The 70,171-nt window shown below is 41.1% G+C and overlaps 3 protein-coding genes across 3 annotated transcripts in view; 1 reads left to right on the top strand and 2 right to left on the bottom strand.

Moving 5' to 3' along the window:
• Positions 1 to 23,122: 23,122 nt before the first annotated feature.
• On the top strand, positions 23,123 to 41,167 carry cabp4 (calcium binding protein 4). The gene is made up of 9 exons (XM_068702270.1): positions 23,123 to 23,178; positions 23,702 to 23,803; positions 24,182 to 24,314; positions 31,354 to 31,384; positions 31,718 to 31,861; positions 36,835 to 36,944; positions 38,590 to 38,737; positions 40,560 to 40,625; positions 41,120 to 41,167. The coding sequence occupies exons 1-8, from the start codon at positions 23,123 to 23,125 to the stop codon at positions 40,586 to 40,588; spliced, it is 753 nt and encodes a 250-aa protein (XP_068558371.1). The 3' UTR covers positions 40,589 to 40,625; positions 41,120 to 41,167.
• Positions 41,168 to 41,435: 268 nt separating this feature from the next.
• On the bottom strand, positions 41,436 to 52,124 carry lonrf1 (LON peptidase N-terminal domain and ring finger 1). The gene is made up of 12 exons (XM_068702265.1): positions 51,371 to 52,124; positions 49,196 to 49,314; positions 48,296 to 48,418; positions 46,996 to 47,187; positions 46,659 to 46,872; positions 46,289 to 46,394; positions 46,078 to 46,192; positions 45,841 to 45,962; positions 45,579 to 45,737; positions 45,269 to 45,431; positions 44,889 to 45,041; positions 41,436 to 43,282 (listed from the first exon to the last, which is right to left on the bottom strand). The coding sequence occupies exons 1-12, from the start codon at positions 51,972 to 51,974 to the stop codon at positions 43,124 to 43,126; spliced, it is 2,229 nt and encodes a 742-aa protein (XP_068558366.1). The 5' UTR covers positions 51,975 to 52,124; the 3' UTR covers positions 41,436 to 43,123.
• Positions 52,125 to 59,341: 7,217 nt separating this feature from the next.
• The window catches only part of dlc1 (DLC1 Rho GTPase activating protein), a 14,201-nt gene continuing 3,371 nt past the window's right edge, over positions 59,342 to 70,171 (bottom strand). The window contains exons 3-12 of the mRNA XM_068702205.1: positions 68,558 to 70,171; positions 67,545 to 67,724; positions 65,698 to 65,857; positions 64,436 to 64,643; positions 63,707 to 63,923; positions 63,047 to 63,161; positions 61,775 to 61,990; positions 60,595 to 60,812; positions 60,285 to 60,458; positions 59,342 to 60,170 (exon numbers count right to left, since the gene is read on the bottom strand). The exon at positions 68,558 to 70,171 is cut by the window's right edge and continues 53 nt beyond it. Of these exons, the coding sequence (XP_068558306.1) occupies positions 60,071 to 60,170; positions 60,285 to 60,458; positions 60,595 to 60,812; positions 61,775 to 61,990; positions 63,047 to 63,161; positions 63,707 to 63,923; positions 64,436 to 64,643; positions 65,698 to 65,857; positions 67,545 to 67,724; positions 68,558 to 70,171 (3,202 nt within the window). The 3' untranslated portion in view covers positions 59,342 to 60,070. The remainder of the gene's footprint in view (positions 60,171 to 60,284; positions 60,459 to 60,594; positions 60,813 to 61,774; positions 61,991 to 63,046; positions 63,162 to 63,706; positions 63,924 to 64,435; positions 64,644 to 65,697; positions 65,858 to 67,544; positions 67,725 to 68,557) is intronic.

The following is a 70,171-nucleotide window of genomic DNA, read 5'->3' as shown; positions in this document are numbered from 1 at the left end:
AGCCTCCACAGCCTCTCAGCCAGCCATTAGCTCTCAGATTAAATAAACCTCTATTTACATACTGTAGCACTACCGCATGCTGAATTTTCCAACGTTTTTGGCACCACACAGGATGAGGAAAATGCATACGTCTTCTGATAAAGATCAAAAGGAATTGCTCACCTATCCTACACTTGCCCTTGAAAGTATGTGTAGACATATCTTGAATTCCTGAGTTACTTCTCTGCAGAGTGTGTGATGTAAGATCCTGTATGCTGAAGTTGTACTTGAACATTATAACTCATATATTTATCAGTTCTAGGGCTTTGGCAGTGAAGGAATTTCCTATGCAGTCATAATGATTGTCCGTAGATGCAAAGTTGAACACAAAAAACACTAGACTGGTGTTTGTAGCATAGTTTTTGACGAATTCAAAAAAGAAAAACATATATATACAGTATATGTTTTTCATCTACGCATAGACTGACTTATTTATACAGCACTAAAATCAGGATATATTAAGATATTTGCAAAGACAGGTGTATCCATACTGGTCAAAAAAGAGTCCACGCTTCTTACTGATGTTCACGTTTATTATTGTCCTCTCATGGAACACCGTGAAAACTAGAAGACACAAAACAGCTTCATGTACAAACAACAAAGAAACAAATACTCTGTCTCTCATCACCTACAACAAGTATAACAGTACTTTAATGAGTTAACTTAATAAACTTTACCGTGTTCGCCTGGTAGATCAGTAGTAGAATGACATACAGGAAAGAAAAAGTTTGCTGTTTTCACCCGCCATTTCTCGACTTTCTGAGCTCCGCATAACTTCCGTTAATGGTCACATTACATCAACAAAAGCTCATCTATCATCATGAGTAAAATAAGGACAAACCGGTTACGAGTTTAACACAAGGTACCCGAAATTACAGTAAACTTAATGCATTATAATTGCAGAAATAAACTAAAAAATAATACAAATCGCGTAACTCAACTTCCGGTGTTGAAATGGCAACGTTTATACGCCGATCAGCGTCAGCTACACTCCCACCAAATTACCTTTGATTAATTAACATCCAAATATATGACAGTGACATTGTACAATTTTTATCAAATAAATCAATGGTAATTTCCAAGCACATTGTTAAGGTCACTCAAAGAACATCTGAAATTGAGCAACTTAGTTGAATAACAATTTATAAACTCTATACCTCAACACAGTAGAATGTTATGAATAAAAAACACTGTTCTCCACAGACATAGGGTAAATAGTAACTTACTTTACTAAGCTCGAGAGTAGATAACTGATCACTGACTGACTAAACCAGATTTTTATTTTATTTTAATTTTTTTTCTCTTTTCATTCTTTAGCTGCTTTCCACAACAATAACTAACTTCTGGATGGGTCGTTCAACAATGGAAGGTTTGCTAAGGCGTTCACCCCCTTTTCCAAACTGCCGCTCTCCTATCTGTATTTTAGCTTTTCGCACAATTCCGTCATCATCCTTATGTACGTCGAGAACCCTGGCAAGTTTCCATTCATTGAGAGAGATCTCCTCTTCCTTGACAATCACAATATCGCCAACCTGCATGTTTCGTCTTGAAGAATGCCATCGTTGCCTTAGAGTGATGTTGGCAAGATATTCCCTTCTCCATCTGTTCCAAAATTGTTCGGACAGATATTGCACTCGTCTCCACCGCTTTTTAGCATACAAGTCTTCCTTCACAAATTTACCCGGTGGGGGCAATGGAACAGAGGATTTCAGGGTGAGGAGATGGTTCGGTGTTAGTGGCTCCAGACTTGTGGGATCGCTGGTACTGTCAACAGTAAGTGGGCGGTTATTCACGATGGACATGGCTTCGTACAAAAATGTCCTTAAGCAAGCATCGTCAAGTCTTCCAGCACTGTGTGCAAGAACGGAGCCTAGTACATTTCTCACTGTCCTAATCTGTCGCTCCCATATGCCTCCAACGTGACTTGAGTCTGGTACATTCATGCGAAAGTCACACTGCTTATCTGCCAGATATGCAGCCACTCTTTCATTGTTCACTTCCTTTAGGGCTCTTTCCATTTCATGTTTTGCTTGGATCCCTGATCAGATCGGATATGTCTGACAGCTCCACGGATGGCCATGAAACACCGTAGGGCATTTATGAATGCGTCAGTAGTCATGTCTTCTAGCATCTCTATGTGGTTATTATGGAATGAACCAAAACAGTCCATACCGCAGTAGGTGAACGGTGGTGAGGGATCAACATGGTCGCTAGGTAAATCTGCCATCCGTTGCTCCTCTGGTGTTGTGTTTTTCTATGATGGTGTGCAAGGATGAGGCGTGTAACAACACCGTCTCTGGGAAGGATTATTGGGTGTCTCAGATCAAGAGGTGCATATGCTCTCCTCAGTCGTCCTCCCACTCTCAGTATATCATCTTGCAGGAGTGGGTCAAGCTGGTGAACTAGAGTTGGTGGCTACAAGGCAGCTTTCCAGATTTCTGGCTGAGTATGTGCAACTCATCTTTGAAGGCATCTTGCTGTGCAAGCTTGGTGAGAGTGAGGGCAGCCCTCCTTCTTTCCTCAACACTTAGGGGTTCCGTCTTCCTAATTCTATTGGCTAATCGTTGAATCCGAGCGATGACGTTTACCGCTGTGGTCCATTTTGAGAACCGTGACAGTCGCTCTTGAAAATCAACTTGCCATGCAGCCTCCGTTTTCAGTACTTGAATTGCCTTGACTTCAGGGTCTCCCACCAAAAGCTCTGTAGTTCCGTGGTTTGTAACTACTTCCCTTTGCCATAGAAACTTTGGTCCTGTGAGCCAATTTGAATTGATCAACTCTGCTACCTTGAGGCCTCTTGAGGCATGATCAGCAGGATTCTCCCCTGTGCCGACATAGTACCAATGTCCTGGGTTGGTGGTTTCCCGAATTCTCTGGACACAGTTTGCGACGAAGACATGGAACCTTCGAGCTTCGTTGTTGATATACCCTAGGACTACTTGTGAATCTGTCCAAAAGTACTCTCTATCAATGCTGAGCTCTAGCTCTTCCTTCAGCATATTGCTCACAGCAGCAGAGACCACTGCTGCAGTTAGCTCTAGTCTTGGTATGGTGACTATTTTTGTGGGTGCGACTCTTGCTTTGCCCATTTTGCAGTGCACCTTATCTTCACTTACCAATCTGATATATGAACACTGACCATAGCCTTGACTAACATCTGAAAAGTGATGCAGTTCAACTCCAAGGACCTTTCAGGAGTAAAGCATCTTGGGATCTGAATCTTTTCAAGGTTTCCCAAATCCTTCACCCAACTCTCCCAACTTGGCTTCAATTCACTGGGCAGTGGTTCATCCCAACTGATGCCCTTCTGACACATCTCTTGTAGTATCCTCTTTTCTTGAAGGATGAATGGAGCCAGAAATCCTAAAGGATCATAAAGAGAAGCCACAACTGAGAGTATACCATGACGTGTGGCGGATTTCTCATCTAGTGAGACCTTGAAAGAGAAGGCGTCACCTTCTACGTTCCACCTTACTCCCAACACTCTTTGCACTGGAAGATCGTTGTAGTTGAGATCCACATTCTTCACTTCAATAGCACGTTCAGTGACACAAATAGACTCCATTACCTCTCGGCTGTTGGAAATGAACTGGTGAAGGTGTAACTTCCCTTTAGCACAGACCACGTGGGTTTCCGTCACCAGTTTGACTGCCATGTCAACGGTTTCCAAGCTTATGAGGCCATTGTCTACATAGAAATGCTTTCTGATGAAGCTAGCTGCTGATCGGAACTCTTGCTCGTTTTGGCTGGCCAGATGCTTCATGCCATAATTGGCGTAGCCTGGAGATGATGATGCTCTGAAGAGGTGAACTTTCATACGATACTCTCTAGGTTCCAAGTTGGTATCTCCATTTTTCTACCACAGGAACCGCAGATAATCTCGGTCTTCCTTGCTAACATGGAACCTGTGGAACATTTTTTCCACATCACACATGACTGCAATGGGATGTTTACGGAACCGGCAGAGCACTCTAGTCATTCCATTTGTAAGATCCGGTCCTGTTAGCTGATGGACATTCAAGGCAGTGCCTTCATACTTTGCAGAGCAGTCAAAAACTACCCTAATCTTCTCAGGTTTCTTAGGGTGATAAACCCCTTGGTGTGGGATGTACCATGCATTTCCTAACCTTGCTGGCGTGTCTGCTCTCTCTGCATCACCATCCTTGAAGACACCCTCCATAAATCTCAAATAGTCATTCCTGAATTTAGGATCTCTGTCAAGTTTCTTTTTAAGGTGCTTCAGCCGGACTAGGGCAAAGCTACTTGTTGTTGGGGAGGTGAGGACGTGCTCTGAAGGGAAGGGGCATCTCAAAGTGGCCGCACTCGTTCTGCTGGATTCTTCCCTTTAAAACTTGCAGAAACTGAATATCTTCTTGAGATATGCTTTTTTCTCCTGGTCTGGTGTCCGCAAAATCGGACTTGAGTGCTCTAATAACAGCAGCTGGCATCACAGATGGAAGCTCCCGGACAGATATACAATGACACAGACCAGTCACATCCATGGAGTTCAGGCGTTGTGGTGCGCTTCCTACGATGCTCCAACCTATATCAGTCTTAATGGCGTAAGGGTCATAGTCACCTCCAGTGATAACCCTTCGTGGCGCCAGTGCTCTGGAGCAGTCATATCCAATCAAAAGTCCTACTCCACAATCCATTAGCGGGGGCATTTCTTGAGCTATGACTTCAAGGTGTTTCCACTCCTTGGCGGTTTTGCAGGTCGGAATGTGCGTACATTCTAGCAGAATAAAATCGCTTGTATAGGCAGGAGGTAAATCAATCAAGCTATCTGAGGAAAACCCTCGGACTTTAAGTCCACTAACTCTCTGACTCTTCACAATTGAATCTTTTCCCATCATAGTGGAAAGCTTTAGTTTTACTGGTTCCATCACTGCCTGCAGCCTTTCACATACCTCCTGGTCAACAAATGTGTGAGTACTCTGAGTGTTCAATAGGGCATACACCAGGGTTTCTGAATCGGGGGTGTTAGGTGCTGAGATACGTACTGGAACAATCATTGACGTGCTCCCACCTCCACCTCCATCCACGCAGCATGATAGTGAGGATATATTTTCTTTGGCTTGCAGGACACCTTGAAGAAAGGATTTGTTTGCTGCGGGATGATATTCATACAATGGAGTAGGATTTGTTCTTACAGTCTTTGGAGTGGTGTCCTTTCCTCAGGCATGCAAAACACAGCTTAGTATCCTAAATAAACCTTCTCTTTTCTTCCCCAGACATTTCCATCAGCATTTGACATTTGTGTATGGAGTGATTTTCTCCACAACACATACACTTGCCTGGGTTTGAATTGTGAGCCGATGAGTTCCATTTATTTGGTTTATTGGAATCTTCCAGGTTGAGCTCTTCTACATTATTGGATTCGATTATGATACTTGATCCATCTGAGTCCTTCACATTTGTGGCAAAGGCGTTTGCCTTTGAGCGGTTTGTTTCTCTAAATGGCTTTTTATCAGAGGGCTATAATGCATGCAACGATGACACCGGATTGCATGCTATGCGTGCTTCCTTTGAGATGAACAAAGCAAACTCTCTAAAGGTTGGATAGTCCTTGGCTTGATCCAGCTGTTCCGTGACATAACGATTCCACCAGGACGTTACCCAATCAGGGAGTTTGAGCAACATCTTCCGATTCTCTTCACAGTCGTTCAGTACCTGGAGACCCTTGATATGGGGCATAGCATTGCTACATGTTTGCAGGAAATCACTGAATTCTCTTAGCTTCACATACTCTTTCCCACTTATCTTTGGCCACCTGTTAAGTTTATCTCTGAAGGCTCGTTGCACCACAAAGGAATGACCGTATCTGGCATTCAGCTTATCTCATGCTTGTTGATAGGCCTCATCATCCTTTCTGTAGAAGCTGCTTTCAAGAGCTGTCCTTGCCTCCCCACCGATGTACTTTTGTAAGTAGAACAACCTATCGGCAGGATTTGAGCATTGTCTCTCTATAAGAGCCTTGAAGCTTGTGCTCCATTCTGTGAAGTTCAGTGGATCTCCAGAGAATACAGAAGGTTCTGGAACTGGAAGTTGAGAGAGGGCCATTGGCATTAAGTTGCCCTCCCTGACATCCTCCATAGGGAGCATGTGGAGTTGTATCGTTCATTTAATTGTACACAGGGTTGCCCACGGGACTGTATTTCTCACTTTTTTCCTTTGACTCCTCCTCAGTATACACTCTAAGCTTTGCTTCAATGACCTCAATGTCTCTTTGATTTTAAAGCCTTTTCAGTTGCTGACGTTGTGCTTCAATGACAGCTTCCATTTCAATTTCAGCTCTTTTTGCAGCCAACTGTGCAGCTGTATCTGCTCTCTTAGCCAAAATACTTGGTGACTCTGGAAGCTGTGGACCCATATATGGACCTAGTGTGTTCACTGTCGAGCAGCATCCGTAACCTTGATTTTTCCGCCTCAGGATCAAATTCTTCTCCTTCTTCAATCAGGCGTACTTTCATTAGTCCCAATAAATCTGCTGACACAGCTGAGCATGCATCAATTTTTCTCCGAATTTCTTGGCTTGGTACTGTTTGGAGTTGTGTGTTGTCGTATAACTGCTTCAATTCAGACTCAAGCTTCTCAACCACATCCATCATGTCATACAAGTCACTCTCAGGGCACTTGTGTTTAATTTATTACGGATGTCCCTAACATGGGTTTTCCATTTCTCATATGCTGACTTGAACTTCCTATCTCCTTGAGCTGATTCTTATTCTTTCAGCTCCAGCATTTTGGGTGTTAAATGACTTCTGCATGTTTCTCTTGTTCTTTCTTTCTCTGCTGCATCAGTCTCAGAGTTTAAGACTCCTTGCGCTTCTGACAGGAAATCAACCTGCTCGACTAACTCACCATATTGAGATGACAAATCACTATTAACTGACATTTTGTAACTTTACAGGAGCAACAATCATCAACTTAACAGCATTGCCTGAGTAAGAATGACAGTTAATATAAGGACAGTTACGTTTTGTATCACTCTTGTCTCTACAGTCCAGAGCACCTGTACATTCTTATTACAATGATCAATCTCTTAATAACTTTATAGTGGAACTGTCCATCAATTACCAGAGGTGGAATTTATGTATTGCACAGTCTGACCTGAAGATGCACTCTGAAACCTCTAAACTTTGCCATGTTCGCCTGGTAGACCAGTAGTAGAATAACATACGGGAAAGAAAGAGTTTGCTGTTTTCACCCGCCATTTCTCGTCTTTCTGAGCTCCGCTTAACTTCCGGGTTAATGGTCATGAGTTTAACACAAGGTACCCAAAATTACAGTAAACTTAATGTATTACAATTGCAGAAATAAACTAAATAATAATACAAATCGCGTAACTCAACTTCCGGTGTTGTCATGGCAACGTTTATACGCCAGTCAGCGTCAGCTACAACAGGCACATATGCCACATATTGGGCTGTTGAGCCAATCATTATGACTGCATAGATAATTCCTTCGCTGCCACAGCCCTAGAACTGAGCATGAAGGAGATGTCTCACAGGATGATTCAATTAATCTGATTGAAAATGCTGGAAATTTGTACAAATTGGAATTGGAAAGGCACACAACATATTTTCCACATTGCTTTCCAGAATCTTTTAATTACATCATCTTGTTGCTCTCTCTTCTTCTGCAGTGGTTTAATGGTACCTTTGGGCGGCAAACTCTTGTTCTGAAAAGTGAGGCCAATGAGGAAGTGCCTTAAACTTATCATTATCTCTACTGGCCATCTGGGGGCAACTTCTCTGGTTACAAAAAAAAGTCTGATTGTATGGTAGTCTTTGAGAAGACGACCCTACTTCTTACTTAATTTACTACCAAAGCAAAAATTATGTTTACGGTCTCAATCGCTAGTTTCAAGTCTCCATCAATACACCATGATGTCCATTTTGTAAATGATGGTCCTATTTAGATTACAATAGACCACAAAGCAGGGTATGCTTTAGGCAGGGGCTACCTTGTGATTGACAGGTTGCTGCCGGTACCAGAGCCATACACGGCGTCTCTACGTCACTCCTCCACAGTGTATACATGGTTACTTTTGCTCACTGGTTACAAAAAAAACTAAATGCTGACGGCCAAAATGGCGAACTCGAGGGTTCAAAACCGCAGTTTACTAACCAATGGGTGACTTCACGTCAACTACCTCCACTTCTTATAATGTATGGATGGAACGGCACCTTTTCTTTTGCAGTCGCTCTGGAAAATCAGTTATGAATTGCGATGCATTTGAATGGAAATTTCGAACTAATGTCTCAGCAGGTGTTGAAATAGCATGACCCAAAGGTCAAATGAGAATCAATGCTAACATTAACAAGTTAGGCTAACTAGCAGTGACAGGCTATAACATGGTGTTAAAGTAGAGAAGAGACATAAAGATGCCAGTTATACAGCAGTATCTATTTAAAGTTAGATAATGTTAGCCACTATAAGCTACTGATAATAACAGCACAAGTGAGACTGTAGCAACAAAAGTCCTTACAGTAGTGAAATATGCTGCATTCACATGGATGGATAACTGGACGGCACAGGAAAAAAAAGCATTTTGATGGAATGGCACGACGACAAAACCAAATCCCCATGGTGACACGTGCTATGGTGATGGAATGAAATATATTAAATACAATTATTTCGTGACTAGTATCCCAAGTACCCTTGGGCCTCTTACCAGTTGACCGTGCCTAGAAAATCTCTAAAGATAGGCATACAGGAGGCATCCTGATCGTATGCCTGTGTTTGGATTCTACCTCTCACGCTCTCTACTGTACTTTTCGTCAACAGAGTCATATCAAATAACCAGCTGGTTCCAATTTACAATCAAATCAAAAAATATTTAATAACAAACAGAAGCTATACAATTACATACTGAATTACACTATTAATAACAAAACAAACATATACATTTCATAAAAGTGAGGCCCCGTCCGGGCCACGAGACAGATACGTATATCTGCATCATGGTCAGGAAAAGGCCTAACTCTCTCCTCCGATTTACAGTCTTTTTGTCCCCCCAAAGTTACATTCCTCAGCCTATCGATCAGCTCCACGATTGGCTGAAATCTGATAAGCTCCCCCTTGGATCCTGACCCATTGTCCTGGGCAGACACCTCTGTCAACTACCTTCTTCACACCTCACATTCCTCAAACCCCCCTCACAGACACTCAATATACATACAATTCATCACACCTGAACCACTGCAACTGGCCCCTTTTGACACAAAAGGAGCAGCGGCTCTATTCTGAGCTCCCTCCAGATGTCTGAGCTCCCTCCAGATGTCTGAGCTCCTCACCCGATCTCTAAGGCTGAGTCCAGCCCCCTTACAAAAGAAGCTCATTTCGACTGCTTGTGTCTGGTATCTCACACTAACCAAAGCTCATAACCGTAGGCGAGGGTTGGAAAAAAGATGAACTGGTAAACCTTCAACGCAGCTGTCGGGTACAACACCTGCAGCAGTGCCAGCGTGCACCAAACCACCTGTCCATCACATGCTCCATTTTACCCTCACTTGTGGACAAGACCCCAAGATTCTTGAACTACTTAACTCACTTGGGACAGTGACTCTCTCCCAACCCGAAGGGTGCAACCCATAATTTTTTCCATCAGAGAACCATGCCCTCAGACTCGTTGGTACTGACTCTCATTCCAATCGCATCACATTCGGCTGCAAACCGCCCCAGTGTGTGCTGAGAGTCACTTTCTGAAGGAGCCAACAGAACTACATTATCTGCAAAGAGCAGGGACGCAATTCTGAGATCCCCAACTCGGACACTCAACTCCTCCCGGCTGTGCCTTGAGATCCTGTCCATGAAAATCACAAACAGGATTGGTGACTGGAGGGCGGAGGCCAACACGCACTGGAAACGTGTTTGACTTTGTACCGAATATCCGGACACAGCTCTCACTTTGCCCTCTGTTCCACGGCAGCTTAACATCCAGACTGATAAGTTAGAACCTCTTCTTTCCTTCCTCTCCTTCTTTGACCTTTACCACTCCTCTTCTCCTCCTACCCACAAGGCCGGCAACCAGCTGGATCTTATCTTCACTAGACACTGTTCTACTGCCAACCTCTCAGTCACTCCCCTCCAGCTCTCTGACCACTATTTCATGTCTTACTCCCTCTCCCTCTCCTCTCCCCCCTTACTTCCACCACCTACCCACATGGTTTCTACCCGTAGTCATCTTCGCTCCCTCTCCCCCGCTGATCTTTCCTCTTCTGTTACCTCTGCTCTCCCTGACCTTGAATCCTTCTCTCTCCTATACCCTGATACCGCTACTGATCTTCTCCTCGGCACCCTTTCCTCTTCTTTGGACAACCTCTGTCCCTTCACCTCCAGGCCTGCACGGCCAACCCCACCTGCCCCATGGCTGTCGGACTCAGTGCGTACTGATAGACGGGGCCTAAGAGAGGCTGAGCGTAAATGGAGAAAAAGCAAACTCCCGGAGGACCTTCTTAACTTCCAATTTTTTCTTTCCACTTTTTCCTCCTCTCAATCTACTGCTAAAGCTGTTTTCTTCCGCTCTAAAATCCTAACCTCTGCTTCCAATTCTAAAAAACTCTTCGAAACTTTCTCTTCACTCCTCCAACCCCCACCCCCTCCTCCTACTTCCTCCCTTCTCCCTGACGATTTCGCCAACTTACAAGAAGGTAAACGATATCAGATCCTCCTTCTCTCAGCCCCCCTGTCCCTGTCCACCCTCTCTCTCCCTCTCTCAGTGTCCCTGTCCACCCTCTCCCTCTCTACCCTGTCCAGCTCTTCCCCCTCAGCTCTCCCTCCCCTCTCCATGCCCCATCTTACCCTATCTGGCTCCCCTCTCCCCTAACAATGTCCTCAACCTTGTTACATCTAACCGCCCCACCACGTGCTCCTGAACTCCTTCCTTTCCTCACCCACCTCATCAACACATCTCTTGCTTCAGGATGCTTTCCCACGGCTTTCAAAACTGCCAGAGTCACCCCCCTTCTGAAGAAACCATCACTTGATTCCTCGGATGTCAAGAACTTCAGACCAGGTTTCTCTTCTACCCTCTATCCAAAACACTTGAACATGCTGTCTTTAATCAAATGTCTTCCTATCTCCACCAGAGCAACCTCTTGGACCCCCACCAGTCCGGGTTCAAAGTGGGTCACTCGACTGAGACAGCCCTCCTTGCGGTGACAGAGTCGATTCACACCGAAAGAGCTAACTCTCTCTCCTCTGTCCTGATTCTCCTGGACCTGTCTGCGGTGTTTGACACTACCACCAGATCCTCCTCTCCACCCTCGAGGGGATGGGCGTCTCAGGCTCTGCACTCTCCCTGTTTGCATCCTACCTGACAGGTTGATCCTACTAGGTGACATGGAGGGGGGCCGTGTCAGAACCACGCATGCTGACTACGGGGGTTCCACAAGGTTCAGTCCTGGCAACTCTCTACTTGCCGGAGCCCAGGCGTCAGCCATCAGACCTCTGGAGCTTGTCCAGAAAGCTGCAACTCGCCTGGTGTTCAATCGCCCCAAGTTCTCCTACACAACTTCCCTTCTCCGTTCTCTACACTGGCTCCCTGTAAGAGCTCACATCCAGGCCATGGTCGCATCCAGGTCGCTCAGAGGTCCGATCGACCTGGTCACGGCTGTTTTCTGTCCTGGCCCCACAATGGTGGAATTAACTCCCCACTGACGTCAGGACAGCAGAGTTGCTGCCTATCTTTTGGCGCAGGCTGAAAACTCACCTCTTCAAGAAGTACTACCCTGAGCCTTCCACTTAGCACTTATTGTATTCATATTAGTTTGCTGCACTTATTGTATTTGTTTGTTTCTGCACTGTACTTTTGCTCTGGTTTATGCTCTGTTTCATGCTCTTAGATGCTTGTGTAAACAAAGAGATGCACTTATGACTTCTGGTGACTAGTAGTTCTCTTGAATACCTATGTTGAATACACTTATTGTAAGACGCTTTGGATAAAAGCGTCTGCTAAATGACTGTAATGCAATGTAATGTAATGTAAACAATGTCCAGAGCCTTCAGCATCTAAGGGTGAATATCATCCACCACTGGTGCCTTGCCGCCAAGGAGATTTTTGACTACAATTTGTGTCTACGTTTTTTTTCCAGTAATGTAGCTATAAAAAGGCAGTTTTCTCTTTATATTCTATTGCAAACAAACAACTTTATCCTTGAGTGAGGGAGCTATGAAACATTGGGATGTGAATTCCATCACAGTGGACAGCAAAAAGTTAAAATACTTAAATTTACCTTTACAATCAGTATTCTCTCTCAAAAATCTCTGCCGATCTCACCTCATTTTACCGTCCTGCTCTCGTCCACTAAAATGATATCTGGTTTGCTGTCTACCATCTGCCTGATTCTATGTGAATGCAGCATTAGGCATGTGCACATTTTATTGCTTACAAATTCAGCTTTTTATTTAAGAATGTGTAATTTCTTTATTTTATTTATAAAGTTTATTTTCAATGAGCAGCAGTAATAAGATCTTTCTCTATAAGAGATTCCTTAAGTATCTGACAAATTGTTTGAGTGACATTTGATTTCAGAAGAGGAGTCGTTAAGAGACATTCATCTCATCTCAAAGGCACACGTAAATCACAGGAAATTGATTGAATTTAATAAGCAGTGGGAAGTTGGCAGGTGCATTTTTAAACAGGTGGCCAGTTGTTGGAGTTCCCCCGGGCTGGCAGTTGGTGTCACAGGTGCTGCTTGCACTCCACATCACTCTGCTTTGGGAACAATCTTTGGTCGTGTTGGCAGAGAGTGCTGTTCTGTCAAGGTGCATTATTCTTTTCACCCTGCGCCACATCCCCAACTTCAGTCCCGCTAGTTCCTGGTCTCGCACAAGAAGCAGCTCCCCTCTCTCTGTTTCTCTCTTTCTCCACCATCACCTACCATGATCATTCATCAGTCTACCTCTCTCTCTCTCTCTCTCTCTCTGAGGGCCGTTCTGACACAGACAGATCCCATTTATCCTACCTGGGATTTGTCCTAAACTCTGACAAGCAAGAGTTGCACACAAAAAGAACAGACATGTGTTTTTAAAAAAAAAAAATCTAAATTTATACACAATGTGACTGAACAAGTTTTCATTTTTCTAATGTTTTGTGACAGGCCCAGCCAGCAATGCAAAAGAAAGAATGACCCCTGTCAAATAAAATCACAGAGTGACTGAATGATATTCCCTCAGGTTAAATGTGTTTTTTCTTTGTTTATTTCATACTTCTCCTCCTGCTCTTTTCGGGTGCTCTTAGAGAAAATATCTTGACTCAATTCCATGTTTTCATATAACAACTTACCACGCAGTATTGAGTTAGAAACATTCTCCTGATGTCCAGGTTGCTTTATTTCATGTTTTCTCATGAGATTGAATCACCTTGCTGATACTGTTCTCCAACCAGCCTGCTGTTACAACTCTGAAGCAAAGCTCAGCACCAACACAGGCACATTATTTGCCACTGACCCAATTAGATCCTGTGATACATATTTCTCTCTTTCTCTTCTCTTTCCCTTTTTCTCCCTTTCCCTATTTTTTTACTCTGTTCCTTTTGATGAATGGCTTTACTTTTTAGGAACAATCACTGCCCCGTGATTAATTGTGTGTGCTCTTTCACTCATTTGGCTTCATATTTTTCCATTTCAATTTCTGCTTCTCACCCTGTGTAACTATACATATTATATTTACCTAGGTTTGCCCCATCAGCATATTCTTATAAATAAAAGAGGGGGAGAGGGGTGGAGGAGGTGCGGCCCAGAGGCAGGGCAATGGGCATGTGCGAAATGGACGGAGAGGGAGAGACGAGCCAACCGCTTCAGATCAGGAGTGTGAAGGTGACTTGAGTGAATAAGACAGAGAGATAGAGATAATATAAAGACAAAATGCATATGTAAAAGTAAAGAAAATGTAACGATGAGGAGAGAGAAAACAAAAAAAATTATAAAAACGGCAGGAAGAGACAAGAATTAAAAATGCCAGAGAAACAAAGAAATTGTCAGGGTGGATGAATAAAAAGGTGGATTGTATGAGGATGTCAGAAGCATTTTGACAAAAATGGTGCCACTATCAAACAATGGAACGAGTACAAATGCAGTACATGGCAGGAATGAACAACAGGGACAAAAATGAGGGAGTAAAGTGGGGACGTATTGAAATAGTGATTGTACAGAGGTGTGCAGCCAGTGCCCCGTGGCAGGACATCATGATGTGCTTAATGAGGCAACAGCGCAGGCAATTAGTTCCTGATATGACATTATCAGTCACCAATAAGTGAACACATCATTGACTAGTAACCTTAATAGCCTCTCTGTCTGTCACTCACACACAAACTGCACATGTATGTGTTCTTAAACGCAGGGTTCAAGTTTTTAAATAAATTGACATCAAGCAGACTGACAGAATGTTACCTTCAATTTCCTTCTCAAAATCTACACAAACACCTGCTATTGACTACATTGTATGTCATTGCAACATAAAAAGTATGTATTCTGTACAAACATCGGAAGGTAGCAAGTACTAGTCACACATCTTTTAGGTGGTTACGTCTACAGTCTAATTAACAAGCACAAAAGTGTTTTCATCAAAATTATGAAGAAACTTTCATTTAAGTACCTGGCAAGTCAATAGATTACGAATTGAACACTTACCCAATTGATAATTTTTCCCATATTCAAGTTTTTCTTTTAGTATCTATGGATTGTGAGCATACTTGCAAATACATCATTATAATAATATTGGTCTGAATATAAGACAATATTTTTTGTAGGAAATTACATTTTGAAAAAATGGGTGTCATCTTATAGTCAAGGACATCAGAAACTTTTTTGCAATAGAAATAGTCCTCCTACAGAGTGTGTTACTGTCTGTGTTGCTTGAAGCCTTATTGTTGCCAGGCTAGTGAGAGTTTTCCAGTCTATTTGCAGTATGTCTTTTAGAGTAAGTCAGCCCTAAAAGAGTTTCTTTAGCCCAGTTTAACTTGCAGGAGTTTCTGACAGACAGTGTAACAAATTTACCGCCAATGGGGGAAATAAATACCAGATTGAAAGTGAGTCAAAAAACACATCCCGACAGCGACTGCAGAAATGTACATTGGACCCAATCATCTGTCAAGCAGCAAGGAACCATTTAGGCAAATCATGGCACTTAGTTAAGGTTTGGGAATGGAAGTTGTCTTGGTGAAACACAGAAAAAAGTCAACAGTGACTTTAACGTTAACACAGGGCCCATGAAGCAAACCGTGGTCTACAGCATCAGAGTCCTGCACGTTGGTTGAAACTGGCAAAACAAACTAATGTTAAATTAATTTCTAGAGTCACAATTGGAAAACAGTCCCTTATAATGCTGCATCTAAACAGCATCTGGCCTTATAAGCTAAATTTCCAAGATTTAGCTTCATGCTGCAAAACACTGCTCCATTGCTCAGAGCCAATCAAAGCCAAGCCAAATACAAAAGTTGATTCAACAATTCAAAGGGCTACACTCCATTGGGAGCTGACTAGGGCATGAAACACAACAACATTATTGCACTCCCCTGTCTTTTTCTGTGAAGGTAAGGGGTGAAATAAGTTTCCACTTCTTCAAAGAAGCAAAGCGCTAAATAAGGGCTTTGGTTGAACGCGCTAAGCATATTTGAGCGTGGCGAGGGTCTGATCGCACAGGGGAATAGATTCTTCAACAGTTTCCCACTGCAGTACCGTCTCACTGGGCAAAAAACAGGGAACGAGGGAGAAACCAAAACAGGGGAAGAAAGCATAGAAATTAGATCATGCCTTAACTTGCAGTTTCAGTTTTTTTCTCATGAGCATAAGAATAATATTTAATTTTCAAGTATTTTGCTCTACAATCTAACTATTTAAAGTACTGTATATTTGTTTCAGGAGACTTACAACTCAGCCATCTGTGAAATTACAGCATATTTTATTTAACTTCAATGACGAGGCAGAGAAGATTAAGCAATTTTGCGTTTTTACGCATTTTAAAGCGAAGTGTGACATTTACAAGAGTCATGGATCATGTCACAGGTTTGTCCAGTGAAGTGAGACAAAGTTCAGATACTGACCTCTGCAGAGCAAACAAAAATGCCAAAAGAGAGGAACAACAGAGTTTGTATGAACAGTTGCACCTGAGGATGTGTCATTTAAATTACTTTTTTCGATCAAACAACTGATTTCCGCTCTGAGACTAAGCTAAAGACTATTCCTCATTCACAGGTTAGACTTAAGCTGTCAGTTTAGCAACAACAGCTGGCATGTTTGGGACAAGCCCGCGGTCAATAAACAGTGTGGCGTTCAACAGGAAATGACCCCAGGGTCACAGACTCCCTCTACAGCCTTTGCCTGGGTGAACTAACAAACAGCAGTCGATCAGTGAACTCTGCCAGTTAGGAAACACTCTGTGATGGAAGGATGGGAGGTAAAAGAAAAAAGGATTGTCACTCAAGCTATACAAGTACAGCACACACACACACACACACACACACACACGCAAACTTACCCGTCACTACCAAAACAGCTTTACAAACAGTCTTTAGCTTAAACCTCAAAAAGTGAATCCACTGTCATTATACTGGAGACATTTAACATCCCATGAGTCGGTAAGCGGACCTGTCACATCAGGCTTAAATGAACATCTATATTTTCTTCATCCGTTATTAATATTTAATTAACCTGTTGAACCTTGAATTCCCTCCCCAATTTTGTCTTTGGTTAATTAAATAGATTTTATTTCTAATCTTATTACCATATAAATGCAATGCACATCTTGCTCAAATTTCCTGAATGTCAAATGCATCATTGTATACACATTTCCACCAAACTCAGCATGACATCTGTGGTTAAATTGGTCGTCCAAACCATTCCAACCAGTGACATATTGTTTTATATGTCGTACTGATTTTTATTTATGAGGCTAGACCTGCCTGGCTGCCCTTGTTTCTGTCCTGTTTTTTGGTTGTGAACAACATAACAAGGCTCTGAACCAATGCAGGATTTTTTGTTATTTGTAATAAACGTACATGTGTTTGACAGACAGAGCGTATCTGTGAATTGAGCATCTGTAATGATGGACCCACAGGTTAAAGAGGTTTCATGATTTTGCATTTTTATTCTAAAGTAATTAAAACCAAAAAATATTTAAATTAAATATAAATTCATCTAGATTCATGGAATCTGCCTCCCCAACATATCTGCAGTGAGACAATATCATTGCCCTTTTTGTTCTTGAGGACAGAGGCAGCCAGTTTATATCTCTAATCCAGACATATTTAGCTGGATAATCACCTTGCATTGTATAATCCTCAGGTTAGGTGAGGCTTCATGCAATAGCGATACACCTCATTCACATCTCTCAAAGACAAACAAGCATAACAGAAGGTAAGCTAGTCTAAAAGTCTATTTTTCTGTGTTAATGATTTGTAGTGATGTACCCGCTTGTTTTACTCTGTAATGTTTAATAATTCAAACAACATGAGCGATGGTTAATTTGTAATGCGAAATGAGAGGTAGCCACTAACACTCCACTGAGAGTGACAGACGTCTGTTCTCTGCTTTATAAAATTTCATTATCTGGATCTCGAGTACATTTTACTGTACAAGCCGACAGATGGCCAGCCCACTGTTTATATTTGTTTTGGTTCAATATTTGTGCCCCTGTTACTTGCTACAAGGCAATCACATCAACAGACGTCTTTAAAGCAGCTCCACTGTGCGATTATCAGGCTGGCCTCCAGAAAATACAAGGAGGAAGAGGTTGTAATTAGACAAGAATTATACAAAGCAGCCATGAGATGTAATAAGGAGATTGTTCCAAATGAAGAGATGTGAACAATATCATTCTCGCTCTCTGTTTCCTCCTATCTGCGCCAATGCTGAAGGTGACAGTCTCATTTCAGAGCCGTGACATGAAATCAGTGCTGGGGGGGGGGGGGGGGGGGGTGGAGGAAGTGGTGGAGAGATGTTGAGATAGGTGAAGATAAGATGGAGTGCCAGACCTGATTGCATTACTATCGGTTGTTTATGGATCAGACACAGGCTGGTTTGGCCCATGGGATTGATTGTCTTCTGACTGGACAGCAGGCGAATAGAAAGATAATACGAAAACAAAGAGAAAATAGACAGAGAGTACAAAGAGGAGTGAAGTCTAACCTCAACTCACAGCCAATCTAAGTGGTGTTGTGTTTTCCATCTGTGACTTTGTATGTTGTGGGGGTTTTTTAACGTGTGCCAGGGAGGTTAATTTCTCTGTTTGCTTGGTAATTGGAAGAGTATCTTAAACAATGTGCTGTAAATTTAGATCATGTTCCAGGGAAGTGCTTCCAACGTGACATGAATATATATATATATATATATATATATATATATATATATATATATATATATATATATATATATATATATATATATATATTTATATATGAACAACAGAAATGCTTAAAAGGGCAACTATACTAATTTTACACATCAAAGTGTGGTGTACTACTCTTTTGTGATTCCAGAGCGAGCTGCTTGAAATTTGAAAAATTGCCTCAATTAATGTCACTGGTTGTCACTTAAGCATCGGTTTGGGTTAAAAACTACAAAATGGAAAATAAATGCAAATCTGTTGGAGTCAGAAATAAGTGAGGTCAGTAGACCTCTGGAGCCTGCTCCTCATCTCTGCTTGAGGCAAGTGGCTCGAGGCTACACTAGCCGCTACTAGCATAGCGCACCCAATCCTCCGACCAAATCATTGGTAGTTGAGTTGCATTGTGGGTAATGTAGGTGCCAGATTTTGACAAAGAAAAAGAACACACAGAATTAAATCTCTAGCTCTGCTACCCTGAATTTTTTGTCTTTTTTTCTTCTTTTAACTGTCCATCATGAGTCCGACAATGTGTAAAGAGTGCAATGCTAAATCGGCAAATTACTCTTTTATGAAGTATGGTCATTTGTAAAAACTTGACATTTTCCTTTTAACTTGACATTTTGCAAAATGTATCCTTTTACAATGCCAAAACATTCCCAAACAAGATTTAGACCCTGATCACACCGGACATGACAGGTGCAGCCGCTTCAAAAAGCCCCTTGGCAAAGCGGGATGGGCCAAACGGCTGATGAGCCTGTGAAGCGGGGCTGCTGGAGCAACCAGGCAATCAAATGTAAATAACTGGGAAAAAATTGATTCATTGCAGACATTGAGCTCTTGCCTTTGAATAAGTAGGAGGGGGAAAATGATTCGTAAATATAAAAACACTAATATTAACCTGTGTGCTTTTGTCCGTTCCTACTACATCTACCGGCATTAAAACAGGAAGGCAGTGGTAAAATAGTAAAGCCCGCCTCTTGCTTGATTTGATTTCCTGCCTGGGCCATTGGTCACATTGACGAGTGGTGTGACTCCACGCCAGGTGCTGAAAAGTTGAGAATATTTTTACTTTTATAGAAGTCCGAAACGCAACACACCATACCACAGGAAAACAATCGTTTTGCGGGTGCTAAGGCACCCCATAGCCCCCAAAACCGTTGATCGGGGGCTAAGCACCCCCCAAAAATCATAATCACTATCAACCAATTAGCATGATGTCCATTGCTGCGTGTATTTTTTGTCACATCCAGAAGCAGAAAATAGTTTTCTCCTATGATAGTAACAGGTTAAAAATATCTTGCAACCTTGGTGGAGTAATGACCTCTCCGAGTCTGTTTTGTGTCTCCGTTTGTTTTACTGTATGTGGGTCTTGTTTGTATGATACATAGAATGCTTTTCGGTGCCCTTCACTCTAGTGGCCCTTGTGAAATATATTTAGAATATATATTTAGTGTTTAACCCCTAATGCTCCAGAAAGGACAATTCAACTGCTACTACAACATTGCAGCTCTTCAAGTGCTCTCCATCATCAGTTGTGTTCATTTTAGGGAGGTCCACCTGGCCCTCAATTTCATTACTTCAATTAGCGTAATTAGGATCTAAAATTGCTTGTGTTGGCTCAGTGATTGACAGCAATTGGCCACTCAGGGAGGAGAGCTGCAGACACACAACGATGCTGCTCAATGGCTGGTGTAGTGAAACGTGCAGCGGTCTGTTTGTTTACTCTGATGGGAGTTGTGCTCAGCGTAGATGAGAGAAATTCTTCAGGTAAACAATGTGAGACCATCGCTATAGAAAGTCCACATATCTCACTTTACCCACAAGTGCAATGTTAATGTTTGAGGGCGTAGAAGAGATAGATGCGTGTGTGTCTGTCTGTCTGTCTGTCTGTCTGTCTGTCTGTGTGTGTGTCTGTGTGTGTGTGTGTGTGTGTGTGTGTGTGTGTGTGTGTGTGTGTGTGTGTGTACTTGCAAAACAGTCAGGGCCACAAGTATTTGGACTGACACAATTATTCTAATTTTGCCTCTTTACACAACTCCAATGAATTTGAAATTAAGCAGTCAATGTGTGTTTGAAGTGTAGACTTTCAGCTTCAATTCATTGGATAACAAAAATATCACATAAACCGTTTAGGAATTACAGCCACTTTTACACAGCCCCCCACATTTTCAGAAACTTTAGTAAGTAATTGGACAATTGTCTGACAGACTGTTTCATGGCCAGGTGGGGCCTGTTCTGTCACTATTTCATGACAAGTGATGCAGATAATAGGTCTGGAGTTGATTCAAAATGTTAATTTGCATTTGGTAGGAGGCCATTATTAGGCTGAAAAAAACTTAACAAACCTATCATTAAGATGGCAGAAACATTAGGATTGGCCAATTAAACAGTTTGTTACATTCTTAAAAAGAAAGAATGCACTGGCAAGCTCACCAACACCAAAAGGCCCGAAAGAACATGGAAGATATCTTAAGTAGATGGTCGCAGAATTCCTCACCTTCATAACATCTACTGAAGTCAAGAACACTCTGGAAGAGGTAGGCGTGCTACTGTTAAAGTCTACAATCAAGACCAGAAAACATCTGAAAAAGACCATTTTTGGAAAAATATTCTTTGGACAGATGAAACCAAGATTAACTTGTACCAGAATGATAGGAAGAGAAAAGTGTGGAAAAGGAAAGGAACAGCTCATGTCCCGAGCCAAACTACATCATCTGTCTAACATGGTGGAGGCAGTGCTATGGCATGGGCAGCCATACTGCCAATGGAACTGGGTCACTGGTGTTTATTGGTGATGTCACAACTGATCGAAGCAGCAGGATGAGTTCTGGGGTGTTTAGGGCTATGCTGTCGGCTCAGATCCAGCCAAATGCTACAAAACTGATTGGACGGAGCTTCACAGTGCAGATGGACAATGACCCAAAACACACTGTGAAAACAACCCAAGAGCTTCTCAAGGCAAAGAAATGGAATATTCTTCAATGGCCAAGTAAGTCACCTGATATCAACCCAATTGAGCATGCTTTTTACTTACTTACGAATGGCAGAAAGATCTACAAACAGCAGTAGCTGGAGGAGGCTGCAGTGAAGGCCTGGCAAAGCATCTGAAGGGAGGAAACTCAGCGTTTGGTGATGTCTATGGGTGCCAGACTTCAGGCAATCATTGACTACAAAAGGATTTTCCTCCAAGTATTAAAAATAATGATTATAATCACAATTATGTTAGTTTGCCCAATTACTTTTGAGCCTCTGAAAATATGGGGGGCTGTGTAAAAATGGTGTAATTCCTAAACAGCTATTGTGAATTTTTTATTATATCCATTGAATTAGTCTACACTTCAAACACATATTGACCGCTTAATTTCAAATCCACTGGAGTCATGTAACGAGGCAAAAATAGAATAATTGTGTCACAGTCCAAATACTTATGGCCCTGACTGTATGTGGGCAATAGCTAACAAACATTAATTTAATGCAAAACTGAATTTATCATCTGGCCTGCATGCATATTTACATAAATAAACCTATTCTATGAATATAAAGTACATAGTACATCAAGTACTATAAATACCGTCCGCTTTTCAAAGAATTCCACGACTGTAATCGTGTGAATCATGTGTGACATGAAAATTCATACCTTCTCCATACTAACAGCTTAACATGCTCCAAGAGTGTTGCAATCAGCAAGTATCACATGCTCAGTCGTTGCGTGAAAGCGTTACAGACAGGCAATCACTACTCAGTCATGGCACGTTTTGTTCGACCCAGTGGGAGTTGGGAATGCGGCTTGTTTTCGGAGGCGCATTTAAACGGTCAAGCGTAAATTAGAGGAGTAGCTGGTCTTCGTGTCGCTTCTCATTATGGCCCTCATGGTCGTCAAGGCGTTAAGTAGCAACCGCTGGAGCACATCTAGGGTATATATATATGTCTTGGCGGCATTGCAAGTGAGGCATTATATTTATAGCACATCAGAGCCGAATACAGTGCCGTTTATGAACAGGAGTTGATAGGCAGAACCGCAGAGGCCCATGACAGACCATTAATCTGCCTCTCAAACAGACAGCCATAAGTCTCCCTGCCTCTTTCTCTGCAAGTCCTACGCATGTGAATGTCATTCATTCCCTTGTCAATGGACCCATGCTAATGGACACTGGGTGCTGTGCAAATACAATGGTTGAAGCTGCTCTAATCATTAGCTTTATATGAACAATTAATCAAATCACCCCCAACTGTTCTCCTCAACTCTATTAAATTGTTTAGCTTTTACGGCCCACACATTTAGTGTTATGGTTAATCAACCCTATTTCCCACCACAGCAGGTAGCTGTTTTTAGCGGAAAAGCTCTGATAAAGTCATTGTACAAGATCAACCCAGCATGGAATGGCAGATACAAAGAGTTAGCAACTCAAAATGCCAGATATTTCTCTCTTTCTAGAGGTTGGCGTCAAGCAAAATAGAGCTAAAAACACTGGACTTAAATCCATCAGATTGCCAGAAAGAACTACTAATGAATTTTAAGAGTAAATAGGAAAATCTTTGTCAACAGATTTTCTACTGTCCAATATTTTCAAAGCTGCATCAATAACCTCATGAAGTTGTGAAAGATCAGGGGTCTTTTTTTTGTCAAAAATGCATAGCCTTTTGGAATTTGACTCTCTTATGCATCTGTTTTTTCAGTACTCCATTAGGAGATTTCTTGTCTTTTCCCCACACTCACATCCCTTTCCACATTCATCTTTTTCCATCCAGGATGTCAGTGAAAAGTGCAAAGGGAGGACCAGAAAGTAGACCACCCTCTGCTGCCAGGTCAGTGAGATCTAACTGAAGAAGGAATAGGCAATGAATACACTTATAAAGTCAAATTAACAATCTAATTCAAGTCAAGAGGTGAGGCTGTGAGCTTTAATCCTGCACTTGGTAGGATTCTCATTTTAAACATTAAGTCAGTCTAAATCACAATTTGGGGCTCAAAGATAAACAAGAGATCTATCCCCACATGTTTAAATCATACTGTAAAGCTGTTAATAAAGAGAAATAGAGAGATAGCTTTGGAAAGATTTTTTTTTACATTTTTACAGAGTTTCTGGGTAACAAAGTTGGTGAAACTTACAAAATTCAAACAATTGTCTCCCATTGCTGCTGCTGTCTATCAGCAGTCTGAATCCATCTGGATTTCCTCAGCAACGGGGTCCATCCATAATACAAGCCACAGAGTTCACTGTTGATTTGTATTGTTGCTTATGTGAAATCTTTTTTTTTTTTAAGTATTCACATTAATTGCGAGATGTTTAGTGCACTTTGAATTGATTAAGGCTTCTTTCTCTCCTAGCACTGCTCCACGAGGAGGGAAGGGTGCAGCTGCTGGCAGATCGCCCGCTTCTGGGAGATTTAAAAACAAGGCTCTTCAGCTCAGCCTCTCCAAGAAATTCTGGTTATTATTATTCTCTGTTTCTAATCAACATTGATTAGCACAAGGAGAGGGGGTTGTGTAGATTTGTGCACCCAATTAGGTCGATTGATACATCAGCTGCAAAAAAAGTCTTCAGAATTTGAAACTTGTCTTCCGAAGAAATGCTTCCTTCCTTTTCTAGTGACTGACGTAGCTGCTAATGTCAGGTGATTGGAGTGCTGACGTTTTTCAATAATTCTGCTCAAGCAGAGCAATTATTTTAAGGGCGGCTATAAGGAATAGATGACCCCAAAAGGAACTTTAAGTGTGTTAGTTAAAGTAAGTTAGGACAAGAAATTATAGGCTTGGCTTTGATGATGACTGCTCTCAACACTTGGCACGCAAATACACACTTCACAGCTCAAAGTCGTCCTCGGCACAGGGGAAGGGCTCTGGGGAGGAGGATGCACGTCGGCACAGCAAAAGGAGCCTCAGCAACAGCTCAGCGGTGGCCGCTGCCTACATTTCCTACCTCAACAAACTCTTTGGACAGGTCAGTTCAACATTACCTCTCATACGCAAATGCCTGTTGTCACAGTCTTGACACACATCTTGGTTCCTGCTTGGGTTACTCAAACAAAAAAAGGACATAGTTGCCGTTTCAAGCTTCTGGTTTTTATATAAAACACCATTAGGAGCAGGTAGATGTGTCAGGAATCAGCATATAGTGTGCCAGCTGATTATGTAGTTGCATCAATTAAGCCAATGATGTCACAGCCCTTAACTGCTTGTAGGATCAATACATGACAACATCATGCCAATTGTTTCCTGACACACCTACATGTTCCTGAGAGACTTTTAACATTCAATTCTAACACTTTCTCAAAATGCCATTTTTTCCCCCAATTAGCCTTAACCATATTATTTCATAATGCCACTTTTCACATCTGTCTGTCAACAAGACAAACACAGCAGAGCCAGTCAATAATATAAGCTGCCAAAGCTATAATAAAAATCACTTACATTATACTATGTTATTGTTAAAAGGACATTTGTACATTTGAGTCTCCTTCCTTTATGAGAATGATAGAGATTTTTGGAAGAGACCGGTGAAGAAAGGTTGATAACGTGGAGGTTTATAGACTGAGCCACAGCTGAGAGAAATAGCACATCAACTTTAAAGTTACACGGAATAGAGTTGGCAAATGGATCCATTTGTTCAGCTGATTCTAAGTGGTAACTATTGAATCAAAATATAAACACTGGTTGCAGCTGTTTGCAGTGTGAACTGCCCAAAAAGTAATGCCCCCGTTAATAAACCAGTAATTGCTGATATAAAAATCAGTCAAACGATTGTGGAAAGACAATATCAGTACCCACCTCTATTCAATCAAGCATCAAACCATCTGATCAGGACTGAGGGGTGTTACCTCATGCTATACAAAAAACAAAACAATACAACAACATCCTTTCCAAGAAGTCACTCCAGTAATTCCACTTCACGGATGATTTACTGCCTGGACACTGGGCTGGCTTCCATTAATGCCCTGGCTGGTTCAAGTGAAGCATTGGCTCTGTTCAAGCCTGATACCCTGATCCCAGATTGCTGCAGGGCATCACTGAATATTTGGGAAAAATTACAACTGGAAATGAGCCAATGAAATGATCCAGCTCAATGGCACCGTTCCCATTTCTGTTAAAAACAGTTGATTTATAGAGAGCACCATTTATATATCTTTAAAATGTGTTAAATTTGACACTATTAATATAGCACCAAACAACTTCTTCCTATGTAAAGATATAGTGGAAAAATGTCTACCTGAGCAGAGAATCAAGGGGATCAGTGTAGTCCAGGAAGACTATGGCGGCACATGTGTGTCTTTGTACGGAGAAAGTGGACATGGATCAGATCCGGGATGTTAAGGAGACTTACTTAAAAACTCAGAATGGCAAATACCCATTAAAATAATAGGTTGGAAATGGAAATTCATGTTCTGCTAATATTGAAAGCTAAAACTTCTCATGCAGAAGGTCACAATTATTATTTTATAAAAAAGTAGCATTGTCCTGAAATGTCAACATATTTAGAGTACTCACACATATTGTACATTACTGAGGGCTGACACCATCTGGTCGGTTGGTTGATTGGTTGTACATCACTACTTGATATGCTTTGAGTGTGAACATATCAGAATTGGCATATTTCTGATCTAATAAACTTGATTGAAATATTACTGCAGGCACACGCTGGTCGGCGTGTCTGTTGTCATCATTTAAAGGCCCAGTGTGTAAGATTTAGTGGCATCTAGTGGTTTGTAGCAAATTGCAGCCAACTAAATACCCCTAAACTCAGCCCTCCCTTTCCAAGCGTGTTGGAGAACTTGGACCTTCAGATAGGGATAGACATCTTTAGGAATTTAGTACAACCATAGCTGCTCTTATCAATACTCTGCTTTTCTACATTACTAAACAATTGTTTTTAAAAACATGTGTAACATTAAAAATGTTTTTTTAGTTATGTTTAAAATACATAAAAATATTGTTTATAGAGCAGCAACAGTTGTGTTTACAACAACAAAGCTAATATACAAAGTCATTCATATCTCACTAGATAGATAGATAGATAGTAACTTTATTGATCCCGCGAGGGGAAATTATTTCGTTACAAGCCGCAATAGGAACTAGAAACAAAAGTAAAATGTTAAGAAAATAAATAACATTTCTGAGTGAAGTTTATAAAGAATGAAGAACACGTCATTCCTTCTGTCCGCTGTCCTCCTGGCTGTTTCGAAAAACAAAAGCTTATGACTGACCGTGCTTCTGTAAACATGAAGGTGGATGAGACTGTACGCAGAGCTGACTGAATTAGGTTTTACTTTCATTGACATGTCCATTCTTGATGCACAGATGTATTGTTAAAGTATTGGCTCTTTACTCACGAAGCAACAGGCGTAGTTTCTGGATTCCCCAATTATGTTGTTGGGACAAAACATAATTGCGTGCATAAAACCAGCCAGCAGTTTCCTACAAAATATATTTGCTTTTGCAAATTAATTGTATATAAATGTAATTTCTGAGAGACGGGTTCAGCTCAGGTAAATAGATTACGCAAAGTAAATGTTCCCTTGGCAACAATATAGATGTGTAGTAGTTGGTAGACTTGACCAGGACTCTTTGTAAAAATATAACACACTGTGTTTATACATTTAATAATGTATATAATATATAATCATGTACATAATAATGCTAATAATCCGCTTTTTATCAAACAATGTGTGGGAATCGGTCAGCAGAAGGAAGAAGTTGCTGACCCAACATACATGTCTAAAGTACTTATTCCATAAAAAAGGGGATATTACTATTATCGTTATTATATTGGATGATAGAAATCTTTTTAACCGTGGAACCATATGGGACCCTGGTGAGACCATATAATAAAAGGAGAGCCAAAGGCTTTTCCATAAATGCCTTCATCACAGGAGAGGAATTTACTGTAAAAGATAACACGACAAGATAAAAGAAATACACGCCAAAGGAAGTTATGTGCTGAAGAATGTTTTAATTATATTTTTAATTATATTTCCTAATAACAAATGGGACATTATCATTGTTTTAGAGTCATTTATGGGAAATGAAAAGCGTTTCCCAGTGACCTTGGGCTACTGTGGACTCCATTTCCACATCCTGCTCTGAATTACTGCCTGACCTGCCACAATGGATCTGCCTTGTTTTACTGTGAAAGTCCCCGGTTTGAATTTAGTAGTAGCCAGGGAGAAAGGTCTGCATCGTATCCACAGGACACATGGTTTGGGCTGCTGCCCTGACACTGAGGCAGGGAGACCATCCGTCCCTCAGCAGTCCTAATCCATGCTTCAACACAAGTATTAATAACCCTCTCAGCAAGGTTCCCTGTCAGCCCTCATTAGACCCAACTGAAGAGGGGGCCTGGGGAAACAAATCGCTGAAGAAAAACAATCGATGCATTTACAGGTCAGATCCATCAAAGAGCGTCATATGTACGCTCTGTAACTGCATGTTTAAGTGTGGTGACCATGTGTTTGTCACATACCACTTATACGTGTCCATGCGTCATGCTTGCAAAGCAGCAGGCTGCTCGATGGACCATGAAGGCAGACAGAATGAAATTAACTGTTAATGGGATCGTTCTGACGGATGAATTGAAAGTCTGCATTGCATGCTGTCTAATCCTTTCTGGATGAAAAAAAATCCAATTAATGTGTTGACCTTGCTATCTTAATATATGCCCTTGAAGGCGGAATGATCCCGTGTAGGGTGAACAGCATTGTTGAACTCTGGGCAATGTGGGGCTTTTTATGCTGCAGCGTAAAAAATAAAAAATAAAATCAGAGGTTTATATAAACTTATATAAAATTGAGGCAGAGTACACTTGTAGTGAGGTAACTCTTGGCATCGCATTTGTGTCTCAACTCTGTAGGCAAGATTATATAGTGAATAATCATTTGAACGGCTGCCATGCGGAGCAGCTTCCAAATAAACTATGGGAGCCTCTTCTTTTCCTCAAGCCATTGTGCACTTGAGCAGGATGACCTTGCATGATTTATGTATTAGCCATCCTGAGTGCCAACATGTATTAGGAGGAAAATATTGAACTTCTCTTTGCATTTCAGATCCACTACTTCTCTAATTTACCTTTTTATTACTCACATTCTCAGCAGTAAAAAAAAAAAAAAAAAAGTAATAGAAATGGACATTTGATTAAAAGCAAAGATCCAGGTACGACCTCTAGCTCGACTCAGACCCTTTGTTGTGTTTCACCCCCTCTCTCCTGTCATTCACCAGCTGCTCGAATAAAAAGGCAATAAAAGCCCTAAAATGATCTCAAATAAAAGGAAAGGTCCTATGAAAAAATACAAAAGCATAGACGTAAGGTGAGCATTAGCATCGACTATGATCAAAGGTTGAACACTTGAATTTGATGCATTCAAACTATTTTAACACTCAAGGCTGTCCATCTCCTCCATATGATATTTTAACAATACAACATATTTGTCAAGTTTTTCATGCAAAACCTTTCATCTAAATGAGTTGGCTGCTATGGAAATCAGATAAATGTGATGAGGTTAAGAGCAAAATGTCCCTCAAAAATACAGTGGAATAAAAGTAATGTCTGCCATAATAGAAATGACAGTGTCGTACATGATATGGATGAATACATCTAATAGTGTGTCCTGTTCTCAGTTCCATTCAGTCTCAATATTTTTCCTCACTGAATGAAAAAGGAGGAAAAACAAGCCCACAGCAAATTTCTGCTCACAATAATCAGAGCTTTCGTAAGCTTGAGTGTCAGTCTTGTTTCTTTGAACTTAAAGATATCCTCAGGCTTGTGCCGTCTTTGTGCTCAGCCATATACATGTCAAGCTTGGTTGCTCTATAGGAAGATGACTGAGTTTGCATGTGTCTTGCTTTCACTGTGGATGTGTTGATGCTTCAGCAGAAGAGTTGCAGATTGTTAGCAGGCTCCATTGTCAAGATGCTGTTGGCACAAGCATTTGTAATACATGATTAGATGATGAATGTAATTTCAAGATCTTTCAATACCAAAGTTGTACATGTGTAAAGTCTGTACATGTTTACAAATGCGCTAATCGGAACATTGTTTCAAGGAATGAAGCGTTATTGGGAAAATCAGAATCAGGTTTATTGCCAAGTAGGATTTTACATACAAGGAATCTGCTTTGGTGTCTAACATAAATAAAATAACTTTAAATAGAAGGAAATCACAATGAAAATATTTAAAAATATGTACAATGGATCTGAATTAAAAACCAGCTGCTGTGCAGTTTTTACAAATAGTAGTTTTAATGTGCAAAATTGTCTCAAGAATGTGCAAAGGTTCACAGTACAAAGTATAACTATAACATGCAATGTAAAGAGATGAAGTTTCAAAGCTATACGGACTGCCTTTTTGTCTTATTCAAAGCTTCTATTACCGTTTTCTGTCGTCCTATTTTATAAATTCATAACCCTAATAGAAAATAAAAACAAATCCATAGAAAATATCCTCAAATTGAAAAAGTGATTCATCGGATTAAGAGAGTCAAGTATTTTTTCATTAAATCAACTTTCATCACTGAATAAATCTCACAAGTGCAAACAGTTGTTTCTCACAGGATAAATGCCAACAAATATTGATTTAAGCATAATATTTACTAGACAAAAATGCTGTGAATTTCATATAAATGATTACATCAGTCTTTTTTCAATATATATTTTCTTTTACTTTTGGATTTTACAACTCTATGGAGTTATTGGATTTTACAAGTCGGAAACAATTGTTGGCAGCCACCACCGGAATCTAATTCTACAAATGATAGAATACTATTCAACACAGAGCCTGTTTGTAACTTGTACTGGCGTTATCTTCACTTCACCCATCTCTCTTCTGCTCCACTCCGTGTGAGTGGAGAGGCTAAAGCCTGATTTATACTTTCCACCAACATGAAGTAAATTTTGTAGCTATTCTATATCTATTGCGCATGTTTGGAATGCATCCACCGAGCGTACAGTATAACTGAACTACCACCGCAGCTGTCCATGTGTCGGTTTTGGAGTATCACCGAGACTTTAGACTTGTAGTTGTTCTGTCTGGAGGGGCCTCAGACAGAAGTAGAGTCATTAGCTATGAACGGTTAGAGTTTCTCAGAGTGCTGTCGCTTAGCATTTCTCTCCGCCTGTCTAAACCTGTACTTCCCTGTCCCCACTTCTAAACATCTCCTTTTTCGAACCTTAGCTGTCTGAGTTTCGCTGTGAACCAGAGTTTGTCATTCTCGCCCTGCTATGCGATGGTATACAAGCGGTCTTCACAGAAACTAATGTATCAGCACATTTATGGCCAACATACCTTTTTAAAGTAAAATTCCGAGAGTATTTCTTGCCTGAGGATATGCAAGGGTACAGTCTTGCAACTTTGGTCATTAAATTCTAAAGTGCATTTATAAATTGCCTCACCTTCCCTGAAAACCCATGAAAAAGGGGAGAGAAAGAAGGAGAAAGAGAAGGTGAGATCACCCTCAGCAAATGTCAAAACAAGGCAGAGAATAGTCAATGATTCACACACATAAGGCTTTATGCAAATGATATGTCTTGTGTCTGTGTGTGTGTGTGTGTGTGTGTGTGTGTGTGTGTGTGTGTGTGTGTATCCGTGTCTTAGTTTACATGTATCCGTTTCTTTGCGACAGTGAGAGGTTTGTGCAACTCATTGTCACGTGGTTGTGCATGGGTGTGTATTTGTGTGCACACAGACGTGAGCTTATGCTGCATGTCCCTCGGGATGCTGCAGATGTAGCGAGTGTGTGAGCACATGCACGTAGGAGTGTGCAATGGTATTGTGTCATTTCTCAAATTAGAAAGACATGTCGCAGGGTGAAATCCCATTAGAGTTTACTGTCAGCATGCGGCAGTGTTGACATGATATGCATGTTATTCTAATTTGGTAGTCAAAAACAGATTATCACTGGGATATTTCTCAGGAGAATTTGCTGTTTCAAAGCCACCCTGATTTTACGTCCCATCCTCTGATGCTGTCTTTTTTTTCCTCTCTTGCCCCACAGGAGAGAGAGCTGATGCCAGAGGAGTTAGATGGTAAGATGTTGTTAATCTAATTATGATGCAAACACAGGATAAATGAATAGTCAATGCACAGCTTTATCAAATCGCACAGATTTTTTTTGCTCCTCTTTGTGAGTCACAAAAGAGATTGAAGGTTTCTCAGACTGAAATTTTTGCCGATGACTCAGAGCTACAAAACCAATTAATAAATCATAACAAAGCTTTAGTTGTATCTGCTGCTGGAGTCAACAACTTACAGCTAAGTTAAAACTTGTATACAAAGTGTAACTATCTGTCTGGGGAGAAATATTTTACCCTACTTTACAGTTTGTTGCGATTGCTCTAATTTGTTTGTCTGTCTGTCAGAGCTCCAGGAGGCCTTTAAGGAATTTGACTATGATGCGGATGGCTTCATCCATTACAAAGACATCGCAGACTGCATGAGGACTATGGGCTACATGCCTACAGAGATGGAGCTCATAGAGATCATCCAGCAAATCAAGATGAAATGTGTGTACATATCATCTGGTTGTGTCAGTGTGCGTTTGGTTTTCATTTCCTCCTGATTGGTTAAAAGCATGTGTGCATGACTGATGGGTCTCTCTGAAGGGAGTAGGTGCGAACGCCTGAGTGATGCGTCTGTTGCATAAATGCATGTGCTTGCATACGTGCACATTCTTTCCTACGAGTCTGTGAGGAACTGATGTTTTTCTTTGAAGTTGGAGACATTCGTGACATTTCAGCAGACTGATTAATGGCCCTCACACAGCAGGTGCAGGGAGTCTCCATGGAGAAGTGTGCGTTTGGTCGAGATCTGACTTGCCTCTCTCTGCTCTTAATGAGGGTGTGTTTGTCTTTGCTGTTTTTACTGAATGATCAAGTATAGATTTGTGTGTGGTGTGTGTTTAATGTGTAAGGTGAATGATCACTGTATTGATTTTTGCCATAAGTCTGGAGAACCAGTTCCTGTAACACCTACCTAGTGTCAGAGCCAAGCCTGAGCTACGAGCGTCTGCCAAGAGACTTTACATAAACCGCAACTAAGTTGCTGATGTTAATTCTAGTTTGCAAACTTTACAGATATACATTGTTGTGTAACTGACATCACTAAGTATATTCACTAAGGACTGTCTTCTATTTCTGCGACACCACGTTTTAGCATTTTCCATTATCCTGTAACTGTTAGTACATGACATCATTGTTGTGTGTGGTTACAGGTGAGAGAGACTTGACACTTTTAACCAAAAAAAAAAGTGACACATTTTTACAGCCTGATCTAAAAGTTCAACTGAAATTATAGGAAATGTAATTGAATTACATGTATCTGCCTGCTGCTGTGTACATATCTGCTCTGCAACCAAAACTGGCAGCAGCCTGCTACACAACACAAGAGCCACATTAGCTTTCCTGCAAAAGTCTCCTTCTTATCTACATGAACACGCCTCTTGGTCTGCACAATAGCCTGTTGAAGGAGTGACCAAACAGAATGCCAACGTCGGTTTGCATGCTAGGTTGCTAAATAGCTGATCAGCTGCAGCGCATTAAACTTACCTGTAAATGTCATGTCGGTCCTTTTACGTACAGGTGTGGTGCTTACTCTTCAATACCGCTGCCTATTGAACCCTCTCTGTAGGCTGCAACTTTGTTCAGTTTGTCTCTCGTTGCCCTGCTGGGGAGCTCATCTTTCCAGCTGCTGTCAATCAAAACACAAATAGGGACACACGCGCCCCTCCATCCGCTGAGAAGAAAAAGGAGCATTTCTGACACCTTTTCTTCTTCCTTTTGATAAAAAAAAACAGAACAAATAGAACTAAACAAGTAATAATTAATACATTTTATTTATTTATTATTTTTTTGTAAATGGCTGAACCAACCTTCTAACTAGGTGTGTGTAATTAATAATAGACATTTTGATATGTATTGTCTAGGAGACTTCTATATGTGTCTGCTTGGAAAAATAGCCTAAACTCAAGATCAATTTACACAACAAAAAAAGGTAACGTAGCATTGAGCCCCGAGAACAATGACACCAACAATGCAAAAATATTGACCTCAAAACATTTGCATCACATTGGATAGAGTAAGGCAGTGTTTCTCAGCTGTGATCCTCAGTGTCCAGAGTGCAGTTGGCTACCAGCTAGTTAAAACCAGATACACCCGAGGGTCCCCCATTTGGACGCAGAGTACATCAAAACTTAGAGAGTTTTGTGTTAAAAGTAACTGGCAGAGAACCCACGAAGAACGAATATAGTGATGTTATAGTTCTGCAGAAACCTCAGCGTCCTGGGAACAACATGAACTAGGTCACTTCTACACGAGACAAACACATCTCCCATCAGCCAAGCAAACAAATAACAAAATATCATAAATCATACTCGATATGACTGGGACAGACCGGAGAAAAAGGCTGCTACACTCCGTTAGCAACGTGCTACCTACGAACATGCAGCATGAAAAAGCACGAGCGCCTGACGGAGATTGCGGACATAGTTTCCATTTCTCTCTCCGGTAAACCATCGCAGAGATATTCAGCTTCGAACACAAAAAGTCACACAGCTTTCATCGAATATTGTACTTACTTTTGGTCGAATCTCAGCGAAAAAATGGAATATCTCCGTACTTCCAACGCATGTTTGTCCAGCTGCTGGTGCTCCGTGTGAATCCGTTCGATTCGTGTCTCTCCGACACTCCTCGGATTCTTGGGAGGGTTGGAAGCTCAGCAAATCAGATTTCAGAGCTGGACCTTTTTGAGCTTTATTGGCTAATAGTGCTGTCAATCATCTAGCTTTCAATTCCAGGCAATTCTATTGGCTCCTACGGTTCGAAGGATGTCTCAATGGTGAAAATCGGAGAAGGGGGGGCTGAGATACAGCCCTGAACATAGAGTCGAAGCAGGATTTGACCTTAAACTAAATAACTAAAAAGGGCATAGAAAGAGCTTAAAACACTCAAAAAAGGTCCAATCTTCGGTCTATTGAGTCAATGAACATCATGAGTGATACATAGAAGTGATATAGAGTGTTTTTGAATTTTAAAAATACTTTTTTATTCAAATATTGGAGTATTTGATCAGTTTTCTAATTTGAAATGCTCTATATTTCATAAATGTTTCACTGTATCTATGTATAGCTGTGTATATAGAGCCTATATCAGTTGTTCTAAGAGCCCAGCATATTAAAAGTCTTGGATACCCATACTTTCCAAAAAACAATACCCTAAAAGTGCTGTTTTTCAAGATCGAGCTTTTGAGTTTTCCAAGTTCTGCTGTGTTCCATCCTTATCTTATGTGAACCAGTAACATGTTTTCTGATAGTTCCATGATTTTTCTCATCTCAAAAATATATAAAAAAAGTTTTTTTTTTTTTTTTTTTTTTTTTTTTTTATACAATTAATTAGGTATTTCTTATCTTTATTCGAGCTGAGGCCTGCAAATAGGCCTCGTTTTTAAAAGGTTAATTGGCTTCACCTGGTGTCCCAGATGTAAAATGATTTGATCCTGATCAGGTGGTTAGAATAACAACAGCAAGGATCTTCAAAATTGAAAGAGTCACCGCTGCATTAACCTCACATTAATGCCCAATAAATGGCCCCTTCTGATGTGCACCATTGCAAAAAAGATCATATTTTAAATTATTGTCAAGATTCACAAAAATACCAAATACATCATGTTGAACAACAGGGAAATCTGTATACAATTATCTTTCATTGCCACTTCCCCACTTGATAATGACACAATATGTGATTCCTTTAAACTGTGTAGAAAAGCATTTCATAGCTCTACCTGAAAGGGACACTGTTAACGTCAAGGCTTTGGTGGTGGTGGTGACTGCATTTGATATTTTCTGCTATAATGTATACTGTGTAATATGAATTATTCATCTGTTCATTGATGCCTTAATTTGACCCATGAGGTAGAATGAGCTTCAGACATCCCTAGCTTAATCTCTGAAGCATAATCCCTACAGAGCCATTAATACCATGAAATCCAGTCTTTCTTATATAACTAGTGTTGCACTATCAATTAAAAATTAATAATAATCTTCTATGACTTTTGGGGGAATTTTTCCACTCCATGATTATAAACCGACCCACTTAAGGCACAATTCTTCAAGGAGGTGTCAGGAAATCCCCCAAAGACTGCTGCTCCACAAGGGTAAAGCCAGTCAGCCCAAAAAAATGTACTCGAGGCAATTATGAAAATCCTTTGCTAGCTTAAAAATCATAGAATAATCAAAGATCATTATGAATGGTCTTTTTTTTAGGATCCTTCAGCAAGCACAGTTTGGCATAGTTGGATTTGAATCCTCAACTGTCCTCACACTCTGAGCACTGATTAATGTTTTGAACCACAAAATGACCACATGGCTTTATTGGAGTAGTCTTTCACATCCACCAAAGGCTCAGACAATGAAAACAGACCGAGTCTATTGGTCTACAATCAAATACGCTTTTCTTTTGTCAAACTAATGACATGAGTCTTCCCATTGTATCAGTCTGTGTTGATAATTACCACAGGGATCAAACAGAACAAAACTGTTTGTAACTGGGTGGATAGAAACATAATGAGCAGACAGATGAATGTATTGTCAACGCCTCCATGCACTGAGGACATTTATTAATGAAAACAAAAACAGGAGCGTGATATTAAGTCAATAAAGGCCAGGTGCATTTGTACTGCCTTTACTTGATTACTGCATTCAAGTACAATAGTGAGGTACAGTACTTGTACTGGTGTTTTTCACTTTTAATATTTCGATTCACTATATTTGAGAGGGAGATAATGTACTTAAAAAAACAAAAACTGGAACCTGCCTGTAACCGACATAAATTATTAACACGATCTTTCTCTCAGTGTATCGTTAGCCAGCAGATGGTGGCAGCGGAACTTGCATGTATAACATACATTCAACATATGTGATACTTCAGTTCCTTTTGCACCTAATACCTTCATACGTCTTCTGAACTGAATCGCTGAATTGTGTTGTTGCTTGTTTGACTTAAAATGTCTCTAATCCATATTTCTATATTAACAATTGATCAAATTATGACATGAGGCCTAATGAGTTATTAACAATACTGCAATACCCCCCCCCCAGCTCCACCAGGAGTTGGTGGACACCAAAGTAGAGCTAGAAAGAGAGTGAATATTGGTTGCCAGAAATGAGACTCCAAATGCTGCCATGTGTTTACTTCATATGTAAATAAGCAACTGTTTGCTAACATGTTCACCATCATGACTTTGCAAGGTGATGCATTGTGTTGTGCCAAATAAATGAATGCGGGTGTAAAGTATTTGAAAACTTCTTCCACCGCTGGACTTACTGCATGCGCCAATATCTTCTGACACCTTAATGCTTAATACATAAATTCATATGTCTGACAGAGACACACTTCAGCGAGGCAAAGAAGTTATTACTTGGTAGTCGACCTGTGCATGTGTGTGTGTGTCAGCATCTATGTGTGTGTCCTCTGTCATTCTGCAGGGGGTGGTCATGTAGACTTTGATGATTTCTGCGAGTTAATGGGGCCGAGGATGCTGGCTGAAACGGCTCATATGGTCGGGCTGAAGGAGCTCCGCTGTGCTTTCAAACAGGTAAGAGGTCTCCGGCAAGGAACTCTAGAGACTTTTGACTTCAAGCAAGTGCAAAGCGCCTGGTATTGTGACAGTACCCAGAAGTGTGCAATAGGACCTTTCCTTATAGAGTGTAAGGCGTTTACTTGTCAGTCAGTCTGCAAGGAGAGGGCTAGTTGGCTATGAATGCAGAGGCAGGTTTAAGGGGAAAGGTTAAAGGAAAATATTGTGATTGATGAATTTTTTATGAAGGACAGTCCCTGCCATCACAACTGCCACCATATATATTCTACACTTCTTTGACTCACATGTTAATTTGTGCTTCATTGGTCTGGAGGAAATATCTATTGAGTTGCTCTCTTTGACGTCAATACAAAGGCAGGCAAGTGCTAAATTGATGGTCACCCAAAGGCAAGCCCTGGTGTGACGTAGTCCAAGCAACCAAGCAGGACAAACAAGGCGGTCACGTTATTTGTAAGCACAGCTTACAGTTCCTCCACTGAACACATTATAGCAGGATAGGTTTTTAATGGTTACAGCAAAACAGACAACACTGATAATGTGCGCTTCATGATTATAACTGAAAACAAATCAGAGAGTGTAATATGCTACAAGAATTAATTTATCTATATTATAAATGTAGGCATTTAGTTTGACTATTGTGGCTGTTTTAAAAGCAAGGGGCGAAATTGGACATCTGCTGACTCAGCAACGTTTTTATTGCCAATAAAGTGATGGCAAAACAAATTTCGATAAATGAAAAAGTGCTTTCAATATGGAAATATAGAAACACAGCATTGTACACCTCACATTGTAAAAAACAGTTTGGGGCTCTAAAGTAAATTGTGTCAATCGAATAATCCACCCTTTTACTGATCATGAACAGAGAGCTTTGTAACAATACATCTGTCTCAACCAAACAATCTCTTCCTGAACCAGTTGGGCTACTTGCTTTTATCAAAGCCAGTACGAAAGACACTAAGACACCGTTATTCCTCTGCATGCAAGGTTTTAAAATGTGTCCTCTCTTTTGAGAATGCAAGGTGACATAATCATCTGCCATTGAATCTGGAGATTCTTTAATCACATGTGCGTCATCGTAAAAGTCCGAACTAGAAATTCACATGTTCTGACCTTCAAATCAGTTTGTGGGGCTGTTGAAATAGTACTAAAGCACAGAAACTTCCATAACTTCAGAGCTTAGTTTGCTCTGTGACAAATGAGAATACATTTTCGCCTCATCCCAACTTAGTCCTCATATTCACTTAAAAAGTCTGTCTCACTTCAGTACTAACACTAACACTCGACTAACACCTCATGAGTCAGCATCGCCCCATCTGCCACTCAAGCTGTTTTCAGACTTCCAGGGACCTCGTGCAGCCATGTTGTTAATATACACTGTCAATGTAAAACTCTTTTTTGCATCATCTCTGAGTCTCTTTGTTTGTCTCTTGATAACGTTCTCTCCCTCTATTTCCATCTTTCTTTCTCCACCTCATTTCAGCACTCCATGATCAATCTTCACCCTCCACATCCGCAACAGAGACTTGTAATATTTGTTCTTTTCTTCCTTATTTCTTCTGTCATCCTCTTCATCTATGATCTGTTTGTCTCTCCATGTCTATGTGCCCACCTCAATGCTCTCCACTAACTGCACACATTGCAGTTTGACTGTGATGGTGATGGAAAGATCACGCTCGATGAGCTGAAGGAGGGCATGAAGACCCTCCTTGGGGAGAAGCTGAAGAAAGGTGAGCTGGAGGAGATCCTCAGCGACATTGACCTCAACAAAGACGGCAACATTGACTTTGATGGTGAGCGGTTGGGGATTGGGGGGGGGGAGTAGACAGACTCCAGGCAAGGTGTGAGAGGACATTAAAACAATGAATACAACACAATGATAAAACACTATCATCCACAATCATCCAAGAGCAATCGTGGACACAGTGCAAATATAGCAAGGTGAAGCTAAAGGCGGACAAAGCTTGTTCTAAAACAAGAATGAATCTGGGGTTGGCTTTTAACTTTTTACTGATTGTGACTTTAAATGAACCAGCAAGCGATCCATCCTGAGTCAGTTGAGTGTGCAAATAAGAAGCAAGCAGATAAGTCAAAAGAGTTAAAAGTAGGCTAATCAATAAATAGTTCAAATAGAAAGTTAATGGTAATGGATAAAATGATTAACGTAATGGAGAAGATGAAATAGGTAGCTAGAAGTAATGGGGAAAAAAACTGTTAAAATTGTTTGCTAAAAGTAATGGATTAATGATTTTAACATCCAACTTTCTGCTAATATCTTTTGTTATATTAATAGCATACGTACAGTACTGAAACACCCAATTTATCAGATGAAAAATGTTGGTAACTGTTGGTCTAAGGGATCTGAAGAGCGAACTAAGGAGGGCAAAGCAGAAGGGTCAATGCATCTGATTGGAATGGGTTCAGGATGAAGGGGACAGAAGGAGAAAATCTATAAGAAATGAGGAGGGAAAAGTTTGAGATGGGAAAGAAGGGTTGGTTAAGTCAAGGTGGGTTAGCTGGAATTGCCCATCCGATTTAATTAGGAGTGCATTAAGCCAATCGATACACATGCCTGCACACCTGTCACATGTCACACCAAGAACACACACATGGGCAGCTCAAGGGCTTTGCAGAAATGTCATTACCATATTTTACCTTGCAAGCTAATAAACAATACAGTGGGATACAGTCACACACACATGAATGCACACTTACAAGTCTATGTGCACACGTGCAGGCGTCATCATCACTGCACACACGTGTGTGTGTGTGATTATGGCCTGCAGCACACAAAGGGCTTAGAGGTGTGATCCTGTTTGTCTTGTCTCAGCAATCCAATCAATTACAGTTATCGGAAACATATGAATAGGTGCGTCAGTCCCAGAAGGGATCAATAAGCAGGTGCTCCTCAATATGATCAGTTAGCCGCTCGTTCTCACTACACAGGCGGCGGGTCAAACTCAGGTGTTAGGACGACTATAGGAGCTGCGGTTCCGCTCAATTTACTTCTTTTGAAATAAAATGTTTGGAGGAGTATCTCAAGAGATAATGTTAGTGGCTTAATCCGGAATTAAGCTTTACTGCTCAGTCAGTCAATAGAGTCACACCTACAGTCAGAAGCCTTGCGGGGCAAAGCTCTTCAGGAGGACATTGGGGAATGGAAGACATGATTGACTGGATTGATTTAGTGAAACCTGCCTCAAGCTATCTGCAGCTGAGTTCCATTGACAGGGACACATCAATAGCTGTCTTGATTGACAAGTGAATCTGCAATAATGGCCACTGCCAGCTGAATCAAGTGTTAATCAAACTGATTAACAATGTGCTTTATCTTACTTCAACAGAACCCCCCCCCAACTGACTTATTGCAATTTTCAACTAAAATGCTCCTGTATCCTTTCTGCTATTTTTTTCTTTGACATATCACGCCTTCACTTCTTGGACTTTTCATTAACTTGGTGATAATAGAAACATTACATCACACCATGAGCTGTGTTAGTTTCCAGTTCACAGGCTGAAAATGATGTGGCTGCATCCCATGCTGTCCCTTTATGATATTAGAGTGTCATTAGTCCTTATCGGTGGATCTGCTGCTGTCTCTGTCTCCCTCTGCAGAGTTTGTTATGATGCTTTCTGCACGATGACGTCTGATGGAAGGAGATGGAGCATAGAACGCTGGATGTGAGTACTTTCTTCTTCTTGCTGTTGTAATTCTGTTTTCTGTGACATTATATATTTGTAATGTTTGATTGTTAAAAAAAACAAATATAGTGGAGTCAAAGAGATGTGTTCATATTTTCATTATAAAAGTTGAGTTTTAGTGAGTACAGAGGGTAAAGGGTGAGTTATGAAACACTTAAATGTAACAGTAATGCTGCATTATCGCCCCCTTGTGGTTAGAAAATGTACAGACTCCTCAGATCTCCAGAATTCATTTTCTTTACCCACTGATTACATATTAACTTAAGGCTCATGGAGGACTGTATTATATATCAACTTATTTGCTCATAAATGGTCTAAAAGCTATGAAAACAATTTTCTCAACTCATCTTTACTCTGTGTGTTGGAGTCCTACATGAACTCAGTATTCTCTGCCAAAGATTGAACATCTTTGGTTATTTTACATTATAGGTTTGTGTTTTTTCTCTACTCTATGTTCTTTTGACGGACTGAAGTGGGCAGGGCTCTGTAGGGAAAAGGTGATGTCACAGACTACAATGCGCCAAACAAGAATCTGATATGGTTAGTTTGGTTACTGTCAAATCTAATAAAACCACACCCACGCAGTCCAGAGTTGAGTTTTTGTGTTGGAAATGATACATATATATGTGTTTTATGTCATTAATATTCAATGTTTTCTAGAAATACTTGATTTGAATCCAATGTTTTGGGGGCTTTACGTGAGATGCTTACTGTGAGGTAAAAACTCATGCTGCTAGATTGTTTAGTGCCTTTATAAAACTGATCAAGCAGTGGACACTGAGGCTAACGTTGAAAAAAGAAGTGCATTTATTATTGAAAATGTATAACTTAAACATCTGACCAAAAAGCAAGATTTGTCCAAAGAGTGTTTTTTTACAGATGATTTACATATAACAGCCTTGACTTGAATTGTGTTTCTTTAAGATGTATTTATACACATTGTGAAGAAATGGTGCCTTAAACCAACTTCGAGAACAAAAATACAATTATAACATATTTTTCACTATGGCAAAAAGGAATGGTAATAAAGCCAACGTATCATGTAATTCAAAACACAATGCAAAAATGGTGTAAGGCAAACGCAGTCCTGACTGAAGCACTGCAAGTAAAGTCCTCCAAGTAGACAAAGATCAGCTGTGAATGAAGAATAATGCTTACCCATCAGTTGTAGACATACTGTTTTTGTCCTGTTTTGATTTGTCATAATATTGCAAGACCCCCTTCACATTTCTCATACAAACACATGGGAAGAATGTAAGAATAGTATTCTTACTTATAAATTAATTAAGTATAAGTTGATGTAACGGGTAGCTGAATCTTTTGGTTCAGAGGAGAGACAAATAATACATGAACAGAACCACTGAACCTTCAACACTTAATCCTCGCCCTTCACCCAGATCTCCAAAGGTCCACATCAAACAAACGTCTCGAAGATATAGTGCATACGATTTAAGGTTAGTTTCGAGAGGAAGAAAAGCATTTCGAAAGCTTAGAATCAAGATGAGAAGTCAGCGCTGTGAGCGTTCCCCCCGACCTGATGTCAGGAGGGATAAAGTGGCTAATCTTTGCATGACGTTCTTGGAAGAAACTCAAAGTGGGAAACTATGGGAAGAAACACAGATCATCTCATTCTTGCCACGACTAAGAGGCAGCGATGGAAGTTGTGAGTGGTAAGCATGTGGGAGAAGGGAGTTGGAAAGAACACAATGCTCGGAAGATGTAGATTAATACTTTCAGGACTGTTTGGTACACATATGCCGGCCTTAAGTTGCACTTGGTTTTTGCACAAATCTCTTGTTAATGGTTCATCTAAACCACATCCTGCGATCACTTTTTTTGGACTTACAGCATTTAGGATTTAGTTTCACAAAATCACCTCACCCCTCCTCCTCCATATTAACATAAACCTTAGAGCCAGCAGTCAAAAAAACAAAACAAAGAAAACGTCTTTTTTCAAAGATCTCAACAGAGATGATTCAACACAAACTATAATATTCTCTTCACCTCAGCGCTGCAAGTGCTATCCTTTAAGACGGTACACTAAAGGTTGATTGTTAGATAAACTACTCTGTCCTCACATTCAACAGCATCAACTAAATATCAAAGCTGCTCTTCTCATTTCAACAAAGTTATGATGCTCTTATGAAAATGAACAGCATTAAGAACGATAGCACATGAGAACAGTTGCTGTCATATTTCTCTTATTTCTTTAATAATTTTTGCGTCACAAAAAAAATAAAATAAAAAAATGCATCAGTGGAAATATCCCTGAGGTGGTTTGGCCACATCTCTGGTTTCAGTGATGCACAGTTCAAGGATGTTTCAACTTTGCTTTTATCTTTTTATGAAGAACGGTCTTTTGTGGATGTAAAAAGAAGAGCTGAAAGATAAAATGGCATTGGTGAGATGTTGATACAGGGTTGTCTTGAGTGTCATTTAAGTCTGAAGGATGTTTGTGGTGATGAGAAGAGGAAGCTCTAGTTGTTAGGGATGTTCTGCAGATATGCGAGGATATGCTGGATCTTCACCAGGCGTTCTTTGAGGCTGGTCATGGAGAGGACAGAGAGCTGGTACCGCGGGTCGATAGGCAGAACGGCCAGGAGCCACCAGCAGCACGCTGGACCATTAGGAGTAGCCTGGAAGAGAGGAGGAAGAGTGTTAGACCCATGTGGAAGTTGTGGAATACTTCTGCCAGAGGAATCCATTTCTGTGTCAAGAGTTACACGGCTGAAAAAAGCCTGAGCCCGTTACAAAATGTGCTTAACACTTATAAGAATTCCCAGTGAATGATACATTTTATACTGGCCATGTTGTATTGTTTCCTGGAACAAACATGTTCCGAAATTACATAACATCAAAATCAATGCTTTCGTGTGTGTTTGTGCTTATGTGTGCGCATGTGGTAGAGTTGGGGATTCTCTTCATACCGCTCTTCTGACGCAACAGGGCCGATGGGATTAGGTATGAAGCACCCATAAAGCTCTTTAGCCTACATTGTCAATGGACTCCGCCCCGTGGTTGTCCTAAGAGCGGAGCTGTAATCCCTTTCAACTCTGCAGGCTATGTGCCGCGCACGCACGCACGCACGCACACGCACACACACGCGCACACACACACACACACACACACACACACACACACACACACACACACACACACACACACACACACACACACACACACACACACACACACACACACACACACAACAACAACTATGTTGTATTATGACTTCTAAAGCAGGTGAATCCATGGTAATGTGGGTTTCCCCTGAAGGCAAAGTGGGTCATGAGATGATCCACTGAGTCTAAGAATCTGCAGTGTCTCGCTGTGTCAGATGAGGTAATAACAGCTTTACAAACACTGCAGTATTTTTGAGAGAATTACTGCTAGAGCTCAACGGATACTGGTTCTGATTATAATAATAATAAATACAAAATATTATACATATAGATTGGTGTTCCTTTGATTATCTGCATCTTTGGTTATTTGAAAAATTCTACTGGAGGTAGGCAGTTAACAAAATGGGTTGTTACCGTTAACAGACTCTGCACCACCGACCAACCTGTCAAGTTGCAGTTTACATCCATGTCTGTTAAAAATGTAGGAATTTAGTTTATGTTTAAAAATTGTCATAATTAGCATATCAATTCTTGAGTTATGTGTTTAGTGAGGTCACAATGATATCACAGGGACCACCTAAATATTATCAGTTCATCCTTGAGTCACTATGAGACACATTCTCGAGAAAGCACATACCGACAGACGGACGGACCACCGGAAATCTAACGGCTGCCCATTAGTTCTTATTCTGGAAGGCACCCCAGGTTTAATTAAGCACAAGGTGTCATTTTCCATTATACTAGTTCTAATTACACTTTTTAATAAGGCCAATACAGCCACATATTTCAATCCTCCAATATATAAGCAAAGTGTAAATATGTGTGCGTAATAAGACAGCAGATGCAAGGGAACCACTGTATTTGAAAAGTAAATCCTTGATAAAGGAAGTTAAAAATAGGTTTCTCTTGTTTAAACACGCTCAAAGATCAGTGGGAATAGTTGGCTTGGCTCTGACTCAGGCATCTACAGTCTAGTGCAGACATTACTCCACAGTAATGTGTAATGTTTTATGTGTAGTTGAAGATTAAGCAATCAGTTTGAAATGTAGTCCTTACATAAACTAATCTGGACAGGAATAGGCCAATCTCTACCGATGGAAGTAGAGGGTGGGGCGTTTACCTGGATGTCAACTTCTCGTTCTGGCATTGGTCCAAAGTGCTGCAGGATCTGGTTGTGGAAGTGGAACTTGAGGTTCTGGAACCAGACGCGGGCCTGCTCATACACGGCATCATGCAGCTCTTGTAGTCTCTGTAGCTCATTACTGCTCTCAACCTGGTGGGAAAGAATCCATTAACTTTGGTCACTTTTGAATTGTTTAAACTTAAAAATGCATTCCTTTGAAAAGAATTGGCAATGAATGATAACAATGTCAAAAAACAAAAAGTGACACCCCACCCAAAATCAACCCCTACAGACTTGAAATGTGGTTTCATATCTAAGATACAGATTTAGAGCAGAGTAGGATTATAAAATCATTCAAATGTTATCGTGGTTCTTACCCTGGTGTCACCCAAGTGCTCGATGTCAGCAATACTGTAGCCGTCCTTCATTCCTCGGGACACGACCCGGAAGCGTTTTCCTCCGATGGTGTCCACTACTGAGCGTCCGTCAGGCAGGAAATGGACACTCCTGATGGTCAGCATGCAGCCATAATCTACAAACCTGCAGTGGAGGACACAATTTTGTTTTAATTAGAAAATGTATTTTGTCTGGTTTTAAGGTCCTCCAATATTATATATTATTATCTTATATAATAATAATTCATACAAATAAATGTGCTTGCAAGTGTGTTTCTGCTTGTGTGCTTACCCTTTCTGGGGATCATTTATACACATCCCAAACTGCCGCGTGCCCGCGTCCATGCAGCGGCGAATCATGAGGCGATAACGTGGTTCAAAGACATGCAGGGGGCAAGGCACGGTGGGGTAGGCCATGGTACACACAAAGATAGGCACATTCTTCGTCAGACTGCACAGAGGGAGAGGAGCAGAAAACATTTTCAAACTCCCGCTACAGAAACTTCTGACGGTGCACATTGGGAATCGACCTGGCCACAGACAGAAACGCTTACTCAGAAAGCTCTCTGGTCTCCTCCAGGTAGGCTTTAGTCCTCTCTGCATACGCCGGACTCAAATACTGTTTGATCAGCATGTCCAAGACAGTCGTCACCATGTAGCTCCTACATGCTAGATACTGGAGACAGCGGGACATGCGTTGATTAAAACAGGAGGCAAGGAACACATATTTTTAATCAGCACAAAATAGATGAATATCCAGATTCAATACAGGCAAAAGACCGATCTCTCACCTCTTTCAGGCTCTCTTTGCAGAGGGGACACTGGGGCGTGTGGTCTAAGCAGCGCTCCAAACAGTTTTTACAGAAGGTGTGGCCACATGGTGTAGTCACAGGCTCATAGAACAGCCTGTGTTGATCAACGATCAATTGTCAATTCCTAATAGTCGTTTACAAGTGTACAATGTGTGTAAACGTTGTGGTAAATGTGTGAACTCGGCCTTACCTCATGCAGAGGGAGCACTCCAAGTCGTTGGGGTCCAGCAGGTCCTCGGGAACAATTCTGCAGGTCTTAGCTCTGGCAGCCTTTTGCTTGGAGCCTTTCGCCACACCTTAAGTCAACCAAAGAAGAAAGCATTTCATTATATAGGTTGTTGGGAAATGAGATGTGTTAATCAATGAGTGTCTATCCAACCTATTGTACATAATTCCTGTGAAAAGTCTGTATTTAAGAGTCCAATTCAGCTTAATTTTACTAACATTATATGTTTTGAGTTCTTATAATATTCAGAAACAGAAGAGCTTTGACTTGGAAATTAAAAATTAAAAGATTAGGTAGAAGAGAAAGCAATAAAATGGAGGCATTGGCCACTGACCTTGTTTTTTCAGCTTGTTACTTCCGCTGTCAACAACACAGTGCTCTGTGTCCGACACTGACAGTTTCCTCTTCAGCAGGCTCCCCTTGTCCTCGTCCCCCAGCTGAGGGGCGGAGCAAACTCTCTTCAGCCCTTCCTCGCCACAACTGGAGCCGTTGACGCGTAGCGAACGAGCTCGGCTGAGACCAGGCCGCTCCAGGCTTTCCCACCGTTTCTGAATAATGACAGGGGACCGCGGTTAAGAAGTTAATGATGAATCTATTATAAAACGTGTGGCGACAAAAGCACTGAAGCTATTCTTCAAACAACGTGAGATCATTACTCAGTTTGCTTGTACCTCAAGGCTTTCCAGATGGTCGTGTGCCGAGGTGGCGCGGGCCTGGTGTTGTCTTTGGACCGGGCTCGGTGGCTGAGCTTCGGCATCGGCCACGAGGGTTTTATTACGTAAGTGAGGTGACGTGTTCTGCGTCGTTTCCCTCAGGCCGACCTTCACATTCTCATCGGTGGGGGAGAGCAAGGCACACAGGATCTGTAAAAAAGCAATCAGTCTGTCAGCGAGTACTCGAGTCTTCACATTTGAGAGGCAGATTATGTTTAAAAGGTGTTTGGGATGCAAACCCCCCCCGACAATTTCTGTTATTTTGAAATTGCCAGGTTTAGTGGAAACAATCAAGCACTTTACAGCTGTGTTTAAACAACATGTTTGCACTTTTTTTTTTTTACCAAGACTCAAAACCCTGCATTGTGTGGTGAAACAAATATAGACTTTTTATGAGATGACTAATGTAAGTATGTATGATTCCTTATACAATGATGATTCAGAGACAACTTGAGCAGCATTAGCAACTGAATGCAACACTGGCAACAAACTCTCACGATATTCTGAAAATGTACAGTATGTAGTACTGCATACAGGAGTCAACTGTTGAACACTTACATAACTACAATCCTGTGGTACTAATGTCATTACAGACAGAGTCACAAGACCTGATCCACTAACAACTTACGCAATTCCATGACAGACTGAGACTTAGACTGATCCCTACTGTTAACCTTATTCGGACTTACATATATTGTATTTGCACCTTATATGTACATTATTGTAACCTGAGACTTTTAGATTTGCTCTCTTCCCACTTTGTATTGCAAGTGCTGCACTTCAATGTAATGACACCCCAGACACATTTCTATGCATAGATGACAATGCATGATGTAAATCCTATTAGAGAAACACAGTAACACAAGGGGTACCGTCATAAAGTTTTAGTGGGATTTTATGATTCCATGACAAGATGTACCATCAAGTCAATGTAGTATAATATCAGATGCTAGCTATGAAAACAAGACAAATAACTTTGTGCAATAACAATATGGTCTTATTGCACAAAATGTTAACGTGTCTTATTGTGCAATAAGATAATAAAAAGTTTGAGCTTTACGTTCCAGGCTATCCAATCAAACAGTTCCTAGGCTCCTTGAAGCTTAAAGCTTCGGCTTACGTTGTATCGAAGGTAGCTCCTCCAGACTACTTGCATTAAGACAGTGGGACTTCAACTCAACTGACTACAGACTTAAGGATGACAGTCTAACATTTTTTTCTCTTCCCACATTGTCAGCAGACTAATCATCTATCTAACCTTTTCCACCTGTCTCTTAGCACCGGGGAAGTCCTCGTCTACAGCCAGGCAGTGGAGGAAGACTTGGAGAGACTCGTCCACTTGGCCCATCTCATGCAGCACCATAGCTTTCCTAAACAAAGCCTGAAAGGACAGAAAGAGAAACATTAGACATAACTCTTGATGGCAGGTCTTTATGCTTTAAATGCATCTTAACAACAACAGATTCAAAAACACGTTGAACTGTTTTTAAAAACAGACAGAACACAATTTTCCTAAACTCCAGGCAGCTTTTTATTTTTCAATGCAATACTTCAATGATATCCAATAAATCCATATGACATACTTTTTACTGCCAATAATTAACATCCTAAGCCTAAACCCAGACATTTGATCTCGTGTTACTAATGCAATAGTCAATGATGGCTTTGACCTTAATCACTGCATTCTCAGTAGGGGTCTAGAAAACCTTCTTTAGTCACGATGTTCTCGTAACTACTTACCCGATGAAAAGGCCTTTTATACAACACTAAAAATAGCAGGCGGTCATTAAAAATAGGCCTCGTAAACAAACAAACAGGGTCAACCCTGAGAAAGGATTTTCAGACTGTGATAAATTTAGCTGCCAAGACACGTATCAACATTTCACCTTTAAAATCTGCCACCTGTAAACTGGCACATCCCCATAAACATGACTAATGAGGTGCTCACTGTCTGTGGCCTTGTGGGTGGCAATCTTAAAACACAGCTTATTTTAACAATGACCAGCAGACTAATATATCAGTCAGAAGAGAGTGAACACACAGCAGACTCTCCTCAGTAAAGACGCAATGCCAGGCTGCCATTCAATTTGATTCAGTCCAAAGTAACATTTCTGTAGCAGAGGATAACAAATGAGTGCGGTGTCAGTGAGTGACGTACCTCAGCAGAAAAGCTGGACCAGGGACTAAACTCGGTGTCCTCCAAAGCCAGGCGGTACAGTTTGAGAGCCATATACGCCTCCGCCCGGGACAGTCGGGCCGCGGCCGTCGACTCTGGATCTACAGGAGAAGAAAAATCTTTATTCTATAAGAAAAGGTTTTTATTTGAGTGTTTGTCTTTAGATATCGGAAAGCACAGCCTTTTTAGTTTAAACAAATATGTAAATCAACATAACATACACCATAATATTAATTATATTGACTACATCAAATTGTCTATAATTTAATGAGCAAACCTACAACATTTTCTACTTGCATGGGAAGGTAGTGTTTACCTCAACAGAAAGTGTTTAAATTCTGTCAATTCCCACACGACATGTTAGTTACTTAACCACATGACAAACACAGATGATACATCTCCCAGCAGAGAGGGGGAGGGGCTTTCAGGAGATATAATGGATTTGGAGGATTATTTGGTGGATTATCTACGCCAAGAATGCACGATGAAGGAGAAATGATTGTTGTTTGACCGATTATATCCTTGAAGAACATATTTCCAGAATTTGTGAATATATTACATTAAAGGGGACTCAAGAGCCACAAATACTGGCATGTACTAAAAACCAAAAGCATGTACTAAAAATCAAAAGCATGTACTAAAAATAGCAAACGATATTAAGTCGCCTAATCCAACACGTAACACCTTAAGAAATGGCTAAATTATTTGGGGTTATAATTAAGTATAAATGTGTCTATGATCTTTAATGAATGTGGATCACATCAAGAGCAGATACTTGGCATTCATCTCATTACTCAACCATGTCACTTTGTTTTGAGTGAGTCTCTCAGACAGTTTACCAAAAATTCATTGGGATTAATTTTGCAAATATTTTGAGTTATAAAAAAAAGGTAAATGTTGAACTCTTAATTGTTGTCATTCCATTGGTGTTGGTGTCACTGAAATTCTTATCACGCAGAAGTTTAGATGACGTCTTTCACTCAGTTTTTCAAGGTACAAGTTACATCAGGGTTACATATGTGTTATATCACTTGACCCAGATTCCACGAATGTCTCCATAAGCTTCCGTAAAGCGGGTGAAGGTCCAGAAAATGTTCCAGCCGTGCTGTCGGACAACCGGAGGTGTGGGAGATCAGATGTGTGCTGCACATCAGGCCTCCCAATCGTCACATTATGATAACAATAAATAAAAATGCCATTTAAAGCTTATAACTACAGCAACATAAAATATACCTGAATATAAAGGAAGTCACCATTGGTTCTTCTTGCATGGTAAGAGGTCACTTGGGATTCAGCGGTTCAAGTGTAAAAAAACAAAAGTTGCAACTACTTCCTCCCAGGCCATGATAACCACAACACTTCATCTTCTTTTAAATCAGGGAATATCTCAGTGAACATACAGGCAGTGTCCAACTTCAGGTCACTTCCACTGCAACAACTGGGCATTAAGTGCCTTGCTCAAGGGGCACTTGAGACCATCTCATTGACTTCACTTATACAAGTCTTTGCAACCATTACTGGGATATTATGCTCCAGCCACAAAGTTTTAATCATTTTTATAAATAATTTGACACAGAGTCATCTTAAGTTTCTCTCACTGCATACACGTCAGGATCTGTGTTACAACAGCTAAGTGACAGCCTGGCCGAACCACCAGACTAGGCCTGCCTCACAAATTGACCCGTAAATGGTGCATTAATGCTCATGTAACGACAGCTCATAACTGTTCTAAAATGCAAATGCCCTTTATTAATAAGTTACAAAACCATGCCTCGCTATGTGTCACGACCTGCCTTATGCAACTTTTCACCGGGCGCGCATGCTCAGCTTTGTGAACTTTCGTAAGCAAGGACCGACCGACCATAACGCGACAGCTTATGGGACGAGACTGGCAACAGACTGGTAAAAAACGTAACTGGATTTTCAAAATGTCGGTCAGTAGAACTTACTCTACTTAAGCCCTTTGGGGGTCCACTAACAATAAACACAGACTACTGCGTCATGTCCAAATGTATTTAGCTTTTACATAGAAACGTCCCAGTGACGATTCGTCTTCCTGTACATGCTCGCTAAGGGTGCGCAGCAGACACATCACCGGAAAACACACCTTTCTTCTTAAAACATGGATGTAGCGTATTTTTAGTTTTTAATACTCACCACACTGAATAGCATCGGTTGCTAACGACACGGCTTCGTGGTAACGTCTTCTTCTGCAGAGCTCATCCACTTCGCACAGCGTTTTCGACCTTTTCAGCTCGTCGGGGAACCATTTCTCCAAAAGTCCGCACATAACTACGCTCACTTTCTCCTCGCCGCCGACGGTTCCACTGCACAGCTTACATTTGGAGAGCAGCTGTCGTTGTAAACACCTTTTACAATACGAGTGTCCACAGGCTAGCGTCACGGGTTCACCTAAAAAGCTACGACAGTTAGGACAGTCAAACACATCGTCACCACGGCTCTCCTCTGCGTCCCGACTGCGACGCGAAAGCGGGTCCGGCCCAGCCGCTTTTCTCTTAAAGTTGCGGAGGATGCAGTCTACCAAGGTGCCTAATTGTTCCGGTTGCACGGGGCCGTACCGCATAGCAGCGGAAAACAAGTCGATAGCTTCTTTCAGGCAGTTTCCTGACGCTAGTGCGTTGGCTTTCTGTAGTATAAGTGGATGGTGGTCCTGCTCTTCCAAGACGTTGTCCGAGTTGGCACCGATGAAGAAGGCGCTTATCGCCTCCTGTGCGTCCTCCACTTGCGGTTGGAGCGACATTGTAGCGTCAAAATAAGAAAAAAAACAAAAGTGTTACGTAGATTTAGGGTTTCTTCTGTTGACGTGTATATTCATGTCTATAGCTGCCGCGGTCCTACCCAGTGTAGAGGACCGACTTTACCCATAGACGCTCGTTTGTTACATAAAAAAAAAAACACGTGAACAGCGAACTCGAGCTCTGATTGGTCAGGATGGCTTGGTTACAAAACCTGCGTTCGAAAGTTTCATAACTACGGAAAAGACGTAGTGAAGTTAACCAATCTGGCCCGAGCGCCCGGCTGTGTGCTGTGTGCCAGCTTATAGCGCACCCATTTGTCCCAGAGCCCCCTGCTTATGAAACCCCCCAGGCTGCACCAGCAGGCTAACATGAAACAAAACAATATACATGCTTCGTGATATTCCTATTCATTAATTGTATGATCAATTTGAGAGCTGTCAGAAAACGTACCCAGAGAAGCCCCCTCATAACTGGTTGTGTAACAGGATTTTGTAACAGCCACGTTTAATTTATTATTAATTTTATCTTCCCTGTCTGCCTAAATGGTATATTTTATTATGGCAATTTATATCACGTGTTTCACACTAACCATTACTCTTATGTATCTCTTGTTTGTGTTGAATAAAGATAGGGAAAAAGAGTGAATAGTGTGTCTCGTGCTATGTTTGTGATTTGTGATGATTAATACATGATTTACAGACTTTAGCCTGGTACTTGCTAAAGATTGGTAAAATAAAGGAGCCTTGTGTTGACTTTGTGTACTATAGTGTGCTCGAACATGTTGTGTTTTCTACCTGTAGGCCTACTCTAGGGATTTTGTTTTGTCTTTAAATCAGAATCAGCCTTATTGGCCATGTACGCGTACGCGTACAAGGAATTTGACTCCGGTTTTTCGTTGCTCTCCACGTACATGCACAGAATTTACAAATAAACAGGAAAAAATGTAAATATATATTAAAAAACAAATAAAAAACAGGGACAACAGAAAACAAAAAGTAGAACAGATGTAAGCATAAACATTTAACAACCATCTACAATATAAATATAAATCCAAAAAGTATATATATATATATATATATATATATATATATATATATATATATATATATATATATATATATATATATGAACATAACCCTATACAACAACATCGTCCATGGAATTAAGGTGCAGAATGGAGGTAGTAGTGCAGTTTGACTGATTCATTGCTCATAAGTGATGGCCAGTGGAAAGAAACTGTTCCTGTGTCTGGTGGTTTTGGCCTACAGTGCTCTGTAGCGCCTACCAGAGGGGAGGAGTTGGAACAGCTTCTGTCCAGGGTGTGAAGGTTCTGCAGTGATCTTTGTAGCATCTTGTTGCCACATTTTTTGAACATGTTACTTTTCTGTATAGTATGCTACATGTGCTTGTGTTGCTTTTTTTCTGTTGTGGTGAGCCAAAGATAATCAAGTTTTATTCTATTCTATTTATTTCCATTTTCCTTGATGACGTGTGAATAATGTAAATGTAAAAATGGCAGATTGTTCCTTCAACTTTAGTAATTATTTTCTACCTCTTGGCAGAAGTCCGTCCAATCCTCCTTCCAAAAACCAGTAAAGCTTAGCCACAATAGATGCGTCCTGCAGATCTGTTGCCACCACATGTTGCACTGTCTGTAACCTCCTGTCACCTGCTGGAGGAACGAGCTACTGCTGGGTCACAACCACTAAATTGCCATGTGCAACACAGAAGCTTAAGACAGTAACATGCATTTAGAAAATAAGAATTGCAACAGCAATTGACCTTCCAAGAATATAGTGGTGTCATGGTCAAGGATGTATTTATGAAATTTCTCATTATGAAAAATATTAACAGCTCTGGTCTTAAGGAAACACATAATGTGCTGTAGGTCACTTCTTTGGTGATCATTTCTAATGAATAAGGCATGAAAAGTGTTACTTTAATCACCACAAAATCTAGACAGTGCTGTTGTGAAAACTCTAGTGAGCCAAAGAGCAGAAGAACAAATTAAATAGCAAAATGTAACCCTGTGAATTGTAACCTTAAATCAGGCATACTGGAAATAATTTTGTCTTGTGAAGTCACAATGAAAGAAGCGATCAGTATTCCTGCCACGCTCATCCGTCTATTTAATAATGTATTTTGTGCTACAACGGTTGGACAGGCTTTGCATAATGTAGTTGGGGTTATACGAGGCAAAAGAGGGCTGGACCAGATGCAGCTTTGTGTAGTGTGGAGGGACCCTGTCCTCTAGTGGTCAAAGCGGTCCATAACTCCAATAAGACACAGTCGGGTAGTTTTATTGGAATACGTAACATTTTACACAATGCTCCTTGGGGGCAGAGATGGGCAAAAATACATCAAAATGTATTTTGATACAAAATACAAAATACCCCTCAAATAAATGTATTAAAATAAAATACAAAATACTGGTGCCAGAAAATGTAACAAAATACAAGGCATGTATTTTGAATTGAAAATATAGGAAATACTTTTTTCTGGTTTTTCCGTTTTCTCACAATTTGGTATAGCAGAGCATTCAGGTTTGGGCTATATAATATACACAAAGCTCTGGTGAACCCCACAAAAAGGAAGAGCAGTCACAGAATGTCAGTGTAACTAAGCAAAGCTATTAAAAGATAACAACTTGATTGATTATGTATATATATTTGTATTAATGGGACTTTAACAGCCCATAAACTTGGGCTTTGTATCAACAAGAATAGTTGTATACAGGTAAAGAGCCTCAATAAATTACTGTACTGAGACATGTTGTCCACCGGGCCAACTGTAGAATGTATGAAATAATAAAACTAATAATACTTTCATAATATGCCTTTTAAATAAAATAAATTGGATATTTAATGGGTTTTTTTAAACAAATGGACATCTACTGTCATAGCCTGGCTAAGTAAACTGTGAACTATATTATCTGCCAGTAATTGATATGGCATCATGACATTCACTTTGAGAAGATACAGCATAACTTGTAATACAGTGCAAGATTAGATGGTCAGACTCTCTTGATAAGGTTATCATGAACATACCAGCTCCCAATCTCCCTCTTCCTATAGCTTGCAAATTCCACTGATAAGTTAACTTGCTAAACACTGGCTATGCACTAGCCTAGACAGCATGCTAGCGTCATTAGCATGTTAGCATAGATCGCTAGCTTGATATTATAACCATCACCATGTATATACAATAGGCTATGTAGCCAGACCCAGACATAAATTATACATCAAGCTAGTTGACATTTGTCACACTCAGATAACATATGTACCTTGACAGACAATCCGTTGAACTTGAAGATCTGAAGACTGAACTCGTGAACTGTTGTTTGATTCGTGGAGAAAGTATTTTGAGTATTTTAAATACAAAATTACTCCACTCTAAAGCATTTTGTTACAAATTAGATTTTTTTTATCGGCCCTATCAAATACAAATTACAAAATACTCAAAAGTAATTGAACTACGTATTTCAAATACAAGCAATAGAAATACTGCCCATCTCTGCTTGGGGGCTATGACCAAGTGTACAATTAGGCTGCGGTTGTCCCGACACACGCTCTTCTTTGTCGGCGTCACGAGTTCATTTTGAGGAATCTAAGCCCCGAGTGTTTTGAGTGTAGCCTCGAATACAGCCTAATACAGGTCGACAAAAACCTAATGGGTGTGAATGTACGATAGTCTTCGTCAAAGAACCAACTGTTTAAGTAAATCCTGGTCTCAAAACCAATCGTGTGTGTGCACGCGCTGAGTGCGCACAGCAGGAAGAATAGAAATGGCCTTACACAGAGTTGCATAAACTGTGAACGTGCTGGGTTCATGTCATTTGTGTGTTCCTGTCAGTAGATTCTGTTTCAGCCCATTGGCTCTCTGAAATCTGAGGACCTTCACTTACACACACCATGATTGTTTTTACGAAAATGTATTTAAAAGCATAGGATTCATTAAGAAATAGCTTGCTGATAAAAAAAAAAACAGACAAGCACAGGCATATATATATATATATATATATATATATATATATATATATATATATATATATATATATATATATATATATATATATATATATATATATATATATATTGCAAGACAGAATCGTTATTGGTGCCTTCGCAGATGACTTAATTCTATGTGTTTAAGTGAGTGATGGGCCCATAGCGACCGAGATGTCTGTGTTGTGGGTACACATGTTCATTTTATTCCAAACAACCACCAGAGGGCAGTGTTGATCTGTAAAACAGACATTAAATTGTGACTTGTAGTTAGATCAGTGACTCCTTGTGTTTAACCTGAGACATTTCAACAAGGCGTTAGCTGGACGTGTTCAATGCCACATAAGAAAATAAGAACATCATTGAAGGATTGAAGGATAGCAGATACACATCTGGAATAGAACAAGGATGTAGAGACATGGTGGTATGTCCTCGTCTTGTTTCTGTCATTTTTACTGTCATGCCACCTCTGTTCTCTCTCTCTGCCACACTCACACATACAGATGTGCATACAAACATGAACATACACTGCTATATTTGGAGTTGACCCCAGTGATTAGGTCATTAAAACAACTAGACTGTGTGTGAGAGTGTGTGTGAGTGTATGCGTATGTACGCCAAACCCATTTTTTTTAAAAGGACAAAAATAGACAGATTGATCCTTACTTGCTTACTAGCTTTACTTCCAGCCTTTGGAATTTCTGGAATATGGAGATATGATGAGGAGTGATATGAGGTCAACTGTATAAACACTGACTAAATTCTCTGTTGTTCTTTTCCATGTTGAGTCTTAAAACGCTGTTATCAATGATGGCATACCATTTCTGTTGCCACAACAATACCATGCAATCTATCAGAGCATTCCAGTCCACATGAAGATGAGCAGCCCATAGAGTTCCTGTCACATATTTGGCATGTCTGATTTATTGTGACCCAACATGACTGCTCACTGCTGGGAAACTGTTTTAACTATACAATATGATGTGATAAATAAAACAATCTGTAATAAGCAGGGCATTGCTGGTGGTTTGTAGATATGCCTGGTAAATGTGCAATGAAGACAAATGAACATGTGTTAGTAGATGCAGAAAAATTTGATTGTTTGCATTATTCAACAATAATATTGTCCTAACCTTGCAGTTGGTTGAAGCCGGCTATCAGCTTTCATTCTTACTGCGTCCTTTACATTTTTTCAAACAACACACTAGCTGTGCTGATAATCTCTGGTTCAGAAGGGGAAAAAAGCAGGAGATCCTACATTTTTTTTTTTAAATCACACCTGGTAGGGATCCAAAACCATCCTTCACACTGTTATGTTGCTAAATGAGTTTTTGATAAATGCATGACAAACTGGAAGAAGAAACGCATACACACACACACACACACACACACACACACACACACACACACACACACACACACACACACACACACACACACACACACACAGAAGCATGCACTTGCACGTTTGTATTCATTTATCAATGTGGGAAACCTTCTGCGTCTGATTCTCAAACAACGGGGCAAACATGCAGCCCTGACTCTTGGTCAGCCTTGTCTTGCCCTGCATAATCTCTCAGAGGTGTTTGTGTTCCCAGCAAAATACATACACATGTGCATGCAGAAACAAATCAGCATTCATATTTAGTGTGCGCAGACACTAACAGAAGAAGAGATAGAAAAAGAGAGAGAGAGAGATAAACAGAATTAGCCTGTAAAGGTTTATTTTTCATCTGTTATTCAAACAAAAGTAAAGACAAATCTGTTGAAGGCACATTTCAAGTGCAAAGGCAAGATCATGCACACATCTGTGGTTTCATGCGTGAGTCTTGTGAGGTTTTGGTTAATGGGGTTCATTGTCCACAGAAAGAGTATTGAGTTATATAAATACATAGACTGGGTTTATAGAACATAAAAACGTTCATACATTATGTGCATGGAAAAGATGTTTTTTGCGCCTACATGTGGCTACTTCTCATTTTGTCAAGTGATTAGAAACATAAAGCAGTACATTAGCCTCCACTCTGATCCTTTGGACCTCTTCTTTGCTGCAAGACTGCGCCTCTCATTGTTGAGTCTGCCGGGTCCAGACCAGGCCAGCTGTGGTACAACAGACTCTATTGTCTTCTGCTATAAGAAACAAGACAACAAGTGAGATCACCATCTACAAAACCAGTTGGTACCCCCCATGCATGCAGCTCAATCCTGTATTTACTGGTGTGGAATGAAGGTTAGACTCCTCGGAATGAGGTGGATATGAGGGTGAGGAAAATCCAGAGTTCGTCTGAATCTGAGAATGTGTTAGCACCCAGAGCTATCTGTAGTGTAAACAAATGACAAATTAATCATTTCTTATTTTAATACATTTAATAGTGCATTTTGATTAACCTGTACAGAAATAATATTAATAAAAAAGATAAAACATTTGTTCATTTCTGTAACACAAAGCTTAACATTTACAATAAAATAAAATGGTATGATACAAAACAAACATATCTGTGGTATAAATATATTTGTTTTAAATTAACTGTAATTGTCATGCGTTATTATTTGGCAGAGACACAGTTAAAGGTACAAACATTTATGATATGAACAATGGCTTAGCAAATTAATCATACAACTCAACACGAAATATGCGTGCCCTCAGATTGAAGCATGAGTGTTATGAATGAAGAAGGTTATGAGGACCTAAATCGCTTACTTCTTTTTAAACACTGACACCACAGTACAGAGAAAGAAGCATACACAAAGATAGTTTTCCTTCACACAAACATTCAATCTGCCCTCTATTTTACAGTAAAACCTGTAAAATCTCCACCTTTACAAAAGGACCATTTTTTCTCTGTTTACTTCTCATCTTTATAGGCCTAGCTGGAGGTTTCTGTTGCAAGTTAGAACAGTGCATTGCTTTTTTCTGTTCTCATGTACATCAAAATTATTGTGAAACTATTTTTCTTGTTTTTTAAAATCTATACAAGTGATGTCCGCCTTTAAACAATAAAAAGTGAATTGACTGTGCTCTTCACAACACTACCTCTAAACCTTTTAATAATGAGGAAAAGCTCAATATTGGAAAGCTACTTTCTTTTTAGCTATTTCAAATTTGGTCGATTAATGTAGATCTGTTGGTATTAAATTCTAGCTTTGTTGGTATGATCCTGTGAAATACGTAACATTCCTTGTCTCTAACACAGAGCCTTGGTCACAACCGCTTCCTTATGGCCTCTGACTGTTTCCCGGCTTTTTGCACTATGCCTGGTTGTTAGCATTGTAACTAATTTTGCCCTTGGATCGTCAAGAACAAAATGAGGAGACATCTATTTGTATGTTAGTAAATAAGGCTGTTTCTTTGATCAGTCCCTCTCTTTTTGGTGTGCCAGCCACCCATTCTCATCCGTCTTTGCCTTCCTCTCCTGAAACACTTAAACCCTGCTATCAGCCACCTGTCATCTCACTATATCCCGCCTATTGTCTCTATACTCACTCTGCATATTACCAGCAAATTCACTCTTCCTTCACCCATGGATTCATCAATCAACTGACCATAATATTGTCTACTATTACTCCTGTGCCATACTGTAACAGAAAAAAGGAACAGAGGTAACACAAGACAGACACATACCACTACTGTGAACAGAATACTGTATGTACACACTATGCTGTCGCTGGAAAACCAGTGCGAGGAATATGTATCTATTAACCGTTTGTTGCTTTGAACACTCATGCACACATACACACACACATACACCCTTGCTTCTCAGAAGCTATAGCACCCTTTGGATCACATCCTGTATCAGTGACATCATGTCTTTTGGCCCAGATAAGTGTTTGTGTGTCACAAGTCCTCTTGGCAGCACACTGAGCGCCCAAACAGAACAGTTTTAAATGATAACATCAGTCTGTTCAAACAAAATCAAAGCAAAAAAGTCCTTCAAACTAGGATCCAGGATTTGTCCTTAAAATTTGACCGTTTAGAGGCTTGGACCCCATCTTCCTCTCTGGTGGAATGAGTCATTTTGAGTCCTCTGTAGGATCCAAATTATGTTTCAAAGGTGCCGTTGAGTCTGTTGTTGCCCAAATTGCACACTGCTTTCTCATTTATCCATGGGCACGGTGAATGAGTCACGTATCCGCGCCACCTCAGCAGCGCACAAGTGTCCATATAGTTTATTGTACCACTCTGGGAAACGACCCCTGAAAAAACACAGAAAAAGATTGTTAGCACCAACTGAAAGACATGAATGACCAAAAAACTAGGACTAAATCTAATCCACAAATTGGCCCTGCTTCTGTCAGTCATTCACTCACCTGCAGTCGTTCCTGGAAATATGTGTGAGTCTGGATTTGTTGGTTCCACAGGGCTCGATGAAGTAGCGAGAGGTGAGGACATTGGTCCGAACGCCTACAACACGTGTGCCTTCATGGTCCACAGATGTACACACCAGTGCACACGCTCCCTTCGGCAGGTCTGTTACCCATGTTCTGGAAGGGAGAGCAATGAGAGGTTTGGATTAAAAAAATACAACATCAAATCAGAGTAGAACATCAAATAAGATGAAGACAAAGAGAGAAGTGAGACAGATAGGGAGGAAGAGGAGGGAAATGGGCTAATGTCTACCTGAGCACCAGGTGGTCTCTAGTGGGATGCGGAGCCATGGTATTCCTGACATACTGGTAGACCTCTGTCCTCTCATCCAGAGTCTCCACCACCCGGCTCTCGAGCAGGTCCTCATCCCAGTAGCCCTGCTCCCGCAGCACTCGTGTGAGAACCTCCTCAGGACTCGCAGGCACCTCGACGGTCACCTTCCACAGCCGCAGTGGAAAGTCATCATGCACCTGGAGAAACGCATGCAAAGACCCAACAACTTAACAAGCGTTCTTTTTTTAATGACAATTATTCTGCTGCATTTTTACAGTCTTTATTTGATAGGTGAAAGCAGAGAGATGACAGGAAATGAGGGGAGAGAGAAATTGGAAAACGACACAAACTGGGGTTGGATGTCTGAAGGTAATAATTAAGTTCACATGGATAATTAAATGGTACTCAAAATCTGTAACAGTGCAAGATGTTAAATACTTGAAATCACTTTATTTTGTATATAAACTTCAAGTGTCTTATGCAACTGTTTGGAAGCTTTCTTTAAAATATCTAATCTTATCAGTCATGTTTACAGAAATTGGATTTGGTATTCCAGCCATCATTTAATGCACAACAGTCAGGCTGTGTTTCAAAACCTCCTAATGCCCGTTAGCCAAGTCAGCTGCTTCGTTCTGCTATCAGATGATAAAGAACACTCTGCGCCTTGTGACTCTCGAACTGGAGAAACGATAACCTCATTCAGGGCCCTTGCACACTAGACACTGGAAATGTAAGCTTGGGATAATGCCGAGGTTGTATATGTTTGTGTGTCTCTGTCAAACTGATGTCATTCTGGGAAAGAGTCCAACACTGTGATGGGAATGAGAAGCTCAGGGCCAGGCCAGGCCAGTTTCACATGGATGTGTTTCTATACAGGAAACACTAACTGCTGGTTTTCCACTCGATATTTAGAGAAGCAGGAGAAAGGGAAAGTCAGAAACAAAGAGGAAAGGAGAAGACAGGAAACACAGATAGCTGTGTGCTTCATGAATGGTGGCTTGTTTATACACTAAAGGCAGATTGACTGATGATCTGTTTCTCTCTCATCAAATAAGCTTTCATGAATTCTTCTATTTTCACCCTCAAACAAACTAAAAAGACGTGTGAAAAAAGACTAAAATGAACTATAGAGAGTTGACGAATATACAAGTGCGCTTACCTTCCTACAGGCAAGTTCAGCTTGCTCAGGTGTGGAGCAGCTGTCGTAACCTTTAAACTTGTCCTTGGCGTCTTTGAGGAGGGCATCTAGGCTGTCCTGCAGGTAGGCCCTGTAACCTCCCTGCCTGGCCTCCTGACCTGCGAGGTCCTCCAAGCGTCGCGGCAGCAACGCCTGCTCCACATAGGAGTTCCTGCAGCGATTCATCTCCTCTGGGATCTGTGTGAAAGGAGGAGAAGGAGGACTATGAGAGCCAAGCCTCACCTTCCCATTGGTTTCTGAAAGGCCGTGTGCCGCTAGGGTGCAATGACGGTTAAATGTGTTTGATTTGACAATTTGATTTGTTTTTTTAACAAAAGCGTAGATGAGATTACATTTTAAGACTTTTCAAGAGTATTTGTATATGTCTTAAAACATGTCTGGAGGGGATCTTTAAGTTATAAATGTCCTATGATAAGATTAATCAGCAACTAAAACTCTACTTAATGTTGTGTTTTTGTCTAAGTACCTACACTCTGATTGCATCATTTCCCCCTTAATTAATAGGAAACTGTATGAAGGATGGAAACCCATCCTATTTTCATCTCCTTGTTTGCCGAGCTCATTTTCATTTGTTTTCTCTCTCTCTGTCTGTTTGTATGCGTCATCTTTCAGGTTTGATTTAATACTAACGATATTGAAGTCTAAGAAAAGGATTTTCATTAGATAAGAAAAGGTTTGTTGAAATGGAATGTAAATTACAGTCAAATTATTTCATAAGTCATCCTGTTATGAACCATCACTGGCAAGTAGAGATCTAATTAAAAGAAAATAATTTGGGAGGTAATCAAGTTTATTTTTTGTGTGATGTGACCATAACAGGAAGCCAGGAGGCAATCTAATTAAATTAATACTAATGACCCACCATATGCAGCCTCTTAGCATTTACTGTAGCATGTCAGAGAAGATTACACTGGGCAGAGCAAACGGTTAAGGCTGAATGGGATTGGAATTGGATTAGTAATAGTGTAGTTTTTTGATTATTTCCTGTTTGTTCATTCAAGTGTTCTCCTTGTGGACACACAGAAACAAACTGAATGGGGTGGATTCATTTGTTTGTGGTCATTGCCACTATTCTGTCATTTAAATCCTTTCACAAATGTTTGAGTTTGGTTTAACTTGACAGAGACATGAAGTTAAGTCCAGTTCTGCAAAACGGGGGGCATTTAGAACAGAAGGATGGCTGGCACATTCACTTTATGTAACATAATAATATAATAACACACTACTACTGACCCGGAAGAGTTTGCTGCACTCCTGGATCATGTGTGCCAGGCCGTGAGTGGCAGCCAGGTTCTCATTCAGGTCTCTCTGGTCCGGCTTTCCCAGTGTCTGTTTCCTGTTCATCACCCTTTGACCAAGGAAGAGAGGAAAAGAGGACGACGAGATTAGTAGCAGCATCCATCATCGCGATAGTGGGCGTAAGAGAGGGCAGAGGAAGCGCCATGGGGTTGAGGTTGGGAAAAAAAAGAACAAGTTTTGGAGGTTACATCTGATGAACCCTCTTCTAGCTAAACGTGGAACAAAGTATGTTTTTTTAATTAGGCACAGATGTTTATGTAACCTTGCTATTTCCTCTGTCTCTCTCCCCTTATCCCCTTTCAAGCTTAACTCTCTCCCCTTCTCTTTTCTACCCTCCATCTACAGTATCCTGCTCTTTTGTTTCTTTTGATCGACCCTTTCCTGTTTTCAGAATGTACAGCATATTACATGTTATGTAAGCTGCTAATACAATAACTGCATCAGTGATTGCCATCAAAATAAAGGTTGTTATATAATTAAAATGAGCTAATTACAGTGGTGTGGAGGCACACACACACACACACACACACACACACACACACACACACACACACACACACACACACACACACACACACACACACAGACACACACCTTGGCGAGGAGCTCTCCTTGCGGCGCAGGGTGTTGAGGTGGAAGAGGGACGGGGCCAGACAAACAGCCAGGTTGGTGGGAGTCATCTGGTTCTCAGACACGCTGGCCGTCACGTCGCTCAGCAGACACAGCAGCGTCCGCAGCGCCTCACGGTTCTCATCGGGCAACAGCAGCACGGCAGCACGCGCTGCCTGCAGACGCAGCTCTTTAGGCATGTCTGGAGAAAAAGAGGGAGGACGTCATGGCTCGTTTTTTAATATTTTAACGACTAATAACCACCATCATGATTCATGATGTCATCTTTTTTTGTGTCCGGTGGGTAACTTGGGAAGGAGTTTGGGTTCGCCTGCCAGGATTGAGCTATAATGGGATCTGTGTAGGCCTGAGTGTGTTATATAAGCCTACATGTGTGTGTACTCTATATGCTTCATACTTCATGCACTGGACTGTTTTCCATGCATAAACGTTCTTAACGCAGCTATGACAATCATAGAACGTGAGGGGATGTCATGTAACAGTGACTCAAAGAAGAATGAACCAATCCCATATATCACCTCATTCCACAGGCATTTCCTGCACTCATCTTGTTTGTTTTCTTTTTACGGTTTCACAATTTCATGCTCCATGGCAGGCTGCTCACAGATGTGTGGCTGTGTATGTGAAGTAAAGGCATGTAATGTCTTGACAAGATCTTGTTTATACTTTGACTAAACGTGTCTGTTTTCTTACACTGATAAATCTGGAGGAAGGTCTCAGACAGCTTGCTAGTGAGCAGGGGTTCTGGTAAATCTCTGAAGTACTGCTTCAGCATGTCTGCAACGTCATATGCCGATTGGCCTTCGTAGTTGATGCCTCCCCCATCTACGCCGCTCGCCTCATTCATCTGACGAAGCGCTTGGATACGAGATTTAACGCCTGATTTCCTGAAAAGTCCCACCTGAAGAAAAAGTGGGGGACAAAGGGAAAAAGAGTTACACCATGCATACATACATAGAAACCTGATAAGTCAGCTTTGACTGTTATTCCCTTATTAGTCTCAGTATGAAACCATGAGTACAGTGTTCGTTCCTATCATTAAGGTGTATCAAAAATGATTGATGTGCCCAAAGCACATACAAAGCTGCAAGCTGTTATCATTGAAAAATAATATTCTTGAGTTATCCCCAAATCCAGAGCTTACAGCCGATACGGTTACATCACAGCAGATCCTGTTGACTGTATTTAAAAGAAGCTCCCATGACAACCAGTAGGCATTTTTGTGCTGAATGTTGTGTAGGACTTTATCAGTGGCCTTTTAAGGCTGCATGAAATGGCAATGTTGGGGTGTAAAAGAGAAAAAGGCCGTCGGCTTGTCCAGCCTGAATATTTTCCATGAGTTTCACCATTTCCAATCAGAGGCGCCTTGTCCTGCTTTGAAAAGAACACCATCACTCTGTTTTCTGTTTTGCCCTTTGTTATTAGCTATTTTCTCCTCATTCCCTCTTTCTTTTATTTATTTATTTGTTTGTTTATTTTGCAGGGACAATGCACACCAATCAACGGTGGAACTGTAAGTGAGCCAGAGTTAGCCAGAGAGGCTAGTGTTCATCTGCTGTCCCCGGCCAGATGTTTGAAGGCAGCCTAAAATTACAAAATTTCAAATTAAAATGGATTTAAAATTCTTTCTTTCCTTTATGAATGTATACATGAATGAATACATGTACACACACACACACACACACACACACACACACACACACACACACGCAAGGATGCATTTTTGACAGATTGCAGATGTCCTGAAAATAAAACATATTATAACTCCAACACCTTCAAGAAAATCAGTTTTTTTTTTATCTTAGCTGTCTAAACTGAAAATAGTACTTAAAGCTAAATGACAGTCCGGCAAGGAACTTTGACATTATATGTACACTGCAATTACAGTATATGCACAAGCTTATATACATCTGTCCATACACAGTATGTGTGTTTATTTATTTACTTAATGTTACCTGGTCAAGGCACTGGTTGCGTAAATAGCGCATGGCCTGCTGAATTCCCTGAGGGAGAGGCTGGCCTGTTCGCTGGACGATGACTTGTAGTGGCACACCGAACACATTCCTGTCTTTGTAGTCCCGAACCTTGATGCGCTTCATAAACTTTGGCACAGCCCTGCAACATATGCACCCAAGTAAAGAAAGCTCATCAATATCTGCTACATATTGAATAATGACACTTCTCAAGGATTACAAGGATTTCTCAATGTCATGACATACATTCATTTTTACTAGGTCTTAGATGGAGAACTGACTTTGTAATTAACATTTAAAAAACCCTACAAGACTGAAAAACATCACTACAGAATAAGCTTGGCTACCAAAATGTGTGTGTGTTTTATGTGTATGCAATGAGGAAACCAAGTGGCTGTAGAAACCTGTCTGCAGGTTTATGAGAGGGGTGGATAAACAAGGTGAGGGGAGAATAGAGAGGGGGAGTAGGATGTACGGACGGGTGTCAAAAGGGGAGGGTCCCACCATTTTAAACATCCCCACAAAGTGTTTGTTACTCTGTGTGTGTGTGTGTGTGTGTGTGTGTGTGTGTGTGTGTGTGGAGCAAGTGAACACTAAGTCTATAACCACAAACCCCAGAGTTGAAACATGCAAATCTGACCGTTTCACAAGAATGCACCCACAGATTTATGGCTGTGTGTCCATCTGCATGGGTGTGAGTGTGTTTAGCAGAGAGACACTAGCGTGACTCAGGACAAGCTCGTCTTTGTAAAAGCAGCCACTCACAAGACTCAGAACCACAGTTTGGGGAAAATGGAAAAGGAGCACATTATGATCCCGGCACGGAATTCTGAATATGTGTGGGCCTCCAGCGGGCAACAAGTGGCCTCTGTCTTCCAGTGAGCCCCAGCCTGTCATAAGACTGTCATACCGCCTTCTATTCCTGTCCAAGGAAGGCCTCGGGTAGAAGAAACACAGAAAGTGGAAAAACACAAGAAAACCATGCGATTTTTCACTTTCCTCATTGGACCTTTTAAAGTAAAGTAAAGTAATTCTGGGTAATTGCTAATGTCTGTGTGGTCCTCAACAACATCATTTCACAATCTCCTGTATCATAGGTTTTGCCTGGAAAAAATGTCCAGTAATGTATATTCTGGTCAACAAATTATATATTATTGTATATAATTGTATATTGCACTTCTTATCATTCAGGGTGTCCATAGGGCATCTATAAAATTACCTATCTAATTGACTTTTCTCCAGTAATTTAGACATACAGATGGAAAAAGAAGGTAAAAGTAAAATCAGTAAAGCAGATACATTAACAGGGAAGATATTAGGTGCCACTTGATAATCAAGAGCAGCATATAAAGTGACCTCAGACCAACGTCTACAAGTGATAGAGAAGGTAGTTGTGGAGGAATATGTGTCAAGGATATAGCTTTCCAGCCTCCATATCTTGTAACACCAAGCGTGCAAACTGCCATGATTGCCCCGTTGAGAAAAAGACAATGTACGCCCCTTCCCAGCAATTACGGGCCTGGGAAAAGAATGTGAAACCCAACCTCTGTGGACAGCCGTCACCACACTATACAACAACCTGCCAATAGAGGGTATTGGGAGATGGGTGGGACGGAGGGCTAGCAGTTGGATGGATGGATGGCTGAATGGATAAATTTGTGGGCATCACTTACAAAGAAAAATTATCCTGACGCAGAAGGCCATCCGCATGAAAAACAAGCTTTAAAATATCAGTGTGTGTGTCGAACAATCACAATATGATATTGCCTTCTGCTCCATATTCCCTATGTCCCTTAAACAAGCATTTCATTTTCCCCCAGTCTACTCACCAGCTGAAGCCATGTTTATTTGTAGGGGTGTGTCTCTCCAGCAGAGCAGTAAGCTGCAGCAGGGAGAGCTTCTGGAGCAAATTCATCTGTAGCACAGACTGGCAGCTAATCTGGAGTTGGGCTGAGGCCAAGCTGGGCCGATGGGAGTTCTGGAAGCTCGGCCAGCGGAGTTTCTGTGGTCTGGAGTACGTACAAGGAAAGAGAAAGAGAGAGCACAAATTGAGATGTGATTAAAAAAAGAGCACTTTAACTTTCGGGGATATGCGTCATGCTTTTGTGTACACATAAACTGAGAAAATGTCACAAAGCCACACACAGTTTTGGTGGTTTTATGTGCCAAGTGATCAGTTCAGGGATTACAGGGATTTATGTACACATCAATCAAAAGACTGTCTTAAAGACTAAAAACTCGTACACCCCCCAAATGTAATTCGGCCTGTGGATTCCTGAAGGGACAGCAACAGTCCCCATGGAGACCAAATAGCATTCCAGAGTATCCAGCAGCATTACGTAAGGAGAGAAGTCTCAGCGTGTCCCCCTGTTTATCCATTGCTGTCACTTTCTATGGAAAAGTCTTTTTTGTTTGAGCCTCAGTGTTAATCTTTCTATTGTTTTGTTGTCCTTGAGCTTTCCATGCATTTAGATAATGTTTGACAGGAGCATTACACAAGACTAAAAGCTTGAGCCTGTTTGTTGGAAGTTGCCTCTGGGAGGATCAGTTCACCCAAACAACACCCAAAAGCAAAAAGTAGAATAGGAATTTATATAAAAGTAGGTTTTCATTGCAACAGAAGAAGTAGTCAAATCGAAAAGAAGAGAGTAAAAATTTGAATGCTGTGTGCACCATAAGCTAATTTGATTCACCTCCTCTATATTGGGATGGAGGCAGAAAGCTCAGAGAGTGATATCTCAAAAGCGGTGTAAGATTTTTAATTGTTTTTACTTGAATGAACTGACCCTTTAATGTTTATACTGTGTCAGAAAGAAGACAGTATTACTGCAGCTTTACTAACCTGCTGGTTCTGGTTAGAGATGCCCCGACACCAGAATCTCTTCTCTCTCTCATCCCTTCCTCTCCCTCTCCCAGAGGGTTTCCTGTGCTGTCTTGGTCACTTCCATTCTCTGTCTCCTCCAGCCGGTTCTGCAGAGGAGAGGACGGGCACGGGGAGGCTGAGTCCAGTGCTGAATCTGAGTCTCCTTCTTCCTCTTCGTCCTCCTCCTCTTCCTCCTCTTCGCCGGCCACAGCCTCTGACCAGGCATTAACAAACCGCTGCAAACCGCTGACGTGTTGCAGCACTTGCTCCAGCTTGCGATCATCCCCCTCTTCCTCCTCTCCCTCCTCCCTCTCAGTGTAGGGGACGTTGTCATAAAAGCTGAGTCGACTGTCGACGGAGCCAGAAGAGCAATGACGCTGGCGTCTACCTTGCCGCCCCCTGAGGGTCACTGAATGCCCGTTATCATTCCCATTGTTATTGTGTGAACTCCCATCCTGCAGGGCTTTGGGGAAGGTTCCAGGCTTGTGACCTTCTGGTAAGAAGAAGAAGATCATGCCGTCCTCTCCCTCCTCTTCTTCTTCCACTTGTCTGCTGTTGTCTCGAACACTGCAGTTGTTCCTGTGGTTCTGCTCATCAACGGTCATCCCTTTACTAGCTTGGCAGGGGATAGGTGGGGCAGATTTGGGTGGGGGTGTCGGCTGTCGATCTGAATCTTGTTGGGGAATGCTGAAAGGATCAAACCCCTCCAAATACATTCCTCCCCTCTTACTAGAGCCTGCCGCTATGCTGTGGCTGCGAGCGCGAGACACTGGGCTCGGTGTGCTCACTGCACTTCCACTGCTAGCTTCTGACTGGCTGCTCCCAGTACTTCCAGTGCTGCCGTTGCTGGTCTGAGTGGAGTAGGACACAGAGCGATTCCGGTTAAGTGTCATAGTCTGAGTGGGATTGCGGTGGTGATTGAGGTTCTGGTTGAGGTTGATACTGGAGATGTCCACACAGTTGAGTCTCCGCAGCTTGTCATCATCCAGACCCTCTTTGATGACAGGGCCACTGATTTCAATCTTCCCTCCACTGGCGCTCCCCTTCTTCTTTCTCTTGGAGGAGGTGCCGCTGCGCAGCCGTAGACTCTCCATCCTCTTGAGGAAGCTCTTAGCTCTTGAGCGTGTGCTTTTGCCGCTGCCACCTCCTCTGTCCAAACTTCCTCCTAGCCCTCCCATCCCTGTTTTCATATCAAAGGTGAACTGTCCGAGTGTCTCCAGGGGCGATGGAGGCATCCCATCAGACAGAGAGTCCTCATTAACGCATCCCGACCCGCCTGTGCCCGAGGACGAACACATGCTAGCTACAGAGCTGGCACGAGTGGCACCGGCGGGTACAGCTTCATTTGTCAGAGCAGCGCCATGGTTCTTCTCTTCTCCTCTTCCTCTACTCCCGCTGCTGTGGATGGAGCCCACTTCAGGCTGCTCACTGAGGTCGGTCAGCACACTCTCTGAACTATTGCCTTCACGCAGGGCGAGCTTGCCTTTCTGGGTTACTTGGTCCTTGGGGAATAGGGATGGGGCAGCATCTGTGGGCAGTGTGGAAAAAACCTCCAGCTCCTCCATACGGGACCAGCGCTTGCTGTCCCTCTGG

The sequence above is a fragment of the Cebidichthys violaceus genome, unplaced genomic scaffold (genome assembly GCF_023349555.1).
Source record: "Cebidichthys violaceus isolate CVI_PGR_0920_01 unplaced genomic scaffold, fCebVio1.0.p SCAF_82, whole genome shotgun sequence".
NCBI lineage: Eukaryota > Metazoa > Chordata > Actinopteri > Perciformes > Stichaeidae > Cebidichthys > Cebidichthys violaceus.
This window is presented reverse-complemented; position numbering and strand designations above follow the sequence as displayed.

Coding starts and splice junctions, on each gene's coding strand:
- cabp4 (XM_068702270.1), top strand. CDS start 23,123: ATGTCAGTGAAAAGTGCAAAGGGAGGACCAGAAAGTAGACCACCCTCT. Junction 23,179..23,701: donor AGACCACCCTCTGCTGCCAG/GTCAGTGAGATC, acceptor TTTCTCTCCTAG/CACTGCTCCACGAGGAGGGA. Junction 31,862..36,834: donor CCAGCAAATCAAGATGAAAT/GTGTGTACATAT, acceptor GTCATTCTGCAG/GGGGTGGTCATGTAGACTTT.
- lonrf1 (XM_068702265.1), bottom strand. CDS start 51,974: ATGTCGCTCCAACCGCAAGTGGAGGACGCACAGGAGGCGATAAGCGCC. Junction 48,419..49,195: donor GGTCCAGCTTTTCTGCTGAG/GTACGTCACTCA, acceptor CTGTCCTTTCAG/GCTTTGTTTAGGAAAGCTAT. Junction 45,042..45,268: donor AGCACTTGGGTGACACCAGG/GTAAGAACCACG, acceptor CTTTCCCACCAG/GTTGAGAGCAGTAATGAGCT.